Genomic DNA, 72,089 nt, shown 5'->3' on the forward strand with positions numbered 1-72,089 from the left:
ACTTGCCGTTTATGCATCTTTTGTGTGGATGGCCATCTATGCTTGATAGCCAATATGCATTTCCGTCTAACACCTTATGTACCTTGAATGGTCCCTCCCAGTTGGGAGACCATTTGCCCAGCTCCCTATCCTTTGTTCCTAGTGGTAGTATGGTCTTCCACACTATTTCTCCTTCATGGAAACTTTTCTTGTTAACTCTTTTGTTGTAGATTCTTACCACTTTCTGTTTCTGTAACAGCAAAGCATTGTACGCTTGGATTCTCAACTCATCTAGTTCTTCTAGTTCCATGATCATTGCTTCATTATAATGCTCAAGGGAAAGTTCATTTTGCTTTGCCACTCGCATTGATGGCACCATAATCTCCAATGGGAGCACTGCATCATGGCCAAAGGTAAGGGAAAAAGGGCTCACTCCAGTGGCAGTCCTCTTGGATGTCCTGTATGCCCACAAAGTTTCTGATAATAGCCTTGGCCAATCCCTAGGATTCTCTTCCATCATCTTTTGTAGAATCTTTATCAACACTTTATTTGACGCTTCGGCTTGCCCGTTGGACTGTGGGTAATGAGGGGATGAGTTTATCAATTTAATTCCATAGTCTTCTGCAAACTCCCTCATATCTGAGCCTGTGAACATAGTTCCCTGATCTGTGGTCAATGACTCTGGAATTCCAAATCTATGAATAATATTCGCTTTCACAAAGTTAATAACATCCCCTTGCTCCGCTTTCTTCAAGGGCACTGCTTCTACCCATTTGGTGAAAAAATCTGTAGCCACAAGGATGAACGAGTGGCCTTTAGATGATGAAGGGTAGATTTTCCCTATTAAGTCCATGGCCCAGCCTTTGAATGGCCATGGTTTGACAACGCTGTGAAGTTCATCCGCTGGAATTCTTTGGATGTTCCCGTGTCTCTGACATGGCTGGCATCCCTTAGCATATTTGATGCAATCTTTCAGGATGGATGGCCAATAGTAGCCATACCTCCTTATCAACCATCTCATCTTTATTCCAGATTGATGCGCTCCACACACTCCCTCATGAACTTGCTTCATGATCTTCAAAGCCTCTGGGAAGCCTATGCATCTGAGAAGCAGACCATCTAGCCCTTTCCTGTACAAATCACCCTCCACTAAAACGTAATTAAGAGCTCTCATTTTTAAACCACGTGGAATATCTCTCCCGGTTGATTCTAGCACCTGTTTTATGTCATCCCTCCAGTCACCAGCTAAGTTTATATCCAAGTTGAGCGTATCTACCTGAATCCCTCTTTGCTGAATTGAAGGGTGGTTTCTCTTTTGAATCAACACCAGCCTGTGTGTAAGTTCCGGAGACATCTTCAATCCCGAAGCAACCTGTGCCAACTCGTCTGCCTCCCAATTTTCTTGTCTTGGGACGTGTACTAATGACACTTCCTCGAAATCATCTAGCAGTTGGGATGCAGCGGTATAGTAAGGAGCTAAGGACAAACTTGTGCATTTGAACTCCCCTGACAGCTGTTTGAGTACCAGCTGAGAATCCCCTGATATCAATAACTCTCTTGCACCTAAGTCTTTCAGAATTTCCAATCCAATGACCAGCGCTTCGTATTCCGCTTGATTGTTGGTGCATGGGAAATTCAAATTAAAGGATAGAGCGGTTTTCACACCTCTTGGGGAGGTGATCACAATACCAGCTCCAGCTGCTGTTTCTGTACTTGATCCATCAAACTTCAACTCCCAGGGTTGAACTCCCACTCCACAAACTGGAAATCCAACCTGTTCTCCAATAAACTCATCAAGTGAAGGGTGATCAGCTAAAAAATCGGCGATAGCTTGGCCTTTTACTGATTTTTGGGGATAATATGTCAATGTAAACTCGGCCAATGCTAAAGACCATTTGCCAATTCTCCCAGAGAGGATGGGTCTATTAAGCATGTATTTAATCAAATCGGTTTTAGCCACCACAAACACTCTTGATTGAATTAAATAATGTCTTAACTTAGTACATGCATAATACAGTGTTAAGCATAGCTTTTCAATCACAGAGTATTTCACCTCTACTGGAGTAAGGAATCTACTCAAATAATAGATGGCTTGTTCATTTCCTTCAAGATTATTTTGAACTAGTAGGCATCCAATTGACTCATGAGCAGCAGAGATGTATAATTTAAGGGGCATTCCATACCTGGGAGGCATCAGAACAGGTGGGTTAGATAGATAACTCTTGATCACATCAAAAGCTTTCTGATGCGACTCCTCCCATTTGAACTCCCCGCTGTCTTTGAGCTTCAACAGCTGTGAAAACTCCTTTGTCTTCCCCGCAAGGTTAGAGATAAAACGCCTCAGGTAATTCACTTGCCCAAGGAAGCGTTGCAACTCTTTCTTGTTTCTAGGCGGATTTGCTTCCATAATGGCTTTGGCTTTGTTTTTATCCACTTCAACTCCCCTCTGGTGCACAAGAAATCCCAGAAAGTTTCCTGCCTTCACGCCAAATGCACATTTCAATGGATTTAACTTCAAATCATATTGCCTCATTCTTTGGAAACTCTTCCTCAAGTGCTCAATGTGATCAGTAGCTTGTTTAGACTTTACCACGATATCATCTATATATACTTCAATATGATGTTCTATCATGTCATGAAAGATGGAGTTCATGGCTCTTTGATACGTGGCTCCTGCGTTCTTTAGCCCGAATGGCATAACAAGCCATTCAAACGTACCAACAGCTCCCGGGCATTTGAATGTAGTTTTGTGAGTGTCACTGTCTGCTATTTTGATCTGGTTGTAGCCAGAGAATCCATCCATGAAAGATAACATCTCATGTCTAGCCACTGAATCAATCAACATATCAGGTATCGGCATTACATACACATCCTTGGGAGTTGCACAGTTCAAGTCTCGGAAGTCGATGCATATTCTGACCTTGCCATTCTTTTTCATTACTGGCACAATGTTTGAAAGCCATTCGGTATATCGGATTGGCTTTATAAACTTGGCCTTTAACAACTTCTCCACTTCCTCTTTTACTTTCAATTCAACTTCTTTTGACATGCGACGAGATGGCTGTTGAAATGGTTTGAAACCTTCTTTGAGTGGAAGTCGGTGTTCGACCAATTTTCGGTCCAACCCTGGCATGTCATCATAACACCATGCAAAACAATCTTTGTATTCCTTCAACATGCTTATCAAGTCTTGCTTCAACTGCTCTTCCAGTAGCTTACTCACATATACCACTTTTGGATTCTCAAGCTCCCCCAAGTTAATCTCTTCCAATGGGTCTTGAACTTCGTGTTGGCCATCTTCCATTTGAGATGGCGCCATCAACAACTCATCGACTTGAAGCTCATCATCTTCGTATTCTTCTTCTTGGACAACTTCAGTTCCATAAGTGTCCCATGCTTCCTCTTCCCTTAGTTTGTCCAGTACTCGCTGCACATGTGCCTTCCATATAGAGGTTGCAGCTACCTCCTTTTCTTTTTGATTCGAATCAATCATCAATCTCCTCAATCAGTGGCCTGAATTATCGGCCTCGACGGCACGATAACAGTAGGTTTGAGGATTCTTTCCAACACCGAGCTTGGAGTTGGTGTTTGCATGTACAGTGGATTTTCTTTCTTGCTATTGCTACGGATTTTGATGGGCCCAAAATCCCCATTGTAATATCTGGCTTCTACTGCACTTGCACTTGTTTGGAACGGTTGTCCATCCGCTTCTACGACCTCCACGTCATCCCCCTTCCAAAATAACAACAGTTGGTGCATTGAGGATGGTATGCACTGGTTTGCATGGATCCAATCTCTGCCTAACAACGCTTGGAAGTTGGCGGAGGAGTTTACCACGAAGAATGCACATAAAGATGACATACTCCCCACAGTAACATCAGCGGGGAATACCCCAATGGTCTTGGTAGTTTCCCCTGTAAATGCAGCAACCGAAACTTCTGAAGGAATCAAGTCTTCCTCATTTTTGCCCAGACTTTTCAACATTCTTACTGGGAGAACGTTTACCGCTGAGCCATTGTCAATCAACACTCTAGACACTGGCTTTCCATTCAAGTGGGCTTTGATGTACAACGGCCTTATGTGCTTGGTCATGGCCGGTGTAGGCTTTTCAAGTATCACCTGCTGAGGCTTGTTTCGGTGACCCTCCTTGATAATCACTTTTGAACTCCCTTCAGGGAGTTTACTTGCCTGATCTTCTTTTTGCGACGATTCATGGGGTATCAACTCCCCGTTCCCTTCTTCTACCATTTTAAATCTCTCGGGTAGTATCACCACTCCAGTGGCACAATCCACAGTGATGTGAAATTCCCCAACGCGAAAATTAATTGATTTCCTCGCTTGATCATCCTCTTCGCTTAATAAATCATCATCGTCTTCAACAAACTTGTCCTCAGTAGCCGATCTTCCAAACTTTGATTTACTCCCCACTGGCTCATTGGAGACTGGAACATCAATTTTGGATTCATTCCTCAGCTTAGCGGACTCCTCTCTTCTTGCAATAGCTCTTTCTCTCAACAGTCGTCTCTTTTGTGTCCTAGTCGGTGGCCTAGGGAACTTTTTGTGTTGGGCCACTCTCCAAGACTCACTGAACTCCCCTCTGGCTGGAAGGACGTATCTCGGCTTTACTCCACTGTTCTCAATCATTTTTCCTTTTGTGATTTCGTATGAACGCCGTTCTCTGCCTTGATCAGCTGATAATTTTCTAGTTTCCACCATTCGTGACTCAAATGCATATGCATTTCCCCTGTCCGAATACCTTTGACGATGATTGCAAGATGACTCCCCTCTAAACCATTGTTTCTCCACCACTGGTCTTTCAAGGAAATGTTGATTCCTCGGCCTAAAGGCCGCGGATTCACCAACATTTCTGGGGAAACGTGGTTGAATTGTGCGCATTTGATTGACACTATGTCTTCCACGATCTTCAAACAATTGACCCTTCGGAACCCAGTATTTCTTGATTACTCGGTCTTTCACTGCAAAGGATCGGCTTCTTTTCTCATTGAGAAGATCCCTCAAATCTGTCACATTCACATTAACCAAAGCTACCGGGGGGAAAGGATCGTCATCCACTGCCATAGACTCTTGTTTGTTGGGGAATTTCACAACTCCCTTGTTAATCCTATCTTGCAAAATGTTCTTGAACGCCCAACAAGATTTGGTGGCATGATTATAGGAGTTGTGGTATTTACAATACTCTCGTCCCTTCAGCTCTTCTGTAGGTGGCATCTTGTGATCAGGCGGGAACGTGATGAATTTTTCTTTCACCAAGAAGTCGAAAACTTCTTCGGTCTTTGATACATCGAATGTATACTGCATGTCTTTGGGGAGTTGGGAGTTGTTCTTCTCTGTTGGTTTCTTTTTTAGCAGCGGAACTGTGCAAGACCCGGCCGATTGCATCTCTGCCAATGCCACCTCTTCCACCTCCTGATAATAAGACCCCATAGTAGTTTTCTTCTTGTACGACTCTTCTCGCAAGAGTTCTTCGTATTCAGCCACTTTGGCGGCTAGCTCGAAGAAATCCCTGAACTCCATTCCCTGGAATTTCTTCCTTAGTTCAAAATCCAGCCCTTTTTGTGCCATTTTCACGAACTCTGTCTCCGGTAAGAACACCTTGCATCTATTCTTCATCTTTTTGAATCTGTCGATAAAATATTCCACAGACTCTCCTTTCTTTTGAGTGACTCTCGATAAGTCGGCAATGCACACTTCTGGTTCTGTTCTGTAGAATTGAATGTGAAATTGTCTTTCCATTTCTTGCCAACTCATCACGGAATTTCTGGGGAGTGAGGCATACCAAGCGAATGCGGTTCCAGTGAGGGAATTTGGGAATAGCCGCAACTTTAGATTGTTGAAGTTCTCCAAGTTGGCTAACTCCCCGCATTGAATGGTGAATCTGGCTATGTGTTCCATGCTGGACTGGCCATCTTCCCCGGAGAACAAACTGAAATCATGAACTCTATAACCCCTTGGGTACGGGTTATTCACGTCAATGTAGTCTGGATAGGGTTTGTGGAACTCTGGGCGGCCAATTTGTTTCAAGGCCGGCCCATATAACTCTTGAACAGCTTCTCTCACCATTTCTGGATCAATCCCGTGCATGTTCCGAGCGGGGAGTTGGTGATGGTAGTAATTTGCCCCCCGAGCTTGGAACCCTGCATTTAAACCAAAATTACCTCCTGGTACGCCCCCATCCACTCCTTGATGATCCATGTGGGACATGTCATCATAAGCTCCCGGTTGGTACAGAGGATTGGTCACACTGTACACTTGAGTAATTGGTTGTTTCGAGCTCCCCACTCCGTGAGTACGTGGATATGGCTGTGATCTTCCACCTAAAGTTTCTTCTCTCTTGTGAGGTGGTGTGTACCTTCTCTCTGGATGATTTGGGAGAGTGAACTCCGGGCGGCGAGGATCGCCAGCCCTTGAGTTTCCAACTCCCTGGTCGAATTCCTGGACTTGGTTGCTTCCTTGGCCAGTCTCTTTGACAGTGGTATTTTGCTCCCCTCGGGTAGACTGGTTCGGTTTACTCAGTAGAGTCTTTAAACAATCAGACATGGCTTTAGATAATGCCACTGAGATCTCTTCAATCTTTATGGCGGTCAACTCTTCCACCACTCTGTCTGAAACTTGATCATATGTAATAGGAATCTGCAGCAGATCTACTTCTTCAGCCTGTGGTTCGACAGTAGGTTGCTCTGGCTGTGGAACCTGAGACGTTCCCTCTTGATTAGCCAGAGACTCCCCGCTCTCCTGACTGACGTTTTCTTTTCTTCTTGGCGGCATAGTGCGGTCCCACCGGGCGTGCCAAAAATATGTTTGCACAATATTTGGTGTTGCGGGCGTGCCAGGTGCGAAGTGCACCGATTTGTGTGAAAATGATAAAATCTAACTTCTAAAAACAAGCGATTGTGAATTCTAAATTTGATCGTCGGTTCTAATCTCCTAAAACAACTATAACGCCAAAATAAAGAAAACTATTGGGATTTGAGGAATAAATCTCTGACATCGTTTATATTTTCAATAAACTGTAGAAATTTACAAGACATAAAAATATAAAATATGAAGTTGCTGAAATCTACAAACGAGAAGACGTAAATAGAAATATGCTTGAAAGCTTGAAAAAGACTATTGCTTGAATATTGGAAATTTTGCAGAGAGTATTTGCAGATTTGTCTGTGTTGAAGAGTTGTGTTTTTGTCGTTTGTGTGTCGCCGATGAACTCTTTTTCTTCACTGTGAGATATGGTTTCTTCCACTCCCCCATGACCCATGTTTCCCCGCTTCTCATTCCACGATCTGTCTCGATCCTCCCACGATTCTTCCCACGATTCTTCCCACGTTTTCTCCAACTTAACGTCTCGTGATCAGTTTAAATGGACTGGGCTTGCTCTGCTAAGTTTGATGGGCCCATACAATTTAATCGGGCTTGTATTAATTTAACGTGGGCTTCATAATTTAATTATTTTTAGCCCAAACACATAGTAATTGGGCATGGCTAGGGAGCTCCGTACTGATCGTGGTGGTCGTCGTCATCCGCCTGTGTTCGCGACTCGTGACTGGCCCCCTATGTGTGGGCCTCAACGAACTACTGCTGCACCCGACTTCGGCTGCGTACCGAAAAGTTTACGGTGTCGAGTTACATGAAGACGAGGATAACTGGTCGGGAAGACAACATCTGCGTGGTGTGCCAGCATGACCTGTGCGAGGACGAAGACAAGTTGATCCGCATTCTCGCTTGCAGCCACGAGTATCACGCGGATTGCATCAAACGTTGGCTACAAGAAAACAATGCTTGCCCGCTCTGCAAGGCAACGGTGCTGCCTGAATGTTTACTATCGTAGTTTGTTAAGTGAAATTTCAGGATTGATGCCTCGATTGATTCGATAATTGTAGCATTTTTTCCATTGTATATTATCATATATGTGGTTTTTTTATAATTAAAAAAAACATGTTTAGATGTATGAATATACTCCAACGGTGTATAATTTTTGGGAAAATAGTGTTTTTATTCTTCTATTTTCTTCGTCTAACTTGTTATGATACTTGAGTTTCTATACATCGGAGTGCTTCTAGGAAATAACATGACAAAAACTTGTGTGAGACGATCTCACGGGTCATATTTGTGAGACAGATCTCTTATTTATATCATCCATAAAAAAAAATATTAACTTTTATGCTAAGAATATTATTTTTTATAGAAAATATCGGTAAAATTAACACGTTTCACAGATTAAGATCTGTAAAACGGTCTCACATGAGACCCATTCAAATAATAATTACTAAACGTTTGACAAATTTTTTAAATAATAATATACAAGTGCGAGCAATTATTTACATTTTTTGATGCGTGACCATTTGGAAACATAATGATTAGAGTAAAAACCAAATTAATCCCATTGAATGAGACATTGCACAGGTTAACACTATGATTGATGTTTTTATCGGATCCGGCGTGCCTTGCTGCGTGTTGCCATCCATCATGGTCTTTCTATTTCATTAGGGTAATTTGGAAAAAAATACATCTGTCAATGATTTTTTTAAGATTCAGTACCCATGAGTTTTTTTTTGTATTTCAGTACCTGACAAAAGACAAACTTAGTTTTTACTACATGTTTTGTGTATTTTTACTTTTTTACCCTTCTTACTTAATAAAAAATTATATAAATCTCTTTTTTTGTTAGTCATCTTCTCTTTCCCCTCATCATTCCCAATGCATTCGGATCACATGTACATTGAATTAAAATAATTTTTTATTAAAAAAAATCACAACTAATAATTGAACTTTTTGAAATACTTAGTTTTACTTGCGAAATACTTAATTTCAATTTTAAAATACTTGATTTAGTAAATAATATACTCAGAATGTGCATTAAAATACTGGATATTCGAATATCCAACGCAAGTTCACCAAGTGCTCGTATTTCCATACAAAATTCATTTGGATAACATGTTCATTTTCATTTAATTATTTTTTATTTTTAAAAAAACAAATTCGCAACTAAACATTGAACTTCTGCAAATAATTAGTTTTACTTGCGAAATACCTAATTTTAGTTTTAAAATACTTGATTTGGTAAATGAGATACTCAGAATTAGTATTAAAATACTGGATATTCGAATATGCAGCACAAGTTCACCAAGTGCTCGTATTTCCATCCAAGATATATTTAGATGACTTGTTCATTTCATTTAATTATTTTTTTATTTTTAAAAAAACAAATTCGCAACTAAGCATTGAAATTTTTCAAGTACTTAATTTTACTTGCGAAATACCTAATTTCAGCTTTAAAATACTTGATTTGGTAATTGAGATACTCATAAAAGTTAATAAAATACTGGATATTCTAGTAGGCCATGTAAGTTCACAAAGTGCTCGCATTTTCATCTAAGATGCATTTGGATGACATGTACATTTCATTTAAATATTTTTTATTTTTAAATTCACAATAAAGCATCGAACTTTATGAAGTACTTGGTTTTATTTACGAAATACCTAATTTCAATTTTAAAATACCTAATTTAATAAATGAAATACTCAAAATGAATATTAAAATACTGGATATTAGAATATGCAATCTAAGTTCACCAAATTTTCGCATTTCCATCCAAGATGCATTTGGATGACATGTTCATTTCATTTTATTATTTTTTTATTTTTAAAAAAAAATTCGTAACTAAGCATTAAACATTTTCAATTACTTAGTTTTACTTGCGAAACACCTAATTTCAATTTTAAAATACTTGATTTGGTAAATGAGATACTCAGAATATGTATTGAAATATTGGATATTCGAATATGCAAGGTAAGTTCACCAAGCGTTGGTATTTCCTTAAAAGATGCATTCGGACGACATATTCTTCTCCTCGTGTGATATATATTTGTAAAAAAATATCAAATTCCCAACTAAACATGAAACTTTTAAAGTACTTAATTTACTTGATAAGTACCTAATTTCAGTTTCAAAATACTTGATTTCATAACTGAGATACTCAAAATAGGTAATATAATACTGGATATTTGTAATATGCATTATGATGCAATTTCAATGCAATTGAAATTAACAAATACATTGTTCATCACTCCTCATGAAATAAAAATAACAATTTATTTTGATATACAAAGAAAGAACTTACTTTTACTCTGAGACAAGTATGCTACTATATTTTTGTTAAAAGTAAGTGCTTATTTTGATCTTCAAATAACTTACTCTTACTCCACGCTCAGTAATGAACTGTGTTCATTTCTTTAAATGACATGAATAAGTATTCTAATGAATCTTAGTTGGAAAACCAACCATGACCGAATTTACGTTTCATATTCGAATATCCAGTATTCTATCACATATTATGAGTATCTCATTTACCAAATCAAGTATTTTAAAATTAAAATTAGGTATTTCGCACGTAAAAGTAAGTACTTTAAAATATTCCATGTTTAGTGATCGAGCAAAACTTTCATTGTAAAATTCTTAGTAAATATTAATAATATTCAAGCTCGAAATAATCGCAAGTGCTCGATGTCAAGTAATAATATAGTATACAAGAGTACGAGTATCGTTCATCTAAATATTGTATTTCTCAATTATTATTCTCAGTTATTCAATTTTTAGCAGCGATACTTCATATGATTGTTTACTACTACGATTATTAAATAAAAACTCAATGAAATGGTTCAAGGATTAAATGATTAAATAAATAAGCTAGAATGATTGATTAAAGTTCAATGAGAAATGAATTTGTTGAGAATCTCGGTTCACTTACCCCTCGTTTAATCTACTTAATTCGTTCGACAATGATCTATGCTTTCGACGAGATTTCATATTCACTTGAACATATCCTCTCAAGCTATGCCAAACTAATTCAACTCAGTGAAGTAATTAAATCTCTTTAATTATTTATCAAAGGTGAATTGCATGTCGTTTTATTAAATCCTCTAGTTTTCGACCCACTGGACTATGAATATCGACGTGTATCTGACTTCATATTTCTATGTAAATTGTAAATCCACGTATTATGTTACTCGTTCCTATCACGGGTTATTCGCTCGAAGAACATTGTCCGGAAATCTTCAAATCTTCGCTCCAAGCCTTTTTTTTCTCTTTCAAAGCTTTGTGGCTGCTAAAAAAGTCCTTGACCATGTCATCCATATGCATCTTGGATGGAACCCGAGCACTTGGTAAACTTACATTGCATATTCAAATATCCAGTATTTTAATACTCATTATGAGTATCTCATTTATCAAATCAAAGATTTTAAAACTGAAATTAGGTATTTCGCAAGTAAAACTAAGTACTTGAAAAAGTTCAATTTTTAGTTTTGAATTTGTTTTTTTAATAATAAAAATCAATTAAATGAAATTAACGTGTCATCCAAATGTATATTGGATAGAAATGCGAGCACTTGGTGAACATACGTTGTATATTCGAATATCCAGTATTTTAATACTCATTCTGAGTATCTCATTTATCAAATCAAGTATTTTAAAAATGAAATTATGTATTTTGCAAGTAAAAGTAAGTACTTCAAAATGTTCTATACTTAGTTGTGAATTTGTTTTTTTTTTAAATGAAGAAAATAATTAAATGAAATGAACATGTCATCCAAATGCATCTTGGATGTAAATGCGAGCACTTGGTGAACTTACGTTGCATATTCGAATATCCAGTATTTTAATACTCATTATGAGTGTTTCATTTACCAAATCAAGTATTTTAAAATTGAAATTAGATATTTTGCAAATAAAAGTAAATACTTGAAAAAGTTCAATGCTTAGTTACGAATTTGTTTTTTAACAATAAAAAAATAATTAAATGAAATAAACATGTGATCCAAATGCATCTTGGATAGAAATGCGAGCATTTGGTGAACTTACGTTGCATATTCTAATATCCAGTATTTTAATACTCATTCTGAGTATCTCATTTACCAAATCAAGTATTTTAAAGCTGAAATTAGGTATTTCGCAAGTAAAACTAAGTATTTAAAAAATTTCAATGCTTAGTTGCGAATTTATTTTTTTAAAAATAAAAATAATGAAATGAAATGAACAAGTCATTTGAATATATCTTGGATGGAAATACGAGCACTTGGTGAACTTGTGTTGCATATTCGAATCTCCAGTATTTTAATATTCATTTTGAGTATCTCATTTACCAAATCAAGTATTTTAAAACTAAAATTAGGTATTTCGCAAGTAAAACTAATTGTTTGCAAAAGTTCAATGCTTAGTTGCGAATTTATTTTTTTTAAAATAAAAAATAATTAAATGAAAATGAACATGTCATCCAAATGAATTTTGGATGGAAATACGAGCACTTGATGAACTTGCGTTGGATATTCGAATATCCAGTATTTTAATAAACATTCTGAGTATATTATTTACTAAGTCAAGTATTTTAAAATTGAAATTAAATATTTCGTAAGTAAAACTAAGTATTTCAAAAAGTTCAATGATTAGTTGTGAATTTATTTTTTTAATAAAAAATATTTTAATTCACATTGGGAATGATGAGTTGAAAGAGAAGATGACTAACAAAAAAAGGGATTTATATAATTTTTTATTAAGTAAAAAGGGTAAAAAGGTAAAAATACACAAAACATGTAGTAAAAACTAAGTTTGTCTTTTGTCAGGTACTGAAATACAAAAAAAAAACTTATGTGTACTGAATCTTAAAAAAATCATTGACATATGTATTTTTCTACAAATTACCCTTTCATTAATTCTATTTTTCAACCGGAGGATTTGTTACAGTCACCGTAGTTCGAAAACTCTTTCTCAAATTTAATATATATTAGTGTATCGACACACGCGTTACATGCTTGGATAATTTTTTTTACAATTAATTTGATTTATATTTAAATGAAGATCAAAATTTAATTATAAGAAATGGTGAGGGACTACACTGTAATATTAATATATAAATTTAAAATAAATTGAAGAATAAAAAATAACCACAGTAAGAATTGAACATATAACATAAACCTTAGGAAACAATAGCTCTATCCGCTAAACTAAATATAACTTACATTAAAATTTTAACATTTTATTAATATATATAATTATTAAAACAGATCATAACACCAAAATTAGTTATTTTAAGTGCCTCAAACTTAATGAGATACTATATTTTAGGCAGAGCCGCATCTGTTTTCGATGGGACCTGAAGCGAAAATTTAAAAATGAGTTCTCATGTTACTATAAATAATGATAAAATGCAGTTAGCAAATAATAAATAATACATAAATACACAAGAAACGGTATATTTCATAAAAAAAACAAGTCAATAAATATTTGAAATAATTACATAAATAATAATCATCTAGCAATATTAGAAGGACAAATATATATCAAATTTGTATAATATAGTTTTCGTATAATTTATTTGTCAATCAACAAAATAGCTAGATCATTTATTCTATCTTGTGATATTTGATCAAATATAAGTGTTTGTTTTAACATAGACTAACACATATCTTCTATTTGAAAAATCGGTTAAATAATTTCGATCAATTTTTTTAAAAAAATTAATTTAAAAAATTTGATCGAAGTTAAGAAATAAAATATTAATTTAAGAAATAAAATATCTTTCCTCTGTTGGGGGAAGTTTCTTGTAAAGAAATGTCTACACTACTGCACCATCTGAATCTATCATATTCTCGAAAGATTCACCCTTGTCATTGGGGATCAAAGATAATTATGTCATAAGCCGAAATGTTTTGTACAAACTGTTACGAGATATTAACGTGGATTTCATACGTACTAAACAATAGGCGAGATCTTCGATCTATGTCATCTAAATATTATCAATTTTTTTTTTAATTTTTCAAACACACACATATATATATATATATATATATATAATTAAGTACGAGTGAGTCTCATGTGAGACCGTCTCATAGATTCTAATTTATAAGAAAAGTCCACCCTATCCATATTCACAATATTTATCGTTAAGGATAGATTAATAGTCCAATATTTATCGTTAAAATTTTAAGTTGTTTTAATAATCATTTTGACCCGGTTTAAGATCCAATTTTATTAATCAAATAATTATCCATAAAATTGGATCTTAAACCGGGTCAAAATGATTATTAAAACAACTTAAAATTTTAACGATAAATATTGGACTATTAATCTATCCTTAGTTAATCCACTCAACCAAATACACCCTTAGCATAAAAAATAATATTTTTTCATGAATGACTCAAATAAGAGATCTGTCTCACAAATACGACCAATGAGACCGTCTCATACAAGTTTTTTTCTTAAGTAATTAAATAATATAATGTTCATCCGAACTTAATTAATTCGTTAAGCTTAAACAACACACAACATTAATCATATAGACATAAAATATAAATCAAGACAAACATAAACAACACATATGAATTAAAGAACAACAGACGAATTGACCATTAAAAATACAAACATCCGAATTACTACTACTCTTTCCACAAATAGTCAATAAGAACATCCTAGAATAAATAATGAGCTGATTTATCTCTTATTTGACTATGGCCTGAAATAAACTATTGAAATCGGAAGTAATCATCACTCGTCATTTTCAATATGGTGATATATTATTTAATATTGTCTATTTTTCTATGTCAAAAAATATTGTATGTTTATCAAGTTAAACCTAAGTCGATAATAAATGTTTTCAATAAATTGTGTTATGTATTTTTTTATCACAATATTATTCATTATTTTCCTTTGGTATTAATTATAAATAATAAAATTATATTTAATTAACGAAAAATAAAACAATTCAAATAAATTAAAAAGATATATAAAAAAGTGAACACTGAATTTAATAAAAGAAATACAAAAAAAATGAAATGGACCCAAAAAACTACAAAAAAATCTTTTTACAATTTCGAGGATGATATTTTTGTAATTTATGACATCATCTTGTTTGATACTCTAAATCGGAGTACGTAAATAGAGATGGATTGGAAGACTTTCATTCCTATAATGGAGAAATCTTCTGTTATAGAAGATTAAAGGGTAATTGGTTAAATAACTTCGATAAACTCTTTTTTTTTTAAGAAAATGACCTCCTCAAAAAAATGATCGAGATTAAAAAATAAAATACACCAGATTAATTAGGTTTTAGTAAGTGTCTTTTTCAATCAATCCATATGGTTGGACTTTATAAATAAATCCATTCGTGAGTCATAAACATCGTTACGAAAACAAGTAGAAGAAGCCACGCACAGTCCATCGAAGTGGCGAGAAATGTCAACTGAAATTCTTGGAAAAGTTGAACCTAGCACGACACCTAGAAAGAGATCAAAGGGGGAAGTCTCCCACAGAAATTTAGACAGCAGAAATATCACAGGACCTGTCCTTTCATTCCCTTTTAAAGATGGATGTGTGTGTGTGAATTTTCAATCACTTCAAACTTTTCATTCCCCCACCCACACAATGATGCTGCAGATATACGGACAACACCTGTTCATTTTCTTCCACACTCTTCCTTTTGCCATCAAATAACGTGAACTTTACTCCATTCTTGCCTCCTGAAATTAAGTGGTTTTCTTAAATTTTAAAATAAAATTCTTGCTCAGAAATTTTTTCACTTTTGGTATTTGTATTCAGTATTATTCACCAATTTACCCCCGTTAAATAACGTGTCTGTTACTGATTTGGGCTCTGTTCTTTGCACGTTTGAAGAAGGTGGTAGTCAAGCCAGCCATGAGAGAGAGAGGAAAAGCTGTTGACACTGTTCTCAATTTCTCGGACAACTTCGACTTTTGTGAATCGGAGATGTCATGCAAGAAACACCCGAACCCTTCTTCTGTGGGGATCTGCGCGTACTGTTTGAGAGACAGATTGGTGAAACTGGTGTGCTCCGAGTGTGGAGAACAGCGCCTCTCTTCGTGTTCCTGCTCTGATATTTCTTCCTCGTATCGCAATTCTTGCAGCACGATGGAGGTTGGGAGTGTGGGGAGGGTCTCATTTCTGATAGAGAACGAGAAAACGGATCAGTCCCAACAAAATAATCAGTATTCGAGTTCCAAGAAGAGAGTTGAGAAAACAGAGGAGGTTGTTATGCTGCGGCGGAGCAGCAGTAGCTGCGTGGAAGTCAAGAAAAGTAGGGGGTTTTGGAGGATCAACAGGCTGTTTAGGAGGAAAAGGAACAAGGGTTTGGACAAAAATGGTGAATTTTGCGACGAGAGAAGTGAGATATGGTTGTCTGATATCGTGTCAAGATCAAGATCCCTCTGCAGTCTTCGAGGTGGGAAGAGGCTCAGTTTTCTTGACGAAGGCAGCGATTTGGGCCTTTCGAGTGCCAAGATTTCCGATGTTACGAGTGGGATTTTTCTTGGTCATGAAATGAAATGTGAACCTTTCAGTCAATCGGAGCCAAGAAAAAGTGGATTGAAAGCTGCATTTGGTCCTGGAGATGGCCTTGATTTCATAGGTACTAAAAGGGACTTTGTTCAAAATCCCTCTGATCCTGACAGGGCTCACAGTATCCAAACTTCTTGTGTTTTTCCAGTTAAAGAAAGTGAATTCAGCGCCATGGATGAGTCGGCTTTCATCGATCTAAAGCTTGATTTATTGCCCGAATCGAAGCAAGAATCCTCCGCAGCAGAATCTTCTGATCATGGTGGTTTTGCAAATCTTGCAAGTCTGAAAGGCAATGGAGCTTTTGATAATGGTGAATCTTGTGGAATTACAATGAATGAGAGGGGGTGGAAGAGGGGGAGCAGAAGCCGCAGAGTTTGGAAATGGATCTTCAAGCACCATAATTCTATCAAGAAGTAGTGAGAAAATGGTGAAAAATAATCTGGGATTTTTGATAAAATACTAAATTATTCCAACTCTATGAAATTTCTTAGATCAATGGTGTTTGTTGGTTGAAATGGATGGTTAGAGTGTACATAGAAGCCATTCTGGTTGCTTTTTGTGGTTAGTTTCTTGAAGTACTATGAAGCATTTGCTTTCTTTAGTTTATCTTATTGCACAGGTAATTGAGAACATATTTTTCTTGGCTATTGTTTCTCCCAACATATTTAATGGCCATAGTTCATAAATATTGTTATTACATTCAATATTGAATGATTCTCGTACCTAAGGGTGTATGTCCTTTATAAATATCGCATACAAAGCTAAAACTGCGAGAACCCTTATTTTATTGAGCTTGTAGTTCAATTGGTCACTGTTAAGGTGGAAGTTGCGAGTTTGAGACCCGCCAATCCGGACGGATCTAACATCTAATAAATACATCTATTCATACCACCTTTACATAGAACATAATATAATGTATGGGGGCATAATTATACAAAAAGGGTTTTTTACGAAAATTTGAAGTTTAGAATTAGTTTTATTCATGTTCGAAATTGATACGAATTTCAACTTTTTTTTATTATCTCATCCTAATATATATATATATATATATATATATATATATATATATATATATATATATATATATATATATATTGTTAGAGTAGATGTCCTGCAAGCCAACGGTTGGCTAGGGAATTTATTGATTCAAGTGAAATAAACAATCTTTATTTTAATATAATTTAACTTTTAATGGTCTTGTTATACTTTATCTGTATACCCATGCAATCAACATAGATAAAGTCCTTGATTATGCTTTAATACAAATGAATCGTAATTCGATGTTGAAACTCATTTGTAAACACCGCATATTCTAAATTCGTTCCTAGTCGATTCAGCCGTCTAAAACATGGATAAATGTCGCTTGAGCTCGAGACTAGCATCTGTGATGTTGTGTACTTCGTTTCTTGGTAAGGGCATGGAGATGTCCAAACATGCAGATAGGTAGTCATATGATGATTATACCGAACAACCCTCCCTCGGACTTTCCAAGTGGTTATCATTCATCGAGAGGATAAGTCTGTGGTTATGATTGTACATCATTAGTCTTTACGACCTGGACAACACTAAGGCTCTATATGCTAGGGCTGTGCTTTGACTCGTTTACCGGCTCCAGGAGAGTCATCAGGTGGCGAGGTTGGGTACAATTGCGACACATATAGGAGCAAGTGCATTGTAGTCGGGGATTCACCGCTCACCTACGGGTGTGAATATCCTATGTGATCTGATGAAAAAATAGTGCATGGAATCTCTGGCCAGAGTACGAGATGTACGTTAGAGAAGGAGTTCTCAAATAGTACACGCGATGCTACTATTATAGTTATCACGTAGTTATCGAATTAATATGCAACCCTCGATGAACCAATGGTTGCAGATTCGATCGGGATATATGAGATGAAGGGACCGTACTGTACGTTGATCATAATCGTCTGGTTCTTGTAGGCACTATCAGTGATACCTAGGGATCATGGGGCGATGCTACTAGACGCTCTTACCATGATCCGATGGGTACAATCAGAAATGAGTTCTGACATTCTTGATCAAAAAGTTGATGAAAAAAATGGGGTTAACTAGGGTAAGCCCGAATAAAGAAAATTGTCCTGAATCACAAAGAGTCGTGAACCCACATCTAGCTGTATCCCTGAACCATTGAGGGTCACAGAAGCACTGGTTTACTTGTTCCCGTTGAGATAATAAATTCAATGAGTTGAATTTATAAGAAATAAGTTTGATATGATCAATCGATAATCTTATAAATAAAGTTTATAAAAGCTTATAGAAATTTTGAGAGCATGACTGTTAAGACAGTCAAAGGAGTACACCTACCTTATTTAGACCTTGATGATCTCGAAATTAAAGTGTGCATCATAATAACAAACAAGTTGAAATTGTCACATCGATGATATTGGATCGTCGATCGGGATTATGATGAGATTAATGTAATGACAGCATGGATCATGGGCTTGTAAGAGTATAAGTTCATCATGCAAATTTATTAAAGTTCAAATGGACTTTAATAATTAATTATATTTTAATTGAGTTAAAATATAGCCCATTAAGTTTTTTTTTTAATAAATTATGGTATTGATTTATGTAATATGAAAATATTCATGATACCATAATTTTAGAAATTTGCACACAAAGCAAAATAATGTTAATGCATGATATTCTCAAAATATATGTATTAATATTCGAGATTGCATTTAATATGGTATGGATTTATAATCTTTAGTTAACTTAATTAATCCAATTAATTAGGTTAAAGGAAAGGTTAGAAAATAATTAGAATATTTTTCTAATTAAATGGCATGCATTTCGAAACATATTTCGGTGATTCAAAAGAATGGCAAAAGATTTTTGAAATCTAATTACTTAATTAATGTGATTAATTAAGGAAATGACCATTAGTTACAAATAATAAAATATGCATTGCCTTGGTGGAGATAAGGTATGACCGAAGCTTTATCAAAAGATAAGGATTTTATTCTTATTTTAAATGATGCATCCGAAATCTTTTGACAAGAGATTGAAAAAAAAAATTTCGGCTATTCCAATTCTTTCACAAGCTGCTCTCGAAAAGCTCTCTCAAAACCAAGAAAAATTTTGGCTGCTCCAAGGTTGAGAGTTGTGCCGGTTTTGGGTTCTATCTCTACGCAAATTTCTTCTATATTTCTAGTGCAATTTAGAAGAGGAATAAAAATTCCAGTCGTGGACCGGATTAGGAAATTTGAAGAACGTACGTGAGATTTACAACAAGAGCTATCTCCGCTAACCCCGGAATAGTTGGAGCCAAGTGAAAATTTCATAAAGGTATAATTACTAAACATCCTACGTTTATTTAATTCAAACCATACGAGTGTCCAAAATTATTTTGTTTTTCAAAATAAAATAAAAAATTTTAAACTTCCGCTGCGTTTTAGGCACGTATAAAACCGATATCCAACATATATATATATATATATATATATATATATATATATATATATATATATATATATATTTATGATTTTGGTCTTTCAAATTTCATTGTTATAGCTGAGTGTTTGGGTGTTAATTAGAAGGAAGATATGTTTAGTTTTGTCATCCACCAACTCATATTCGATACGGGAGATTAAAAAATATATTTTTATAAACCACATACAACAGAACAAATTTTTACTTTAACAATGGATTCAAGATGAAGTTAGAAACAAAATATTGGATTCTAAACTGAAACCATTTCATGAAAATGTAAACAGATTCACACAGCTCTATATCTGTCACGCCTTGATATCAAACTTGATTAAAAAAAAGTGTAGATGGATGGCTTGGTTAAAAATCCTTGAAGAACAACTCCAGTACTCAGACAGCGTTTGGGCAGCATTTTGATACTTGGCATAACTTTGTCTCGAAAATTTACAGCACTTGGGGAGAGAATTTTGAAAATATAGAGTGAAATTTAGGTATGATTTATAGAAGAAGGAGCTTGTGTATTTATAGAGGTGATGTGAAAATCTTACAATAATTTGATTGATATTTCTTCCATAAATGTTGCATTACTATATTTTTGAAAAACTTGTGCACCAAATTTGCAAGAATTTCAAAAATATAATGTCTTGGGTGGTAGAACGTGGACAGTTTTTGTGTAGATTCACGACTTAACTAGATTGCATTGAATTTATTAGCTTCCTTTTTGAGAAAAAGTTACCATGCATGTATCATTTTCTCCAAAATTTGATTGATACTCTAGCCCTTGAATATATTGCACTTGATTTTTGAATTTAATATATTTATTTGCTTGAAAATTCTGAATATAATTTAATATTTTTGAATTTATTATTATTTACAATAATACCATTTTGAAAATCAAATCTTATAGATCATGTCCATGATTAAATAAGTAGTTTCATGTCCATAAATTGTGGTTCTTACATCTTTCCTCCTTTATTGGAAGTTTTGTCATCGAAAATGAGATTGGTTCGATCCTCGAAAAGGTAGGGATATTGTTTGTGAATTTTCTCTTCAAACTCCTAAGTAATGTTTTGTTTTGACTGGTTAAACTATTGTACCTTGACGTAGGAAATGATACATCGTCTCAACACTTGGTCATTGGTGACCACAATTTTAATAGGGACCTTTTCATATTTCAACTCTTTTTCCAGGTTACCTTAGATAATGAACGGTTCAATTTCCAGAACATGGATTGGGTCAAGATGTATTTTCTTGGCTGAAACACATTGAAAAAATTGTGAATCCTTGGCATAACTGGTGGCAATGCTAGTCTGTAAGCTAATGTGTCCACTCTCTCCAGAATTCTGAATATTCCTACATACCGAGGATTCAGTTTTCTAGTTTTACTGAATCCAACGACTCATTGCATCAATAAGACCCTTATATTAGTTTTTTCACCAACTATGAGTTTAATTGGTCTCCTTTTAAGATCGCCCCAACTCTTTTTCCGGCCTTATGCAGTCTTGAGTCTGTCTTTGATGATTGTCATTTTATACACTATCTCGATTATTTCTAGTCTAGTTATAGCTTTCTCCAATAATTCGTCTCAGTACAATGGTGATCGCACTTTCATCTGTACATAGCTTCATATGGAGTCATTCCAATGCTGTTGTGATAACTGTTATTGTAAATCAATTAGAGGTAGATGTAGTGAAGTTTAGGGCACATGCCCTCAACATGTCTTCTAGAGTTTGAATTGTTTTCCACTTCTCTTCATGGATATCAATCTCGGCTGAGATAGCTGTGCCCATCAAGTCTGCAAAACTGGTGGGCTGGTAGACTGCTAAGACTGATTGGATTCAGCTATTTAATCCATTCTTGAATCGATGAAACTTCAGAACATTATCTGTCATAATATTTGGGGCATAAGTTTCAAACTTGCTCAACTTTTGTAGTCTGCCTTTGGCTGATAATATTGCTTTAAGAAAGCATCTCATATTTGCTACCACGTGATTTGTCCAGTAGCTGTCATGGTTGGCGAGATTGTTTCTCATCACTTGCTTACTTTGTCTTCTAAGAAAGACACTATCACATCCACTTTAAGTGCCTCGGGAACCTCCAACGGTCGTAGTTGGGTTTTGATACTCTTCAGCTTGCTCTGGAAAACTTTAGGGTCGGCATCTCCTTTGAATGTTAGATACCTATTCTTGCGGAGGGATCCAGTGATATTTGATCCCATTCGACAGTAGATGTTAAGGTGACTGATTGTTGACTCTTGAAGTGTTGTTTCCATTATAGTGGCTATGGCCATCAGGCCTACTTGGTTAAGGCTAAACCCTGATGGTAGTGGTGGAGGTCCATTCCTGTCTTCGTTGTTGTGGATATTACGGTTGGCGTAACGTGGATTGTAGTTTTGCCTTGGTGGTATGCCGATCATTTCCTACAAATCATAAGTTTATAAAAATTTGTTGCATGTTTAGTATCGACAAAAAACACAGAATATATTGCGCTGAGTAAATTTGAAATCAATGAATAAATAAAAAAAACATCTCTTTATTGATTTTATAAAAGTAAAGGAACATAGTCAAACTGAATGGGATAACTAAGCAGCAGTACTAACAAAGATATAGCAACAATCGAAAGAAAAACTCATAGTAACTAAGTAAAACTAGAACGACGAGAACATCATATTCCAATATTCTACATTTCCTACTGCTTCTATGAGCTCTGCCTCAATTTCTTTGGGGGTCCTCATCATCAGACTTGTCTTCTTGTAATTGCTCAATAAACTGCATAAGTTGGGTATTCTCCTCTGTGAGTTGTGCAACTTGATTCTTCATCCCATGAATTTTTGCATCAGCCTCGATTAATAACTAGCAGGAGTGGTTATGGTGTTGGTGGCACTCAGCTCGATCTTGCTGATTCTTGATCCTTAGGTCCTCAGTTTACTTGATCAAACTGTGGCTGACATTTGAGATATTAATCATGGTATCACAGACTTCCTCTGTACTTTCTTGTTCCTTGCACTACGTTGTTTTTCCTTGGTTGCTGGGTGTCTCTACACAGTCTCTCCTCCCGGTACTTACTAGTCTCAATATCATCCCTCAGTGTGATGTTGTCTGCTCTTAGTTGCTCATATTGATGGATAGCTTTGTTTAAATGTTCCTTCAATTCCACCTTGGATGTGATCAACGATTCGTTTTCTTTCCTTTGCTTACCTAGTAGGGCTCTAAGACGCTTAATAAGAAGATCTTGGTTGTTGAGGGAAAGCTGCTTCATGCGGATGACAGCATGTGCACGAGTGCGAGGTTTCAAGGGAGCTGATGGAGCTATTTTCTGAAATTTTTAGCTCCATATAAACCAAATACCAAACGTGAATATCCGACATTGTTCAACAATTACATAATCGCCAAACAACGAGCCTCATATAACATATTATAAACCAAAAGTAGTTTATTTCATAAATACTATAAAATAGAATCGTCTTTACTACATAAATTTCGAAAATGATAAAAATTTGCGGATGTGTTTACTACTTGAATTATAAACATAAATAAGCGAAAACTAAATTAAAATCATGATTTATCTTGTTACCACCCCCAAAACAGGTCTTAATTTTCTTCCTCGATTTCATCTTCTTACTTATCTGAGGATGGTAGAGTAAGAGGTGAGCGATATAATCATCACTTAGTAAGCGGGGGCTGCTCGAGCACATACATGACAAATACACATGATCTTTGAAAAGCAGCCTATCATGCATAAAATATTTCGTATAACATTTATCATAAGCATAAACGTAAGGGAAACATTGGCATAAACACTGAGATTCATCTACTTTATATGGTTTATTGATATCAGTATCTTATTTTTACTTCTCTAAAGAGAAGAAGCCAAATAACGGTTATAATCCCACCGTGTAAGGCCATAAACTCATCGTATGTTGGAATTCTTACTCATAACCAGTTGAATCCTCACAGTGCGAAAACATTGTGTATCATATCACAGGAAGGGGAATAAGAATAATAATGCTCGATCGAAACTTTAAAAAACGAACTGAAACAATTCATATACAAATTATTTTAAAACATAAGCCAACTTACCTCAAACTTGATCTAAAAAACGTGTAGATGGATAGCATGGTTCAAAATCCTTGAAGAACCACTGCCAATGTCTGGGCAACACTTTGATAGTTGTCATAACTTTGACTTGAAAATGGACAACACTTGGGGAGAGAAAATATAGAGTGAAATTTAGGTGTAATTTTTGATAATGAGGTCTTGATTATTTATAGAAGTAATGTGAAAATTTACCATATTTTTATTGATATTTCTTCCATAATTTTGAGATAATTCTTTCATAATTTCGAGATTCCAAGGATATTTCTTCCTTAACCGTTGCATTACCATATTTTCGAAAAACTTGTGCACCAAATTTGCATGAATTTCAAAAATATACTATTTTGAGTGGTTGAACGTGGACTGTTTTTTTTTGTTTTTTTTGTTTTTGCAGATTAATGACATAAGTAGACTGCATTGAATTTATTTGCTTCCTTGTTAGACAAAAGTTATCTTAGCTTGCATATATTGTTTTCTTTCAAATCTGATTGATACTCTAACTCTAAATATCTAAATCTTATAATAGTTGGTATTAGATTTTCAAATTTAATATATTAGTTGGCTCGAAAATTCTGAATACCATTTATTATTTAATATTTTTGAATTTTTTATTTCTTACAATAATATCAAAATTTCGAAAATACAAACTTATACATGTCTATGATTAAATAAATAATTATATACCCACAATTCGTGGTTCTCACAATTTCTCACCTCTAAGGTTCAAAACAAAATACTTTCGTTTTAATATCATATATGTGAATTTTAGAAACAGATTTTTGACACAAATTTTTTTTATTCACGTCTCAATTTTTCATCAGCAATAGAAATATCATACATCAAAATGAGTTGTGTTGGGTTAAGTGTACTTGAGTTAGAGTAGTATTGAAATTATTGAGCTCATTGAAAGTTCTCGTGCTTTAAGTTGTTGACGTTGCGCCGCTTGATATAGTTAACTACATGAGTTCTAAAAGAGTACCGCCAGATCTTAACTAGCAACTCTGTCTCTGTTGAGAATATGGTCGACGGTAGAGAAATACTGAAACTGATCTTTAAGGGATATCAGATAACACTAGTAGATAGACACACATCTTCCCTGATTCATGAGTCTAACAGCCCGATCCATTAGCATCCAAGTATTTGCATTATGTGCTATCGCAAATATAAAAAAATAAATTTGTGCTTTGACTAACAGCAAAACTATATGACCTTAATAGTAAGCGATTGATCCAATCAAATTGCAAAAAGTGAGCGTAAGAACAAATTAACATTTGCATGCATGCATAAAAAATAGCCAACAATTGCTAGTGAACTTGACAAGAAGCTGCACAGAATCATGCCGGTGCTTTAAAAAAATAAGGGCTGGCCTGCTGGATGTGGTGCTTCATTAGGAGCATTGCATCTGGCTAAAATGTAATTATATAAAATGTTTTAAAAAATTAATTTTTTTAATGCACTAAAATTTTAATTTATTTAAATAAATTTTTTTCCAATATATATTAGGGCATGTGCATCCAGCACACATTGAACCTCGTCTATGCATGCAATAATATATTTTAAATTTGTATAAATATATATACATTGTCTGTTGGAGAACAATTCATAATTGCAATTTATTTTATTTATTAGTAGGAGGGCATGACAATTAATAATCGAGCCGTACGAAATTATAATTTCAAAATATTTGCCCACTCCATCCCGGAATTAACACAAGTAACTTAAATAAGAGTAGGTCTATGATCTCACGAATATTTATCTGTAAGACGGATCAATCCTACCAATATTCACAATAAAAAATAATAACTTTTCATAGATATCCCAAATAAGATATTTGTCTCACAAAATATGACCCATGAGATCGTCTCCCACAAATTTTTGCCCTTAAATAAATACTACTATTATTAAAAATCACAATATTTTTGGTCCAAATTTTAAATAGTACTAGCCTCATGTGCACGCATTGTGTCAATGTCTAAGTTGTTTTTCTTTATATTTCTTTTTTAAATAAGTTTTTTAGTTTTTCTTACATAATTTTTTTAATGCAAAAAAATAAATAAGGCGGTTAAAAGAAAGAATAGAATTTTGGTAATTTTAAAAATTACACCAGGACATTATTTTGTCTCTCTTATGACTAAAATATTATATATTTATATTATGACTAAAGTGTTGTATATATTATAGAAGTCTGTTTCTGATGTATCAAAAACATTTTTTATCCGTGAATTTCAGATGATTTTGATCCCGATATTAATTCGTCATTAAATGCTAACTTAAAAGAATAAGTGCACCCCATATATACCCCATTAATTTTCTAAAAAAAAAATTGAAATCGAATCTTGGAAATACAACCTTTTTTTTTTTTTTTACTGTCCAAGGCTTCGATACATTTTGAAATCGAGAAATCTCTACAAATGCAGGTGCTATCCGAGAACAATTAGCCGATCTAGATTTATGAATTATTCTACACAAAAAATATTCAAGTTATAATTTATTTTATTTATAGTTATAAAGTATGAACTACTCATTGATTGTTTGAACACCATCAGAAAAAACTTTCTCCTGTGCTACGAATGAAAAGGATGAAAGCGAATTGGTATGATAAATCCTCATCTGCAAATTAGTCATTCCCCGACGTAGTTTATTTTCTCAACGAATAAGAATGAATAAATAATAGTAAGAGTGAAATCTTGATCTAATTTGAAAAGGCGAACAAGTCCCCGAAAATAAAATAAAAAATACCTTTTTATACTTTTTTTAGACCAAGAACGTTTTAGCTCCTGTGGGGACCCGGACGCTAATCAAGTTCTTAATCATCATTGGGACAATTTAATCAATTAAATTAAACAGAGTCTAATTTTTTTTTAAATTACGGAACGAAATGGAATACGTGCAAATATACATATCAGTATTAAAAGTACAAGTCTGGTACTATATACAATCATTCGAGCTACAGTTAAACAACTACATCTCAAGTGTTCCAAACCCTATGTCTCCACTCTAATCACGATATCTCTTCATCTCCTCGACCCATGTAGTCATGCACACATACAAACACGACAACAGCCGGATAACTCCGGTGAGAATAAAATCCCAGTATAAATCAATGAAACATGCCATCATATAAATAAACAATGTAAAAGCGTGTAACAAATATCAATAATATGTATCAAATCTGAAAACATAATCAATACAAAACTGTCAATCATACTCGTGACTCCACGTCTCAGACTAGACTCAATCCTAGTTTAGGGATTCCGGTTTCCAGATGTTGGTATTCCTATATCGAACATCAGTAATAGAAGAAAATCCAATTCTATCCACTTCGATATAAACAAACATCCGGTGTCTTGACCTATCCGTCACAGACTGTGGCACTATCGTCAATTCACTATCTTGTGACAATGTGCAATGTGCCAGTGACGATTCCATCACTATCGGCACTTATGTCACAAGATCACTCGTCTAATGCTCATCTAATACATGCTTCCTATAATCAATAGAACAAGCATATCAAATCAAATCAATGAACACAATAATAATAATAATAAGTATGTGATTTAGGGAAACTCAAGTATATCCTACTCGAGTCGATCTCCCAATACCACATTGACTTATACCTTTCTTTCATTGCAGTTCTGACGACGTTCATGTCTGGAATTCTAAGTTTGTCCATCCCTCAATCTGGCAATGACAATATCAATAATATCATATCAATATACTGTTCCAATCAATACCAATATGATCAATCTGGATTCAACTCCAAAATCAACGGCATAACGGAACGATCTCGACATCCCCGTCAATACCACATCAACATATATCAATTACAATCTATAACTCATATCCAATACAATCTGTAGTCAATCCATAATACAAATATGTCCAATATCAATCGATATATTCTGAAAAATAATAACAATTCCATAATCAATCTGTTTCTCAATCTGATTTCGATTCTACGATGTCTAACATGTCAAGAACATCATATATGAAGCGTATTCGATACCAACAATATCATAATTTCAAAACATATCAAAACTTACATCCAGTTGTAGCATACGTCGATAGGAATACAGTATTGAAGTCGGATTCAAAATCTAACGGACGAATTTCGCAAAAATCACAAATTTATTTCCTGGCCGTTTTCCTCTATTTCCTTTTATCAGCTGAAGGAATTATATATATATATATATATATATATATATATATATATATATATATATATATATATATATATATATAGTGCATGTAAGGGACGTGTGGCCTCACCTATGCATTGCACGTCTTGCGCATATGGACGACCATCCTCGGCGCATATGCGCGAGACATAATGTCTCGGCGCGTAGCCTTCCCAGCAGCTCGCGCATATGCGCGCCCTTACTTGGCGCATATGCGCGAGGCCCTTGTTCATTTTTCCCAACTCTCGGGTACCCTCGCGCACATGCGCGGATTCATGTCGCGCATATGCGCGAGGCTCGATCCTCACACATAATTCAAATCTCCTTTCCGTCTATCTCAGTCTAATCCGTACCATCTATAATCACATCAATTAATCAACAAATCAGTTGCGCGAGGCTCGATCCTCACAGATAATTCAAATCTCCTTTCTATCTATCCCAGTCTAATCCGTACCATCTATGATCACATCAATTAATCAACAAATCAGTTGCGCGAGGCTCGATCCTCACACATAATTCAAATCTCCTTTCTGTCTATCCCAGTCTAATCCGTACCATCTATAATCACATCAATTAATTAACAAATGATCAGTTTAGATTAACAACACGGCAAATCTCGGGCATTACCGCTCCTCTTAATTTTTTCACATGCAACTTTTTTGATTTATTTTCCTTTTATTATAAACCAACATCAATATTTTTTTTAAATCTAACGGTATTGTCTTTGATTGACCAATCTCGTGGTGCATGGATGAACTTTGCTAGAAGAAATCTCAGTCTTATATGTGATTTTATCTTTCAGACAGCTATTCCTTTGTTTATGAAACCTTTTAATTTACCTAATTTAAGAAAAAGCAGTTTCATTTTTTAAAAAATATAATTTTTTTGAGATGATCTTATTTAACATAAAAATATATTTTTTTATAAATCGAATCGGGTCGAAGACTCGTCTCACAAGATTAACTTGAATGAAAAAATTTCATCCTATCCAAGCAATGAAAAAAAAGAAATATAATTATTTCTACTATTACTATTATTATTATTATTATTAAATAATATACAATTTGGAGCATTATCATTGACGCCGTCACTCACTCAATCGGTTCTTTCCCCCTCGTCAATCGTCATATACGCGCTTTCTGGGTGAGATCACATTGCATTTTTCCGACGATAAATACAAACACCAACCTCACTACATTAAACTCCCCAAAAATCCAAGATTTTGAGCCAACATCAACAAATCCATTTTTCGTTAATTCATCTTTCTCCCAAATCCCATCACCGAAATGCAGTCCAAGATCCAATCCGATCAGCTCAAACAGCTGAAAGATATCTTCAACCGGTTCGACATGGACCGGGATGGTAGCCTCACGCACCTGGAGCTGGCGGCCCTCCTCCGCTCCCTCGGCCTGAAGCCTACCGGCGATCAAATCCATGCCATTTTAGCCAACATGGATGCTAATGGCAATGGCTCGATCGAATTCGACGAGCTGGTGGAAACCCTTCTGCCTGACATGAATGAAGAGCTCTTGATCAACCAAGCTCAGCTCATGGAGGTTTTCCGGTCGTTCGACCGCGACGGAAGTGGCTACATAACGGCGGCGGAGTTGGCGGGGCAGATGGCGAAGTTGGGACATCCTCTGACGTACAAGGAACTGAGTACCATGATGCGAGAGGCCGACACAAACGGCGACGGGGTTATCAGTTTTAGTGAGTTCGCTAATGTGCTGGGAAGATCAGCCGCAGATTATCTTGGCCTTGCGTCTGTGTCCTAGTAGACTCGCTACTCGGCTCGAGTCGAATTCGAATTCGAAGTCGAATTCATCTGTAAAGCTCTAACGTTGACTGGACTTACTGATTGGCTAGCTGATGTCGAGTTCATTCGGCATATTCTTTTGTTTTGTGTTTGTTGATTGAATCCATGGCAATAGAAAAATGGCAAGTGGAGTTCTATTAGTGTATATTTCGATGAATTTAATAAGTGATTGATTGGTTAGAATGATTCGAAGAAGTTTACAAGATAAGCAAGTTGTAGCATTTAATAAGAAGATGGACATGAATAGACGTGTCAAAATGGGTTGGCGGGGTGGGTCAGCCCGCAACTCGTCGCAACCCACCATTAGACGGGGCGGGCCAACCTGTCATTTGATGGGCCTCTAAATGGTCAACCCAACTCACTTTGGGCCACGAGTTAGGCGGGCCGATCCACTTACTTTTTTTGAGAAAAAAATACTAAACAATATCGTAGTAAATATAGAAGAAAAATATATTACAGTCAAATAGTTTCATAAAATACTTAAAAATATTGAAATAAAAATTTAAGAAAGCATACAACATAATCCATAAAAAGTAAAGTGTTTAAACCAAACATGAAGATTGAGACATGGAAGAGAACATAAAGTCGAAGAAAGAGATGGTTGTAAATTTTAAAAAAATATTATGTCTTCAACAATATACATAATTAGCAAACCTCCGCCGGGTCCACAAAATTTCACTGCAACTCGTCGGATTTCAAACGAAACCGCTCTTGGGTTCACAAACAACTGCTATGCTTAAAAATTATAAGATTCATGAACAAAATTTACAGGAATTTCTTCCCTTTAGTTTTCTTTATGTATATCTGTAAATTTCTCTCTTTTTATTTTCTTTATGTATATTTGTTCTAATAGTAAATTATCAATATATTTGTTCTAAGACATAGAGCGTATGAAACTCATTCCAAAATTTTTATATAAAACTTAAAAATATAAAATTTTATCCTAATTCGGGGGGCCAGCTCGCCACATTTGGGCTCGACACGTTTTGACCCAATTCGGCGGACCAGGCCCGACGGGTCTGGCCCAATTTTACAAGTCTAGACATGAATGATGGCTTCGCAGGAGAAATCAAAATTTGCTTGTTTGTTGTTCATACCCGGTAATATTTAATCACCGCAAAATTGCAATTTTAGTTTATATTAAATCCATATAAATAAAGTCAATATTATACACAATAAAATTTATATAAGCAAAAAAAGATAGCAAAAATGTACTTTTTTCTCTCATGCATTTTGCAATATCGTTTGTCGTTTTGATTTATTTTTCTTTTTGTATTTATTTAGATTTATTTTACTTTATGTAATATAAGTTTATTTTCGCTACAGAAATTAAGTAAGAGAACATCAATATTAAATACATAATATTTGGCGAGTTTAGTGACTTCTAGCAGAAAAAAAATGATCAAAATAAAAAATTTAAGTGACTAGATCAAATCAAATATTGAGTAGTTACATGATTAAAATTTTAAACAAACCAACTCAAGTACTAAAATTATAATTTCCTCACAAGAAAATGATGTTTGACATATTTCCTCACAAGAAAATGATGTTTGACCTAATTTACATTTTATGTCACCAGCTAGATTTATTATACACAACATACTATAAGGACGTGTTGGGATATGTTGAAATGAAATAAGGTTAGAATGTATTAATTTTGGAATGGAATGAAAATCAGATTGGAATGATATTTGTCTTTCATTCATATGATAGATACCATAATTTTTATTAAATAATAACGATTATTAAATTGTATTTATTATTGGTAGATCAATTAAGTTTTGATAGTTTAACAAAAACACAACTGGATTTACTTAACTTTTTTCGGAGTTTACCAAAACTGAATCACGAGGCTATATGAAATTGAGGATGACTTATTTGAGAAGCCTATCGATTCATAAATCAATGGGTCAAATTTCTCATACAAACATTTCTTAAAATCCTTTAGTTTATTCTGTGTTGAGGATCAAAGTCCAACTGAGTTATAAAATAAAGTTTTCCGTATTTTAATAGTATCTGATTTTTTTTTATAGAACAACAGAATTCCACGAGCACTACTCTCAGGATACTATTGTCAGAATGGATACTGACGAGGAAACGACTAATGTATTTTGAACATATATCGAACTTGATTTTAATGACTGTTGGATCAAAGTCTTACTTGGAAGAGGCGTGAGTTCCACATCCACGTAAATCAAATGTCGCCCCTCCTTCTAACCAACCAACCATGAAAACAAGGACATTTTATGAATATCACAGAGCAGCCCTGCAGCGCTCATCTAACAACGAATTGGCTACCACGTCCACTTGATTGACTGCACACTCATCCTACACACATGGACGAAGAAAAATATTGAATTTTCGGTATACCGAGATTATTGTACCGAAAAATACTGAATTTCCTGAAATTTTCGGTATGGTATGATATCAATACCGAAATATTCGGTATGAAATTTCAAATTTTCGGCATATAACAAAATACCAAAATAATACATATAAATTTAAAACATATAAAATATTTTTAAATAATAAAGTTCAAAATTTTAAAAAATATAATGTTTTTTCAGTATAATGTTAGAGATTTTCTTTAAAAATCATGTTTCTGTACGTATATAAACATGATAAACAAAAAAACGGAAGCTTAATCGAGTGTCCAGCCATTGAATCATCTTTAAGTCTTTTGATTTTCCTCCGATTGAAGCCTTCTAAACACTCCAATCTCTCTATAGGTGGTGTATTATTCTGTATGCAGTGTATGCTTAGGGACCTCAATCGCCTCTATTTATTGGTATTTATCATACCATCAACGAGAAAAGTCGGGAGCCGAGAGTAAAAAGAATCGTGTACGTATCTAAATTTTCTTGGCCGTCGCCAATTTCAATTTGTACACGCTACTTCTTTTAATATATGTCATGTTTTTCTTACATATAAAACATATATAACGATACCGTACCGAAATATTCATTATAAGTATTTTTAATATCATAATTTCTGTACGATATACAATAGGTATCTTGGGTACGCTACAGTATTACACCTATGGCTTTTATGATTCAGAGGGTGAATCTTACATTCTTATGCTCATTTTAAATGTATCAGACCATATTATCAGAAAAATAATAGCGTAATCTAAAATGTTTAAATCCCAAAATTAAAAACTCAAATTTAATTTCAGAGCAAAGAAAGAACTTGAATGTTGAAAGATAAACAACAAAACTTGAAAGTAAATTATCTTAAGTGAAGACAATTAAGATATAATATTTTAATTTAATTTTCAAAATAAAATAACCTACTGGAAGGAAAAATACAGAAACATCATAAAAAGGGTAACGATAAAAAAATAGGTTAATTTTTTTTAAAAAAATTATCCCATGCCTAAACTAAAATATCGATATTTTTTCCCTATAATTTAAAGTACTGGATTCCAGGATGCAATAAAAAATATCCCGTGCCTAAACTAAAATATCGATATCTTATAAATTAATTTAGTTGGGTTGACAACTGAATTATGTAGTCTCGGTTGTCAATTTCAGTTAACTAATAAATAAGTGCGGAAAGAAGTCAAACTAACATATTAGAACAAATCAAATAATGACTAGGCTAGGTAAACTGGAGATGGAAAGTACGTGTTTTTGTTTCTGGATGTTCGGAAAACTCAAATTCCTATGTCATCTTTTTTTTTCCCTTTTTTGGAAGGCTCACACTAGATTGCATTGGATAATACAAGCAATTTGCAAAATATCAGTTCAGTTTGAAGTTAAACACTGTTAGAGTAAAACTTCTAGTTCAATTCAGCTAAACGAATAATAGTATACAGAATGTTATCAAATACAATGAGTTATGATACTGGTATATCCTAGCACTTAATGACCCTCAATGATTGCAAACAATTCTTTGTAAAACATGCTCGACTGATTGAGTTTATTTCAGATACTTGAAAGTTTGAATCTCTAAAAGTCATAGAGCTTTATTTAAACGAATTCCTCTATTTATAGAATCTGAATCAAACGGTCTCGAGTTAGAAAATGTCTGTTGGCCTGTCTTTTGTCCAAGTCATCATCCCTTACATCCGTACAAAGTGTAATGTTGTTGATACTGGTTGTATCAGCAGGGTACGAAAAAAATTATCCAACAGATCAGTTTAGACCTCTGACTTGAGGTGATGTCCTTGAATTTTAGTGAAGATAGCTGCTAAACTGATAAATTTGTTAATATACATTTTAGTTTAGGTCTGAGTCAGTTATGCTCAATTTAGTCTAGTTTAAGTAATTCGGTTTAGTTTGAAGACTTGGTTACTTCAGTTTTGCATAGTTTAGTTTTGCCTTAAAATTTGTTTAACACCAAAACCTTAATTGATCCTACATAATCCATCATTTATAATTTTTTATACGTTTCCTAATATATATACATTTTTATTAATATTTTTTCTTCGATTTAATTTAGGTCGTAAAAATAAAAATAAGGATTATATAAATTTATATTTTATCAACTATTTATAAACCTTTTTTAATTAAAGATAATAATTAATTAAATATTCAAATATCCAGCACATATAGTGCATTATGTTTCCAATTTTAGAGAGACAGATCATAAAACCGTTGATAAATTAGTCTATTGTTTGATCAATGAATTTAATACTATTTCTAATTTTGTCTTAAATTCAATGTTATGCAGCTGATCGGTCAAGAAACAAAATTGAATGAATAAGCAAAAATAAAAGCAGCTGCTAGGCTGGTACAAAGAGGGCTGCAACTTTTCTGCACATACAAACATAAGATAACAACAAAAACTATACTTCTGTACAGACCCTTCCAGTCCTAAGACCTCTAGGTGCATGTATACTCAAACATGGAGAAAGTGGAGCCCCGCGAACATGTACACTTCCCGGAGTTCTCACCTTAAACCAGACATCAGAATCCCACAATTTCGTATGTTATCTATCTCTGCTTCTGATTTCTATCTTCTAATGGATTCGTTCGTGCCAACGAACGTGCAGTGAAACCAACTGTCGTTGGTCTAATCGACCTCTGTCTCACCATATCGCAGTATTCGGGGTCCTCAGAATGACCCTCGTGCCTAATCCATTGTATCATTCCATGGAACATAGGGAAAAATCTCATCTGAATCGCATTGAACGAATAATAAGGAATTAAAGCCGATATAACCACAAAGAGTGTGACCACATAGAAAGAAGGCGTAGGTGCAAGAGATTCAACGAAGACTTTATACGCGGTAGTGGAGATACTGGAAGGAATGGCACCGTAAGCCAAGAGGAAAAGGTACCACAATGCGATTCCACCCCAGATAGTTATATGCTGGATTAAAGTGAAGTAACTTATAGCTAAAGCCATTTGGCAATTTACGACCCAAACTACGCACGTATACATTGTTGCTCCAAAAATTTGGTACTCGGCTATCTTCCCGTTTTTCTTGAATGCTGGTAGACTTAGTGCCTCTTTGCAGAAGAAGAAGATGATTACGGCACTGCAAACTCCGTTGAGCATCCAACCAATAATACGGCGCCATGTGAAGAGAAGGTTTTGCACGCCTTCTTGGTATAGCAAGGGAAACTGCCATTCGAAGGGGAAAGAAAGTATTAGAAACAAGAAAAAGTTCTCTTATTGAGAGATTATTCGGAGGACGTAAAAATTGACACCTTCAGACAAAATCTAGCAGATACATCCTGGTCAAATACCCCCATCGCGATCACAGGTAATGATGTGAAGAATACATTGTAGAGGGATAAAAACCAGTCATTGTATGCAGGTTGCCCAGAGAATGAAGTGTAAGCCTCATATAAAAAGATAGTGAAACCGAAAGTGATATTCTTGTAGAAGAAGTAGCAAATCTGTCATAAAAATCAAATGAAGTATGATCAAACCATGACCTGGTAAGGCTTATATACTTCCGAGAACAAAAATTATTACCGATATTTTACATATCATATGGTTAATTAAGTCGAGCGTTTACCATTGAAGAGATCCTTCTGTAACACCAGTGTCCATGCACCAAAAGCAACCGTTCGAGATATCTAAACTGAGCAATGGCAATATCACTCGACATGACCGCCTGATCCATTAAGAATAATATTCAACATTAGGTGAAAGTTGTCCTTTAATTTATAAAACATCCATTATAAATTAATGAAAAAAGTCTTAGTTTCTCCACCTGCATCCCCTCAACACCGCTGATTCCAATTCCAATATCTGCTTCTTGAAGCATTCCCACATCATTCGCCCCGTCACCAATTGCCAGAGTGGTCCTATTGGTTCCTTCTTTGACGAGTCTGGTTACCTGCAAATTTGAAGGCGATTTTTAAGCTTTCTACAAAAATTCTAAAGGTCTTACTGCAAAAGAGAAATGATAAACTTACCAATGCCTTCTGCTTTGGTGAAGATCGGCAGCATATTACAGAAGCACAGACCATTGCAAGTTCAAGAAACGATTTCTTGACATTATCATCTAAAGCATAGGCAAGAGATTTTCCATCAATAATCAATGCAAATGCCTCAGACCTTGATGCAGCAACTTGAGATTTTCCTTCGGTAATCTGTTTTAGGACACTTTGCTTTGAAGCCTGTAAAGAATGACATTCCAAGCTCAGTATTCGTATAGAAATAAGGTGCCGTTCTCATTTTTTCTTCACCGAAAGTGAACCTCGAAGAGGCCAATACCTTAGCAATTGCATTCTTGTCCCCCACTTTCTCTAGAGCAACTATCTCTGGATTTTCCAAGGTGATAGCAATTTTTTTCATTCCTTGTCTGAGCAAGCTACAGGCATAACTGTAAAGTGGAATCCTTAAGTTAAAAATCTCCCCAAAACTGAAGTCCTTTGAATAAAATGTCAAGAAATTGTGCAAGTACTATACCCAATATTGATGGCGGTTTCAAGTTTATCTCCCGTCAAAACCCAAATTTTTATGCCGGCTTGTGCAAGTTTGTCGATGCACTCGGGAACCTGCACATCAGAATTGTAAATTCTTTATCTGTATAACGATTTATGAAGAATAACTCAAGATTCCACATCATAATTTTCCTAGTAGTTTCTAACGTACCCCTAGTTGGAGCTTGTCCTCAACGGCTGTCGCCCCAAGAAGAATCAAATCCTTCTCTATTTCTTCAGTTACTTCATCAATCAACGCATCACGATCTGCACTGACCGAGTTTTTGGCCTCGGAAAATTTTTTGTCAAACTCCTCAAACTCTTCTTCATTAAGTTCCCGATACGCAAGAATCAAGGTCCTCAAACCTGCATCCGCGTATTCATTTACATGTTTTATGGTTTCCTCTTCGAACTCCCTTCCATTTTTTCCAAGCCTCTCAAACATGACACTGTCATCACAAATAATTTCAGAAGCAAATCGTTGCAGTAGACAAGGACGCACTAAGTTAAGAAAAAAAACCTGTCAGCGCCTTTGCAAAGTAATAAAAGCTTTCCTTCTTCATCCCTTACTATAACGGACATCCTCTTCCTTGTACTGTTGAATTCTATAATATGTAACAGCTTGTATGACCTGAATCAGAAGAAAATTTGTCAGGAACGTGCCAAGAAACGAGCAAATGTCGGAAAGCAAATGTGGTCAATATACTGACCTTTCGACTCTTTTTCCAGATACAAGATCCAGCTCATTTACGGAGACACTCGTCTGTGTCCTTTTGAAGAATTCAAACCCAATTTCTCTAGCTGCGACAACAAAGGCCGCCTCGTCTGGTGATTCAGCTTCATATGTGACAGTTCCCCTATGTTCATCAATGTCAGGGATGGCAGTGTGACATATTGCTAGTAAGCGAAAGAATTTCTGAATGATATTTGAATAAGGCTCAGTTATCCAATGTCCGTTCATGATCCTATCATCATCAAAGTTGAAACCTTTGACAGTTGATTTTTTCGTGTTACCGAAGGGATCATCGACTAGCCCTTTTCCGTTCACTTTCAAAGGAGACCCTTTTTTCTTAGCCATAGCCTTTTCAACTTCTGTGACACCATATCCATAAGCTGTACCAGCAACCGAGCACTTAATGAACTCCATGGAATTACAAGTCAATGTTCCTGTCTTATCAGAAAGTATTGTGTCAACTTGGCCTAATTCTTCATTCAGATTCGAGGTTCGGGCATGGGCTGGTTTATCTGCTTCCTCAAAGTACATATTCACATCTTGATTGATGAATATGCTTTGAAGGACTTTAACAATTTCTATCGACACATATAATGATATTGGAATTAAGTAGCTGTACAGTAACAAGGCTGTCAAAAAGTGATATATAGCAGCAGCCGGGGCTCGATCTGGATCAAAGAAAATATTGGCACGTTCTGGTTGGAGATACCACCTATAATGTCCACCTTTCAAGTCATTTTTTGTTACAACACCAAAGTAAACCGATCCAATGAAAGCAATCAAGAACAGAACACCGAACAAAAAGTAGATGATCTTATCCATTTTCTTCTCAATTTTGCTTCTTTTCGAGGGAGGATCAGTCGAGTTCTGTATAACCTTAGTGTCATGACCGGTGAATATAACAGCTCCATATACGTGGTCTGTGTTTCGAAGCTTTGAGTCTCGGAGCAGAAGCTGTTGAGGAGAAAGAGAATACTGTTGTTCTTGAAACTCCATACTTCCAACAAAACTATACAAATTAGCATTAGGATCTTCACATTTTATCAAAGCCCTGAAATTTTTGATTTCTTCATCCTCATTTAAATAAGATGTTACTTCTAATGCTTGTTTGAGTTTTAAATTTGTCTCGCCATCAAGATTCATAGTCTCAACATAGCAGATAGCATCCTCGTAACTCGATGAAAGTAGAAGCAAATCTGCTGGAAAAAATTCATCCTTCTCCACCTTAACTATATCACCGACTTTCAGATTTTTCCATTCGGTATGCTGGAAAACTCCGTCACTTTTATGTATCTTCACTTTTCTGTTGTTCATTTCTATGTCCTAAAAAATTCATTAAACGATATCACCATCAATCTGAGCTAACAAAAATTGAAAAGACCAGAAAATAAGTGTAAATTTCGTGTCTGTTGATATCAATTTCCACCTAACATGCCAACAGGGAAAAAGACACCAAAAACAGAATGATTATCACAAAACAACTAACAGAAGTGCAAACATTATCATTATATTCTCCTCAAGCTCCGCAAAGATTATTCTGGTTCATTTGAAGACAAAAATCTGATAGATTTTTTATTTTATTTTATTGACACTGATCACTTTGTCCTCTACTGAGAAAAAAAATCTAAACATCATAAAGTTTCCAAAAAAATCTCCAATCACTTCATAAAAGCAGAGAACTTATAACCAAGATTGAATCCAACAAACTGAAACTAACCTGTACCAAGAAAATCTAAAATCAGAGTAGAATTAACAAAATGAGTCATAAAAATACCTGTTGTTTTCGACGCCAATCCTCAATACCCTCTTTAACCATAGTTGCCCCAATAACTACAATCAAAGGAAGTATGGCACTAACAGCAGAATAAGGCGCAAGAGAAGTGAAAGACAATATACCCGTAACAAGAAAGTAAAAATTAGCCACTCTTCTGAACTGTTCAAATAGAGACTTTGGCAAGAAACCTGCAGCAGTGTACTTTGTTGTCCTAACATAATTTGTCACATAGTTTCTTGAACTGGACTCTAAACCATCAGATTCATTACAGAACACAACTCTTGAAAAACCTGGCCCCCCTATCTGCGAATGGTCATCTTTCGATGGTTCTTTCCCGCGCTTAAACGAGTAGATCTTGCTGAAATTTATCTTCTTTTTTCTACCAGTTCTCATTGTATTTCAGATTCCAAAGAAATCTTGAAGGTCCAAACTTGATGAAATCTCGTTACGCAAGGTCTTGGGGACACCCAAAAGGACGTCAAAATCAAGAAGTTTATCCCACGTACTAACTTGTCAGCTAATGTTTCGCAGACAGCTCAACCCCAAGAGATCAACTCTAATCCCAGCTGTCAAAAGAACTAAAAAGTCCCTTTTTAAACAGATTCGGAGCAAAGACTGAAAAAAGACTTCGAATATAGAAAGAAAGAATGGATAAATAAGACTAAGAGGAAATGAAAGAGGAATCCCCACTAGATTCACAACACCGTTCACCTCAATATATCAGAGAAAACTACTATAACAAGAAAGCCCAGATGCAAGAAAGTGATTAAGGTCCCTAAATTCAGCTGGAACAAACTAAAATACACAACAAGAAAATGAGAATTAACTTGGATGATTTATTAACATGTGGTACAAAACAGAAGAATATCAGGAGGAAGAGGAAGGGGTTGAAATATAAGAAGCATTATTCACGATGCTGATCTCTTTTGATGGCCCAAAAGTTTTGAACATTGACTTGGATCCCTCCTCTAGATTTCTCAAGGCTTGACTTTGACAACCGTTGGATTCTTTGCGTTGTTTCAACACGCGCATTGCTTGGAAGACACTTTCAAAAACCCACCCAACTACCACGATTAAATTAAACCCCCAAAACAAAATAAAAGTTCGTCTGAAAACTGAAAAAAAAAATTGAAAATTGCCCCAAAAACAGAATTAAAAAGAAAGAAAAAACCATTTAATTGACTCGAAAAAAGGCAAAGAAATTTCGCGGGAAACAACTTCCAAGAATTGGGTTATAACTTTCTTGGCTTCTGTTTCAGATAAACCGAGTCTTTCTCCCTCCCACTGTGAGAAGAAGCTTCACAGAAAGGTCGAAAGCGGATTGTATAACCTTCAACGCATGCAGAAAGATTCAGATATGGTTTTGTACATTTTCTTGAATAATTAATTAAATAATAATTTTTTAAAATAATAATAAATAACTGGAAGAAATTATAATTTTTTTTAAAAAAATTACTATTCTGCTTATCTTTCGTTTAGCTGTGGACAAATAAATAATTACAGAGAGATTCACGTAGGTCAGAGGTCAGAACGGAAGGGATGCGCCGACAAGGCGGGGAGCCTGCAACGTGTGCCATGACGTCATAGCTGTAAATATTACTAATTATGTCCTTATGCCCAACGGTGTTCTAGATTATAATGGATTTATTTATACATGAAATATTAAATCTTTGAGGCAAGTTAATTTTATTCATGATTTTGTTTATATACAGTAATTAATTTTGTGAAAACAAAATCATCGAGAGAAGCGTGTTTTGTCAGGTATTAAAATACAAAAAAAAAAAAACTTATTGATACTGAATCTTTAAAAAAATCATTGAAAGATAGTATCTTTTTTCTAAATTACCGTCAATTTATCGATGACTTAATAAAACAATGTATTTGTTTAAAAAAAATTATAGCAGGCTATCCATTATTATTATTTTGTTCAAAACATTATCGTTTGAATAATATTCTGTTCAACATTAATTTTCTTATATTATATTATTGACCTTGTATTTGTGCACTTCTAGAAATTTAAGTTTGTAGGAAAAAATTGAATTTGGTAAGGATTAATTTTTTTGAGAAAAAAGTAAGGACTAATTCTAGAAGTTGGTTTTAATAGAATGCTGGCAATTATATGCCATGACACATTTTATTATGATGTATTTTCCAATCTACGTGCCATACTTGCTGACGTAATTGACATAATTAATTACATATTTGGAGTTTGAACAATAAATTATTGAGAGTAGGTTTCTTGTGAGACGGTCTCAGGAATTTTTATCTGTGAGACGGGTCAACTCTACCGATATTCACAATAAAAAGTAATATTTTTTATTGATGACCCAAATAAAAGATCTGTCTCACAAAATACAACTTGTGAGATCGTCTCACACAAATTTTTACCATTGATCGTAAATATTATAGGAATATATTTATGAAGTATGACGTAGAACGTCTTGTTTTACATTTTCTTTTTTATGATTATAACTAATAATACAAAAATATTAAACCTTCGAAAATTAGTTTCACGAAGTTGCTATAATTTAATAATATAAATAAGAATGTAAGATAAATGGCGTCTTATTAAAAATCATGTAGATCAAGTCTTGGCCATCATTAAATAGTTATAATTCAAATATTTTAAATAATACATAATTCAATCTTATGTATTGACCTATTGTATTAGAAATATATTTATACATATCTAGGGACGGAGCCAGGAATCCGATTATACCCAAGCTAGAATTTTAAACTCTAAAATTTTTTAATATTTTAAATTGATCTACCCGAGCTAATATCAAATTTATCCAAAATTATAAAAAAAAATTACATATAAAATTTTTAAAATTTTTTTGGAACACCCGGATAGTGTCCCTCCGCCCCTGGACATATCGAATACCTGATATTTTGTGGAAACAAGAAATATTTCATTCTCCATTTTAATATGCTAAATAGAACTTGTCTAAAGCTATTGTTTTAATCTCAAGTTTCAATTTTTTTCGTAAAGTATTGTATTGTGCAAAAACATCTAGTTTCGAGTTTAGATTGAGTCAAAATATGACGTTATATATGTAACTCAGTTGATAAAGTTTTCATCTCCTAAGCCTCGGGTTGCAAGTTCATTCCTTATATTCGTTATAGAGGTCCGTGTTCAAATCTAAACCAGTAAATATGTATTTTAAAAGGACAAAAGAAACATAAACATAAAAATAAGCTTGATCATTAATAATTTGAGTATTTAGGTTAAAAAAAATGTACATTTGAGTTGTCGAATTTTTAATAGGGAAAACGGTTGACTGAATATGTTGGAAAAGAAAAAATAATTTGAGGTTTTTATAAATTTCTAAATCAACTTTCTTATTTTGGTAAATAATTATTTTATGAATTAACTGTAATGTTTTGATAAATTTAGGAAATAACTAACAACCATGCTACCTTGTCAGGTTTCATACACAAAATTTTAGATTTTCACGACTTCTAGAAAACATTAAATAGCAACTCTAGTTGACTATGAAGCTAATTAATTGATTGCAAGAATGACTTTTTTTTCCATTTAAATAAAATAAAACAAATAAAATATGTAAATAATTTTCAACTACTATTTTATATATTCGCCTTACTCGTACCAAACTATATTTCTAGACTTATTAATGCACATTTTTTTAATGAATAAAATAACTTTGTTATTATACCTTTTATATATATATAATTTCGAAATGATGGACATAGTAATAAAAGGTTAAAAGACTGAGAACTTTCCAAATTCAACGTCTGTGTGTGTTTATATATGTGTGTGTGTCTATATATATATATACGTCTGTGTGTGTTTATATATGTGTGTGTGTCTATATATATATATACGTCTGTGTGTGTTTATATATGTGTGTGTGTCTATATATATATATATATATATATATATATATATATATATATATATATATATATATATATATATATATATATATATATATATATATATAAACACACAGACGTTGAATTTGGAAAATTCTCAGTCTTTTAAATGATATAATTTTTTAGCATTTATATCAAATTTATGTGAAAAGGCATACTCAATGGATCAAATTAAATGACATTAGCTAGGGATTTAGGAAGAAATATAATATCATTAAAAAATGATATTATACTGTAACTTTGGTCAAATTTTGATTATCAAAAATTGCTATTACGTCTACTTAGTCTCATTTTAGCCTTAATTTTTCGATTGCATGCAAAACAAGACAAAATTCCTATATATCTTAAGGGTTGATTTTCATAAAAGACTAGTGCACCGATGCACACGTTGTGTGCTTTTACAATATTTGTTAATAATTCATTTGATTTATATTTAATAGAAATCAAAATCTAATTATAAGAAATAGTTATGGATTATACTGTAACTTTGTATATGAATTAAAATAAATAAATAGAAAAAAGAAAGAAAATACAAAAGTAAGAATTGAATCTAAACTTGATGATTAGCAAACAATGACTCTATCTGCTAAGCTACATGCAGGGGCGGAGTCAGAATTATTATTCAGTGTAGGTAATAATATACTACAATTAATAAAGCAAAAAAAAAACCGGTTAAACAAAAACCATAAAAAATGTGTTCTAAGATTAGAACACAAGCTACACAAAGCCAGAAACATCTGTTAGTTGATGGAAAACATCAGAAAAATGACAAAAAATATTGCGTACAAAACCAACAATCAAAACAAAGTCTGATAGAAAATATAAATTTTACAAACGAAAAATATGCATGAATTCATTCTCGATTGCAAAAAAATAAAACAGTTGAATGATCGAATAATATTAAATGAAAAAAACGATCTTAAATTTCATAAAATTCTGGATTTTGTTGGGAATATAAAAAATGTGACATTAGTTAATATGAATTGGAATGATTATTAATCAAATCATATGAAGTATGGGGCTTATGTGGAAAAAATTGTATAGAATATTACAAATTGTCAATCAGAATAGTACTATCAAGTAAAAAATCTAAAATTTGAGTCTATAAATTATTAAAGAAATATTTTTGTTGTGTTTTAAGTTAATTTGGGGAATTACACAATATTAGAATATCAAAACTTAAAATTTTTGATTTACAACTTATATATATATATATATATATATATATATATATATATATATATATATATATATATATATATATATACTTAATTTTTTTCCTAAAAATTATAATATATATAAATAGTTAGCTAAGGCCCAGTGTAGGCAAGTGCCCACACTGAGCCTTAGCTGGCTCCGCCCATGGCTACATGTGACTTTTATCAATGTTTTAACATTTTATTAATATATATAATTTTTAAAACGGACCATGATACCAAAAATTAGTTATTCTAAGGGACACAAACTTAATAATATAATAATATATAATATAAATATGTAGATAATATATTGTTATTATTATTTTTACATCACCTCTTTAGAATAACTATTTTGATATTTTAATAGATTGACAAAAATTCTCTTTATTTTCAATAATTATTTGTCACTTATAATTATAAATTATCATCTTTCATATTTATTTTTTCAATTTATAAATAATTAAAATATTAATTTATTTTTAGATATAACATAATTCAATCATGCACGCGCTAGTATATTAGAATACTAACATATTAAATATCAATTATTTATATTTGATTAATTTTTAATTGCCTTGTCGCACGTTCGTATTTGAACTAATTTATTGATTTATCACATAGAAATTTTAATTGGTCGTGAATAATTGAGTAATCTATCAGTTATAATTTTTTTCGTCACACGTTGTAGATCAAAGTTGACCATTTTTACTTTATTTTAAAATATTTTCAATCTTCACATATAAAAGTACGTTCATGACCATGTTTATTTATTTATTTTATTTGAAAAAAAATGCATTTAAAAACTCTTATTTAATATATACATATATCACTAGTAATAATTGGTGCATGGTATGTGTGTATGTATAAAATACAATTTTAAGTGAATTATATTTTTGTGTAAAGCATAAACATGTTGAGATTTTTTTTTTCTTTGCAAGGTTATATTTGAATTTCATTTTTCTTATATTTTTCATAAAATGAAGAATACCATTTGAACGTTTATTTTGGAGAGAAAATTTTGACATGTTTAAATACAAAAAATATCGCTAAAAAATCTCTCACTCGATAATATAATTTATAATATAGATATATTTGGCTTATTACTAAGATGAGTTTTTTTTAAACTATATATACACCGCTGCATCGAGAGTTTGTTGTTTTATTAAAACTACAATGGATGATAATTGTGTAGTTGAAATATTTTAAATAATACAAAAACTCAGATGATAAAGTGCAATAGACTATTATAAGTGCGGAAACAGTTCACAATACTTTGGTGAAATAGTAAAGCGGTACATAGTAAAATAAGACAAGGCTTGTTTATTGAAGTTCGAAGGATAATCCCTTCTATGTCTCCCCTTCTCTTGTTTCTAGAATGTATCAATAATGAATTTGATTAATACACTTTTGTACAAATCCACTTTAATATGACTTATCTTTATCTACTGGAACTCTTATTATTACAACTCAACACTTAATAAAATCTAGTTCTGGGAAAATCTTGCCAAATATTACAAAATTTTCACACTTACAGTGGATGATATAAAATTGAGTGTGAACAATAATACCGCAAGTGATCTTCTGAATCAGGGAGAAATTTTCAGCGTGTGATACATTTTTAAATATTGAATATATGAAAGGATTGAGTCCGAGAGTAACTGAATAAATTCTTTTCGATAGAGAGTTAGATAAATCACTTTCCATTCGTGAATCACTAAAAAATTCTCATATACCCCTTCTTCAATGTTTGGATAAAAACGATTCTATTGTCCGTTGAGAGAGCCCGAATCAATTTTAGACTTGTTATTTGTTTTATATCAAAATATGGTAGAAGTAATAAATGATCAGTACTGTTCAATAATGAAATTTAATGAAGTGTACTATTGATTTAAAACAACCATAATAAATAGAAAAATCTCAGAATAAAGCTGATGTGTCATCATAAACGACAACCAGTATGAATACTGTTTCTGGTTTTTAATCATAAGAGCTAATATTTCTTCTGGTCAAGTATTACTGAAATGTGATCATCATAAGGGCTATTATTTATTCTGTTAAGTACTACTGAAACGTAAGCATGCAGAAGTATTTTATTATTTTATTTTTAAGACATGTTCTATTTTTCGTAAGTTATCAAAGAGTTCTGATTTTTTAAGTCATTCGAATCAGAAAAATTAAGATATCCCTACCAACATATGATATAATCAATGCGGAATAAGTTCATCGAAACTTTGTGAAAAAATGAAAAGCAGTTAAACAGTAAATGAAATGCACAATAATTGTTTATGAAAGTTTAAATGCTAAATATTCTACTCGCTCAAAAGCTGACATAAGCATCTGCAAGCCATGTAAACATGAAAAGTTAGAAAAATTGACACATGATTAAACAATAAATTAAACAGAAGAACTTATAGAGAAGGACCGGCTACTCCTTCACACAACATCTCGTTCGGGTAGAGTCCTTGGAGATGCCCCACCTCATCAGGGCGTAAAAGACCCTGGATCATCTTGACTAGATCCGAGCTGACGTCATCCCCAAAGATATTGGGAAGGACCCAGGATCTCTCGCCCTGCGGACCAGAATATGAACCAGCAAGAGGAGGAGGCCGGACAATTTCCTCAGTCTCATCCTCCACAATCACCGTCTCGATAACCGGCTCTGTTGTAGCCTTCCTCTTTTGGTGATTGAGAGGTGCCGAGTCCTCCTCAGCATGCAGGGAAGTGGTATCCTCCCGGGTAAGGGCCGTCTCCTCCCGAGCCTTAGCCTCTTCCTCGACCCGGCGTTCCTCAGCTTCCCGGGCCTCAGCCTCTACCCGGGCTCTTCGTTCTTCTCCCTCTTGAGCCTCCCGGGCTCTCTCTCCGCCCTGGCCTTCTTTTGCTCTGCCTTCTTCTTGGCAGCTGCCTCGAGTAAACTTGTCTTTATCATGTCTTTTTCTACTACATAAAAGTCAGGAGTTAGAAAAATAAAATACAAGTTACAGAGACAGAGGGGGAAGTAATTTACCGGCTTGTGACTCAGCTTGAGCAAATGCATCTATGACCTGGTCCACAGAGTCTTCAGGCCGGTGTCCTATCCCATAATGAACCAAATTGCCCCCTCCCCCACCCCAATTAACACGGATGAGAGGAAGGACTGATTTTCCAAGGCTTCCCAGGCATGGAAGAAAAGGGGGGAGAAGTTTAAAATCCCGAGGGAGCTCTGGTTACTCTGGCATTGAATATAGAAAGCCAGTCGAGCAAGTAAGGGGAGTTGGGATTTGCAAAAAGAAAAATTTTGTCTTCCACCACTTCAAAGATGAAGGGATGTCGGTCAAAAACCGGTAATGCTTCCGGGCCATGAAGGAAAAGACCCCGTCATTAAACCGGCAAGAGTAGAAAAATGAAAAATAGAAGAATTGATGGGGATGTTCTTCATGCGAAAAAAATATGAAAGTGGCAGCCATAATCTTAAAGGCATTAGGATGAAGATGATTAATCGGGAGCCCATAGAACCGAGCAATCCCTTCGAAGAAGCGATGGACTGGAAATCAGAGTCCACTTTTGAGTTGTTCCATGAAAAAGGTTTGGAAGCCCGGTGGTGGAGTGTTTGGGTGATCGTTTGGCCCGGGAACTTGGATTTTGTAGGCAGAAGGGATTGAACCTAAAGATCTAATTTCTTTCAGATTACCCGGGCGAAGTGTAGACGTCACTGTTGAGAACCACAAGGGCCCTGCAACTTTGTCTTTCCTTTTGCCCGAGATACCAATAGCTCGGGACGAAGTAGTGGTTTCTGGTTTTTTCATGATAGATCGGAAAGTTGGAATGGGAATGACTATGAGAATAAGGACAGATGTTTCAGAAGGATTCATGAAATTATCCTCCGACCGAGCCCTTACATTTTTACCAGAAGTGGAGGAGGTGGACTTGGACATGGTAAAAAAGGATAAAAGAGGAAGTGAGAAGCACTTACAAAAAGACGGTGGTAGGATGATGGCAGAGATCGCCGGAAACAGGACTTGCACGCCGGAAATCTTGAGAGAAAAATTTGGCAGAGCTTCGCTACACGGTGGAATTTGTAAATGATTTTTCAAAAACCGGTTAGCTACTATATATAAGGGTAAGGGTTAATCTACACCATTGATCTAAACGAATTGGACGGATGGGGTTGACATGGGAAATCACACAGGATATTTGAAAAGACAGGCGCGGAGCTCGAGGCATCATGATGATTTATATTCTCGGAATACGAAAATTTTCTGACAGATTTTAATGCTAGGGCTTACATCAGCATCGATAAGGTGATGTCATCCTTATCGTCTCGGGAAAATCAGATAGTAACATGTTGCTCGTGACCGGGCACATAAGACTGATCGAGACAGCGAGTATGACTCTAGCCCGACTATTTAAGGAGGGAGCAATGATACCCCGGGATGTCCCGGGTCATAGATGGTGCCCAGGAGTGGAGCCTGTCCATGGAGAGTGCCCGGGTATGGATCGACATCCGAGTCATAAGATTGCCCGGGACGAGGATAGTACGAATTGAAGAATTCATGGAGTGGGCAGTCACTCAAGAGGCCGGGCCATAGGAGCACCCGTAACATAATCTCCCCGGGACGTTGTACGCCCAGGCTCTCGTAAGAAGACCCGAGAAGCATTTTACCCAGGCCACTTCGATATGAGCACCGCATTTAATTGCGTCGACATAGTAGGGTGTGTACAGCCGACCTATCTCTGACATTAATATAAATGGTTGACAAAATCAGATGGTCTGGATGTGACTAGTATGAGATTTGACATGTCAGAACAATAGGGTATAATCAGTCTCCCTACTATAATTAATGTTCAACACAAAGAACGAAGTCATCATTACATCTCCTACTATAAATACCAGGTTTATTCTTTGCATTTACTCTCGATTCACACATTGAATGGTCTCATTTATTGTTCATTTACTCCCCACTCTCCACACCAATCTCACAGCCACCACTTGGTTACATTGGTTTTCTTGCTTGAGTTCCCAGCTAACTTAAGAATCGGAGTGGTCATGTCGGACACCCCTCTGGCGCCCATTCACGTGATTATTTTCTTGTTCGCAGATCTCTCAAATCGCTCAGGGAGGAAAGAAGTTCAGTTCAGATATCCAACTCATATTTCCTTCAACATTTTGATAGCAAATCCGGCAGAGTACCTGACCTGACTCGCTTCTTTTCGCCCGGGTTGCATCAATCATGATTTTACAATATGCTCAATGGATAAGACTATTCACATATTAAAAATAATCATACTTTGTTAGTTCAAATTTATGTTGATGATATTATATTTGGATCCACTAACTCAAAGCTCTGCTAGAAGTTTGCTAAACTAATGTAGGATAAGTTCCAGATGAACTGAAATTCTTTCTAGGACTGCAAGCCAAGAAGTTGGATACTAGAATCTTTGTCAGTCAGAAAAGTACAACAAAGAACTAATTAAAAATTTCGGAATGAAGTCGTGTTCAGCTTAGTTAAAGTTGATAAATATGAAGGGGAAATATCAGTCGAGGTAACATCGTATCAAGGTTTGATAGTTTCATTACTACACTTGACTGCTAGTCGATTTGATATTATGTTTGGAGTTTTCAGTCTGATCCAAAACAATCTCATTGCTCAGCCACAAAAAAATTCTTAAATATCTTAAATGAACTCAAAATATTATATTATGGTATGCTAAAGACTCATCGTTCAATCTAGTTAGATATTCTGATGCATACTATGTAGGGTGTAAGCTTGACAGGAAAAGTACAAACAGATCATGTTAGTTTCTTGGAGACCGACTGATTTCTTGGTCAAGTAAGAAGCAAACATCCATTGTTAATTTCACTATAGAAGCTGAATACTGAGCTGCTGGGAGCTGTTGTGCTCAACTATTGTGGATTCAACAACAATTGAAAGACTGTGTAATTGATGCCAAATAATCACCAATTTCCTGCGACAATACAAGTGTAATAATCATCACATACAATCCAGTTTTTCACTCTTGGACTAAGCATATTGACATTCGTCATCACTTCATTCGAAATCATGTATTGAATAAGAATATTAGATTGAAATACGTCTTAACTAAACAACAGACTGCGGATATTTTCATCAAACCACTCTCGGAGAATAATTTTTCTTATTTCACAAATATTTTAGGACTTGTATATTTATCATGAATGGTGAATTTAGGGGGAATACTGAATCACGAAATCTTATTTATAAGATAGTTGTCAGTTAGTCTTTGAGTGCTAAACTAATAGTAATCCACAACATAACTGATAAAAGTTGCTCTCAATCTGAATAATCTTATCATTGTTAATGTCTTTAATAATTCATTTAAATTTCTTTATGTATATTTATGTGCGACTTAATTATTCAATTATTTTTTAAAAAAATTCATACAACGTACTTACCGGTTTTTTTATTTTCAAAAAAATTTCATCAACAACGTGACATATGTATCGTCTGATATCAAACCAAAAGTCGCACATGTTAAATAATTGAAATCCCTAAATCTTTCGGTTTACCTTTTCATCTTCTCATTCAAAGCATATCTACTCTCAATCTCCTTGCTCCCTTTCACCTAAAAAATAATCTAATTTCTATCTTAAAGAACTTATTTCAGAGATAGCCAGTCCAACAACTTCTTCCTATATCATGAATGCTTTTGCAATAAATTTCAAATCAATTTATTCTATAAAAAATGATGTTGTCACTCAATTCTTCAAATTTGTCGAGTCATCTGGACCCAGGACTTTTCTCAATTCGTCTTTGGACATCTACATGGATGAGATGAAAAAGTTTTCTATAGTAACTGAAGATGGAAAGATATTGAGCCTCTGGAATAGGTCAATCTATTAATCGAGCAGGATTATTTCTCTCACTTGTTTCAGTTGTCTACTGAAGGGCTGACTTACTCCTCTATAGTACATCAGCAAGCAATTGAGGAAATGAAGCTGAAGTTTTCTGCATCCAATGAGAGTTGAAAAAAGAAAGAGATGAATTTGGAATATCAATTTATGGGTGATATTATGGCCAAGCCAATTCTAGATAAAGAAGGCTATTTTGATGTCTACACTACAAAATTTTTTTGGCTGTTACAAAATGACTCAAGATTAAATGGTCAGTCACCATGTTCCAAATTTTAAAGGCGATTTTCAAAATGAGTAGCAATCAGTTGGATATTACATCTCCTTGAGCATATTATTTGAAGACGCAGGATCCTTATTGAGCAACCATGTAACCTTGCACAAGTTCAAGTCTCTCACAACACCAAATATCCTTTTTATTAGGTCTAAAATACAAACACTGAATATCTTTACTGATGGGATGTTGGTTATCAAGAAGGAAATTGGAGAAGAACATGCAGCTGTTAAGAAACCAAGTGCAAAGAAGGGAAGCAAGGTAACCGAACCCAAACCAAAGAAGAAATTGATTCTGCAATCCAGTGACTCCGAGGTAGCAACACTTTCTCTTCTTCTTAAAAAGGACATAACAACGAAACCAGACCAGTTCTTACACCAATCAATACAATACATATCGCTTAGGTACAAATAGTCGAGGATACTAAAAACAAGACTACTGACCAGCCAACAGAAAAACTGAAACTAATAGTGGTGGCAGCTCCACCTAGAAAAGTCAATATGCCAATGGCTCTCCCTCTTCCAAGACCAACAAAAGGAGTAAATATTAGATATCACATTCAATCCACCAGGTCAGGACTGGTCTCTACCTTCTCCATTGTCACATGGAAAGGAAAAGATAAGGTGACTGAAGTTCAAGTCTCAGAACAAATATCAGCAATCCAGACTCAAATAGACCTGCTGATGGATGAAGTTAATGAATTTTCTGCATAAAAGATCAACTTCTTTAATGAATTAGTGGAATTCAGAATGGTCATCTTTGCAAAAAAAATTAAAGAAAAATGATGTGCTGAAAAGGTAGATAACACTAATTCGTGCCAAACAAAGATCAAACTATGATCCTTCATCCCCAACCACATTTGATGATATATCTATGATAAATCAACTGGATATGGAACTGGTCTCCTTGCATAAGAAGAAGTTTTCTAAGAAGCCAAACTGATTACAAAGCCAAACTAATAAAATATCAAGGATAAAACTGAACTTTCATAAGAAGAAGTTTTCTAAGAAGCCTAACTGATTACAAAGCCAAATTGATAAAATATAAGAATGATACTGATAGCCAAACCGATTCAATGCTGACCGATGAAGCCCAACTGACAGTCTATCTAGTTGATCAGTCAGTCCAAATCCATATATTCCCTGAAGAATCGGTATTATCAATAATTAAGGATCAAATCCTAGCTGAAATCACGGATAAAGCTTTTCATATTAACAGTCACGATACTATAAGAGAATATCAGGTTTTGACGCACTACCAGAACATGTCATAAAGGACAATGACATGACAAAAACGACATCTATATTTGGGAAAAGATATATTTTGAAAACATTATCGTTGCAGATTAAATTATAAATAGATCAGTTGAACAAGCTTTGAAAGTTAGATAATTTCACCATTTATCTCTGAATTATAAAAACAAGCTGATTTTCTCAGAAGAAGCTTTTTGGGTGCCAAACTGAAATAGCCAGCACATGTCGATAAATCATTATCTGATCATTTTGAGGATCAAATTTGTGTTTAGAATTTCTCTGTAAAATCTATGTAATTGAGAGTGTAGGATCGAGTGCTTACCGCTTTACCAAAAGCTATAGTTAGTAGTAATGGTGCAACTCAAAATTTTTAAACCGCACAGCAACTCAAGCACCACAGTTCGATTGCTCTACCAAGAAAAGACAATTATTGCACCCAAAAATCTCCCTCCCAATAATTTCACTCCTTGCAATAAATGAGAATCGAACCTGTGACCTTAGATCTGATACCAATTGTAGGACTGAGTGCTTACCGCTTTACCAAAAGCTATAGCTAGTGGTAATGGTGCAACTCAAATGTTTTAAACCGCACAGCAACTCAAGAACCACAGTTCCGCTCTACCAAGTAGGGACAATTATTGCACCCAACAGAGAGTAAGAAATATTACTGCTCAAAGAGTTTAGATTGAAATTTTACTAAGATTTTCAGTTTAATAGTGTTAAGTCATACTGAAGTGAGTAATTTCAAATTGCTTGTAATTATCAAAGCCTTTTAGGGCAAAACTTTTGTGAAGGAAAAGGGGTGACATAGTAGTTTTAGAATTTCCGAACATCCAGAAAAAATCTTGTGCGTATTTACTTTTCAGTCTACCTATTTCTACTATTCAGCAGACCCTAACTGATTTTCTTGATAAGTTATTTGTTCAACCAGTTTCACTAAGTCTACTTCCGCACAATTCATACTGATCGACTTACTGAGACTCAACTGACAAAAACAAAATTTTAGTATTGCTAACTCAATCGAAAAACTTTTGAGATAATTTATTCACTCTCTCTAAATTTGTTTTGATCCAAACAAATTCGTTGTTGAAAAATACCCATATATATAATTTTCTTTTAGTTAAGGAGATTTTTTTTTATCCATATTTATGGTCTCGAAATTAATTCTACCAGGTTCTATCTCTCAGGAAATAGGTGGAGAGATACCAAACTTTAGTGCTAATAACATTTTAAAATTTTAAAATTTATTTCCAAATTAATATTTTTATATACCATAGATCTTATTTCGAATTTTTTTTGGGATGTACATGTAATTCTCTAATTACATCACACGTGAAAGTGAGCTATCACCAAACATTTCAAAATCGATGAAGAAAGGGAGAACTACTTCGTTTAGATAAATTAACCTGTTAACTTTTTGAAGTGTACATTTTCTCATGAAAGTCTTAGGATCGGACTATTTAACATGTATTTTAAGGTTTAGATAGCAATCAATAAAATTATTATTTTTATCTAAATTGATCAGTCAAGTAATTTTATATGAAAGTGCGGAAATAACTTGAACTAATGCAACAAATATTTTGGTCAAACTGAAAAATATGACATGTATCCGATAATGCGCATGTGTATGTCAGAACTGATAAAAACATATAAATGAATGCACAAGTTTATTTTTGAAATTTTTAGTACCAAATCCTTCTAAGTGACCACTCTTTCTATTGTCGGAAGGTTTCACTAGAAGACATTGATTTATACAAGTCATTTTTACAAACTCATCTCAATTGATGTCACTATCTCAAGCTGAGACTCCAAGAATATTCAGTCAACCGAGACGATAAGCCTCAATTGACATTCAACCGATTAGCCAGACGACATGCTTGAACATCAACTCTAACTTCTACAACGGTTCTTGATCACTTCTGAATTGAACTGGTGTGAAGGTTGAGTAATGGTGCAACAAGAAGTTGTTGTGCAATAAGCGCATTGATCCTTGATGATCTAATATAGATGTTAAAGTTTTTCTCGAGCATTGATCAAGGATTAGATCATCAAGGATCAATGCGCTTATTGCACAAGGTACCAAATAAGATTTGCTACCCTCTTATTTGGTAGTTTAAGATGGATGCACATCTTCTTGAACATCAACTCGTATTTGAAGTTTAAGAAAAATATTAATATTACGAGAAAAGAATTTATTGAATCTTCAAACAACGTGATAAAAAGTTTGTTGGAATGTTTGGCTTAATGAATAGAAATTAAGCAAAAGAAAATTCAACCGAACAAGAACGTTCAAATGTTTGTCTTAAAAGTTGCGAGGAAGTTTCTCAAATAGCAAAAGATACGCGGAGACGCCTAAACAGGGCGCCTCTGCAACCATTCGTGCCGTGGAAATATCCAGGACATTAGGCGCCTCCCTCGTGCCCTGGAATTTACAGGGTGCCTCCTTGTTGCCCTGGAAATTCCAGGGGAGAGAGGGAGACATCCGTTAAACAGTGCTTGATGGCGTTGTTTATCAAGAGTTGCGATTTTTCAAGTATCTTTGTCACTAGAAGTTGTCTCTTGATCATATTTTCGAGATTTGTGACTCAAATATCAATCCATCTAAATGAATTAACAATAATGAGAGACAACATAATATCAATTTTGAGAAGATCAAACAAATAAAAAACATTTGTATTCATTTTGAACTTCTTCCTCTTTCTTTTCAAAAGGGAGTTTGCTTCATCTTTTTGTTATGGAACTTGTGATTTGTAATGCTATATTTTCAAGTTAAAAGTCAATGTATCTTAATAGACAATATCATATCTCATAAATACCACGTGCGGGAAAAAATCATCTTAAGAACAAAGAATTTTTCCATACATCATCAACTTCAAACTTACTAACATATTTTTATGAATTTAGTTATATTCAGATTACAATTCATATTAAAATATTAAAAAAAATCTCACAAAAAAAATTCCCAACAAATGATGCCCTGACAGACACCTCAGAGTCTGGGAATCATTGTAATCAACTTCCAAACACGAACGAACAAAGTTAGGTATGATTTACTTTGTTAATCATTAGAATCAACTTTGAAAAGCATTTTGTATACAGATAAGATTCCTTTTTCTTAGTAATTAGCATCATGACACACGTGTTGTTGTGGATAAATACATTTAAAAATGAACTGTGTTATGTGGAGGAGAAGGCAGTGGAGACAAAAGTAAAAGACCACTTCGAGATGTCGATGTACTAATATACCCACAGATAGAAATCTACATATCAAAATGATGTTTGGACAAAAGTTTTGAAAAATGAAATTGGTAGAACACATTTAAGAAGAGTTTGACCATAATTACTTATACCACTTTAAATATAACGAAAACAAAATGTAAATTTTAGTCATGTATGGATTGGTTTTTGATACTTTTAGTCATTTATATTTCGTTTAACCGATTATAGTCTTGTAATTATGATTTGTTGATCAATTTTAGTATTTTCATCAAAATCAAGTAAGTATATGGTTAATATCATTGTTAAAATTATTATTACGTTGTCAAACATACATGCATATCTCGAGAAATTTTTTAACTACGTACTTACAATAATTTAACGATAATATTGATCATTAAATTACATGATTTTGGAAAGAATGGATAAAATTGATTTAAAAAAATATAGTTACATAACTATAATTATTATAACGAAACATTGTGGACTAAAAATATCACACACAAATACATACATTACTAAAATTGACATTTTTCCAATAATGAATGTTGGAACATTTATATTTTGGTGTTAACAAACATTTTTAGGTAAAACTGATATAAGCTAAACTGAACTAGACTAAAACCGAGTCATCCGAACCGAACAGAACTGACTATGTTAACAAGCTAAACTGGTTTACTGTAACTGGACTATTCAAGCAAAACTGACTTGGACCTAAACTGAATTACATCATGTCACCTTTTATCAAGTTCATTATAAGAGATTATAAGTCATTCTTAAAGACATTAGTTTACACCATATGGCTAAACTGATTATTGGATAAGTTTTTTCGTATTCTGTTAAAATTGCACTACATTTTTACAGATGTCAGAGAATGATGACGTGGACAACATACAAGCCAACTGACAATTTTATTTGGAACAGTTTTTTTTAAACTAGAGAAATTTGGGTTCAGAGTCTATAAATACAGAAAGAGTTCGGTTTGGTTGAACTCTACGACCTTTTCACATATTCAAGAATTCAAGTATTTGAGCTAAAATTAATCAGTCAAGCACACTTTACAAGAATTGCACCTGATAATTGAGGATCATTATTTGTACTTGGAAAAAATACAAGCCAACAGACACTTTTATTTGGAGCTTATCTTTTTTTAAACTAAAGACTGTTGGATTCAGAGTCTATAAATAGCGAAGAAGTTCGGTTTGGTAAAACTCTATGACCTTTCTATAGATTCAAGCATTCAAGCTTTCAAGTATTTGAGCTAAACTTAGTCAGTCGAGCACACTTTACAAAGAATTATACCTGATCATTGAGGATCATTAAACTGTTAGGAGAATTCATTGTATTTTGGAATAGTTTTTATACTAATTCTTCATTCAGTTGAGTAGATTAGGAGTTTCAGTTTTGGCAGTGTTAAATCCGAACTGGTTTTAAAATTTACATGTAAATATCAAAGCCTTCTAGTGTGGGCGGCCTTCTCAAAAGGAAAGGGTAACATAGGAGCTTGAATTCTCTGAACATATAGAAACAAACTTGCGTATATTTTACTTTCAATTTACTATTCAGTTTACATATTCAAGCCATTTTTTGAACTGTTCTAGCATGTCAGTTTGGCTTTTTTCCGCACATATTGTGTTAGTCAACTGACATTGAAAATTGATAATACCAAGTTCAATTTCTAACCAAACTAAATTATCATTGAAAAAATAAAAAAATGTTTAAATTCAACATTCTAAACACTTCAATCGATCATATCAAATGGTATCAAAGCGAGACTTATTCTCGTTTCTGAACATTTTCCAAATTTCTTCATTCAAAAAAATCATGATGTTATCTAGAGAAGAATTTGATGATCGGAAGATATGAATGCGGGCTCATTTTGCAACATAAGACGATGATATATGGTACATATTGCTGATGGACCATTGAAAATTTTGAAAGCAAATATTTTTGTGGATATAACTGACATGGCACATCAAAAAATTGAAAACCCTGGAGATGAATAGACTAATGTTTACAAGAAGAAAGCTAATTTTGATAATGTGGCTAAGGAAAATCTATACAAAACTCTTGACATAAACATATTTAGCAAAATCAAAATGTGTAATACTGCCAAAGAAATTTGAGAAAAATTGAATCGATTGTGCGAAGGTAATGAACATACAAAATAAAACAAACTCTTTGTGGCCATACAGAAGTTCGAAAATATCAAGATGAAACCTGGATAATCAATGTCTGACTTTGATGAAATAATTAGTGGAATATTGATTGAACTCACTGCATTTGGAAAGTGTACAGTAACCGAGAAGTGATCTTGAAGGTGTTGAGAGGACTCCCAAAAGAATGGAATGTCAAATCTTCAATTTCCTTAACTAAAATTCAAGAGTTGCAAAAATTATTTGGAGACAAAATTGGTACCGGTTTCAACAATAATGATGGCATTACTAAGACAAGTACTCAATCAAAACTGGAAATGTTCAAAGAAAAGTATATTTATTTTGTTAAATCTAGTTTGGCATATTAACACAAAGAACTCATCCCTAAAGTTTCAAAATTTGTTGAAAATATGAGTAAATGCAGAAATTTTGGTGTTGGTTATATGCCTGAGAGTTCTAATATTAAGCCAAACTAGAAGCCTAACCGAACCAGTTTAGCTAGGCATAACTCGATGAAAGTCAAGACTAACCGATACTTTAATAGAAAGCCTGTTCAGAAATGATACTGGAAAATAAATGAAGTTGGAAGGGCTAAACAACATTTGTATCTACTACACACATAAAATACCACACACATGTATATACACAACCTATTTGGAACACAACAAGTGGTAAGTCAATTAAATTGGTCAAAGTTTGGGTTACAAAAAGAATAATTCCGTCTGGACCCAAGTAGGTATGGATACTAAGAGTTATTCTTATTGCATGGCACAAGAACTCAACTAATCAAGAAGCCAATTTAGTACTTGGATAATGGATGTTCAAGGCACATGACTGATAAAGCTAAATTGACTCAGTTTACTTGGCCTAAAATTACTTTTGGAGATGCTTCTCAAGGTAGAAAATTGGGTAAGGGTAAGATTATCCACAATAAAATTATTATTGAAAATTTACTTACTTTTTTAAAATCTTAAATACAAATTGATTAGCATAAACCAACTTCATGATCATGGCTACTCAGTTTAGTTTCATAATCATGTTTGAACTATCAAAGATATTTATGGATGCATTACAATGAAAGGTGACAGATGTGATAGTACATACAAAATCAGGTGGACTTCTCAACCAAGTGGACCAGTGTGCTTCATTGCTTCAAACATACCAAAGAACTGGTTGTGGCACATGAGGTTGAATCATCTAAATTTCAAGGTCATTTCCAATCTGTACAAGCATAACTCGGTCACTGGTTTGCCAAAAACTGAATTTCTCAAAAAATGTTTGATCAACTTGTCAATTTGGAAAGCATGTTAGGTCATCTTTTAAGAACAAAGCGTAACCCGTTAGAACGGTTGCATATGGACTTATTTGGTCCTATCTCAGTAATGAGTTTAGGGAGAATAAAATATACTCTAGTTATTGTTGATGATTTCTCAAAGTTTACTTATCTTTTTTAAAATCAAAAGAAAAAACTGCTGCTCAATTAATCAATATTTTCAGAAGATCGACTTTTAAATGAAAATTCAAAATAAATTGACACAATCGGATCTGATAGAATAACTGAGTTTTTCAACCAAATTTTTTCTAACTTTTTAAAAAATCATGGAATCGGGAATGAGTTCTCAGCAGCTAGAAAAACTAAGTTAAATGAAGTTGTTGAGACAATGAATATGACATTTAAATATGATGCTAGAACAATGTTTGTTGATTTTGGAATTTCTTAGAGATTTGGGCTGAAGCTGTTAACAGTGCATGATATACTCAGAACATACCAATGATTAACAAGAAACACAGCAAGAAACCATATGAAATCTGTCATGATAAGCACATGTGGTATCCTACTTCAAAATTTTTGGTTGCAAATGTTTTATCTAAAACAATATTAAAAATCATTTAACATCATTGATGCTAAGTCAAATGAGAGTATATTTCTTAGTTATTCTTCAATTAACAAAGCTTATCAAGTATTTAACAAAAGAACTTTAAATGTTAAATAATATGTGCACATTGTTTTTGATGAAATAATGTCGACTGACCAGTCAACTGATCTTGTTGTACTAAAAAGTTTGCTAAACCGATGCAAGAAAAATTTGAGATGAGTATGATGGATGGACTAACATTCTTTTTTGGCATGCAAGTGAAAAAACTGAATAATGATACTTTTATCAGTCAAACTAAGCACACATGAGAAATACTCAAAAAATTTGGCATGGAAACATATTTCGCACCAGCTACTCCAATGAGCTCATCAGTTAAACTAGACCAAGATGAAAGGGGAATATCTGTTGATGTAACAATGCAGAAAGACTTAATATGCTCTTTATTGTACCTAACTGTCAGTTGACCTGATATTGTTTTTTCATGTCTATATGTGTGCTCGGTTGTAGTCTGATCCTAAGCAATCTCATTATTTTGCTTCCAAACAAATTCTTAAATACCTTAAAAGAACACAAAATGTGGGCTTTTGTATACTAAAGATTCTTCCTTCAATTTAGTTGGCTATTCAGATGTAGATTATGCAGAGTACAAGCTTGATATAAATGTACCAGTGGATCATGTCAGTTTCTAAGAGACAAACCAATATCTTGTTTTAGCAAGAAACAGACTTCCATTGCAACATTCACAACTGAAGAAAAGTACTAAACTGTTACAAGCTTCTGTATACAACTGCTCTGGATTCAACAACAGTTGAGAGATTATGGTGTCATTGCACAGAAATACCAAATCTTTTGTGACAATACAAGCACCACAACAATTACCTACAATACAATTCTATAATCAAGACCGAACACATTGATGTCAGAAATCACTTAATAAAATATCGTACATTGAAGAAAGACATAAGGTTAGAATATGTCTCAACTGATCAAAAAGTAGTTGAGATTTTCACTAAAGCACTACCAGAGACTAATTTTTCTTACTTTAGAAATATTTCAGGGCTTAATAATTTATTTTAATGCTTAATTTAGGGGGAATATTGATTGTTAAGAAGGTCAATTATTAAAATAGAATTCAGTTTATCTTGAGCTCAATTATCTGTCAGTTTAGTTCCCTAAACTGACCTTTTGTGCTTATGGAAAAACTGGTCTTATCATTTCATAGACTTATTATTAATTCATTTTAGTTTCATATTAAAGTTATGTGACATTTTAATATTCAGTTTTCATAAAAATAAGTTCATCAATATTTCAAAATATTTTTTCAATGATAGGTGTCTTGTCAGAGGAAATATAAAAGCCACCATACATAAGTACCTCAGTTTAGCTCCTTATATTATCACTTCACCATTCATATCATTTTTTGCAAATTATTTGTGCTTTTGTTTTGCGATTTTCAAATCGCGGTCACTCTTCCAGTATAATATGTTAAGATTTATTTTCGAAATTACATCACCTTCACCATCTTACATATTAAATGTTCTTGCTATAGATTTTGATTCAATTTATGCCATGGAAGATGAATCAATTTCACGAGTTTTCCGACTGATAGAGTCATATGGACTCTGGGGATTTCTTTATGCTTCGTCATTGGATATCTTTGTGACAAAGTTGCTGAGTGTCTACGAGAAGAGTTCAGTCAGTGAAGAGGAGAAGATTATTATGAATATAAATGGGCACTCTTTGCTGATTCACGAGGGTTTCTTTGCTTCCCTGATTAAATTACCTTCAGAATGAATCGCTAACTTTTCTGGTATCTCTACTGCTGATTTGGAGAAGATGCAACTGAAGTTCTCTGCATCTGGAAAATCTGTCAAACTTTCAAATGCTAAGAAAGAAGTAAAACTGAAGTACCAGTTGCTGGCAAATGTTGTGGCCAAGGGTTTGATCGCTAAGGCATGTTGCTTTGCTGCCTTAACCATTGAGAAATTTCAAGTGACGACGGCCATAATAAAAGGGGATGAAGATCAATGGGTCATTTTTTCTGTTCAACACTCTGAAAAATATGGTGCAACACACTTGGCAGTCTTTCCGTTTTATTGTTTAGTTGCACAAACTTTTTGAGGATTCTGGAATTCTTCTAAATGCATTAATAATTCTCCACAAACTCAGGATGTTGAATGCATAGAAAATCATGGCTTAGAGGCCCAAGAATATTTCACCGACAAGACTGCCGGAGGTTAAGTAGGAGATTGGAGAGGATGTAGCTCAAGCTAAGAAATCTAAGGCTGTTAAGAGAAAAGTTATTTTAGTTCATAGGAGAAAAGCCAAGAGGAAACTGATCACCCAAGAGAGTGGCTCTGAGACAATAACTCCACCACCAGTTAAGAAAGCTAAAACCACCAAGACTAACTAGTCCCAACACTGAGAAAGTTAGCACCATTGTGTGTTGAGAAGAAGAAGACCGAAGTGAAGGAAACCGATCAGCTTTTGCCCAAAAATGATTCTAAGACAGCTACTGCTAAGGCAACTGAAGAGGAAGTTTTTGCGAAGCCTGCATAAAATTTGACCTTGGTTGGGAAGTTGCTCATCTGTAAACTGTTGCTCCACTTACCATTCTACCGGCGGCAAGGCCTAAAGGCGTGATTATCAGGGATCCTATTGAGTATAACAGGTCTGGACTGAACTAACGATTCTCTTCAAAGGGAACATAAAGGAAAGGAAAAGGAAAGTTGGTAGTAACTGAGAATCATAAATCACTTTCTGCAGTTCAAACTCAGATACATCTGTTGATGGATGAAGTGAGACACCAAAATTTAAAACTATGATGAATGGTATCATTTAGGACAGTTACTCTTGCTTGCATACAAAAAAATAAGGATAGCTTGAAGAGGTGCATTGCTCTTGAGAAGATGATGATGAAGGCTGTGAAAGCAGTATCGGTGGTTCATACATTGGAGAGGAGGGAGTATTTCTTTGACCTATTGCGAATTTAAAAAGTGGCCTTTATTTGTGAAGAATTGAAGAAGAATGATCCAACATGTCCAACTGCCCATGATGATAGAGTTATGTTCACTCAATTCGAGGTAGATTAAAGCTCACTAAAAATGAAAATCATGTTCTGGGAAATAAACCGACAGTTGCTCATTCCAGTTGACAATAAGAGTAAGAAATCTACCAAAGAATCAAATGAACTGAATCAAGAGCAAAAAAATAAAGAAAGGGATTCACCACTTCCATCTTCTAGTTCAGCTGAGAAAGTTGTTGGCTCAACTTAATGTTCAATAAGTTTAACCCAGAACTACAGTTGTCAACTTAACCGGTTTAGAAAGTATCACCGATTGATGTCGATGAAATTGTAAAGACATTGACCAGAAGCATTACAGAAATTGAAAGAACTGATGCAACTGTAATGGAAACTGAGGAACCAGCAATGGTAGAATCGGCTCATAGAAGATAATAGTTTTTTTTGTTTATTTCATCAGTTTTCGTAGGTTTTCATAAGGTATAAGTTTATCAGATATTTTCTCATTAGAACTTAGAGTTATTGCCTAAAAAAATTGGACTTATTGCTTCATTTTTATCAAACACAAAAAAAAAAAAAAGAATTATTGGAACATTTATGTTTTGATGTTAACAAACATTTTACGGCAAAACTGATCTAAGCTAAACTGAACTAGACTAAAACTGAGTCCTCCGAACAAAACAAAACTGAAAATGTCATAAGCTAATCTGGTTCACTGTAACTGGACTAGTCAAGCAAAACTAACTCGGTCCTATATTTAATTACATCAGAGCACCTTTTATCAAGTTCAATTTAAAAGATCATCATTCATTCTTAAGGACATCAATTTACATCATAGGGCTAAACTGGTTGTTGGACAAGCTTTTCTCTGCTCTGCTAAAATCGCACTACATTTTGTACAGATGTTAGGAAATGATTACGTGGACAAAAGATAAGCCAACTGACACATTTATTTGGAATGGATCTTTTTCGAAACTCGAGACCATTGGCCCTAGAGTTTATAAATATAGAAGAAGTCTAGTTTGGTAAAACCCTATGACCTTTATACAGATTCAAGTATTCAAGCTTTCAAGTATTTGAGCTAAACTTAGTCAGCCTAGTACACTTTATAAAGAATTCTTCCTGATCATTGAGGATCATTAAAGTGCTAGGAGAATTCATTGTATTCGAGAACAATTTGTATACTATTTCTTCGTTCAGTTGAATTGACTAGGAATTTCAGTTTTGACAGTATTATGTCCAAACTAAATGGGTTTTTACAAATTTCATGTAAAGATCAAAGATTTTTAGTGTAAGCCTTTACAAAAAGAAGAAGGGATGACGTAAGAGCTTGAGTTCTCCGAATATCTAGAAAAAAAACTCGCGTACATTTTACTTTCAGTTTACCGTTTACATATCCAATTCATTATTTGAATTGTTCTAATCTATCAGTTTGGATTATTTCTGCACATATTTTGTTATTCAATTGACATTGACAATCAAGAATATCAAGTTCAGTTTCTAAACAAACTGAATTATCATTGAACAAAGAAATTTTAATAAGTGTTTATTCAACCACCTCTAAACACTTCAATCAATCTTATCCATTAACATAAATAAAATAAGGAATTTGATATTTACATTATATTTTTTGTTATATACTCTATTTGTGAATAAATTTGATACATAATATATATAAAGTAGAGTGTAGAAAACAAAAAATAGAGCGTAGATATCAACTTCCATAATAAATAGGATTTGAGTTTTGCCAAATGCATAGGTTCGGTCCACTTCATTAATTTAAAATTGACTTGTATTTCTCACAACCTATAAATTTGACTTTTAATTTGGTTGGAAGGGAAATGTCATCAATTCGGACACCATTTCGTTCCGTGTATGCAATTGTTTAAAATTCTTAGTTTTATTTTATATGAATTTCCAACCACAAAGAATTTGCATGGTACATTAGAATGTAGACATTTGTCAATAAGCCAATCAATGAATTTATGGAAGTAGGACTATATATGAATTATAACTATATCCTTAGATTTTTTGAATCAAATTTCATTTTTGATTTATTTTTTTACTATCCTATTTGTCATGGTGTGAATTTGGGAAAAGAAAATTGTTGTATTTTAGAAAAAAACAAAATTTATAATTATAGGGATATCTCACTTAATAATACGGTAAATATTGTATGCATTATCTTTAGTATATTATAATGTGTAAACCCGTTAGAGAAACTATATTTGGTTATTTTAATTGGAGTAGGTCTCTTGTGAGACGATCTCACGAATTTTTATCAATGAGACGGATCGACTTTATCAATATTAACAATAAAAGGTAATACTATTAGCATAAAAATAAATAATTTTTCATGGATGACCCAATAAGATATCGACCCACGAAATTGATCTGTGAGATAATCTCACAAGAGTTTTTGTGTTTTAATTGATGTCTAAATTTACCCTAATAATTCTTATAATATATTTTATAATTAACCAGTACTATCTTCCTACTATTTTATTATCTTAAACACTATTCTATTATCCTAACATGGAAGAAAAAATTATAATTAAATTCAAATTTACAGGAATAAATTTTAATTCAAAATAATGTTTATATTCTATGTACATACAACGAATGTGTTTCGTGCACTAGTCTTGTTAATTAAACTCGAAATCCAAGTTTACATGGACTTGAACACTTTTTGGTTCTATGTTAACGTGTTAGGGAATTTTTTGAGGAATTGAGGACTTTAAATGTTTCTTCGGAGATGAATAAAAAGTTATATTAGGTATTTTTGTTTTTCATTATATTTTTTAAAAGAGTAGACAATATCACGAATCTTTATCTGTGAGACGGGTCAACCATATCGATATTCACAATAAAAAGTAATACTCTTAGCATAAAAAATAATACTTTTCATGAATGACCAAATAAGATATACGTCTCACAAAATACGACTCGTGAAACCGTCTTACACGAGTTTTTGTCTTTTTAAAATTATATATACCAAATTTTAATTGGAAATTATGAGGATTGGATTCGGAGTGAAATAATTTAAATTTTTTAATATATATTAAGTATAACGATTATAATATTGTTTCTAGAAATAAAATAATTGACTTGGGAAACTTCGTGCCAACTGGTGCGACAACGATCCGCAGAATTTGCTTCTTTGTCTCAAATTTCATATTTCTTTATTTATATATGCAATTAAAAATTCACGTATTTGATTCGTCCTTTAAAATTAAATAATCAATGCAGTTATAATTTTGCAAAACACAAAATTTGATTTATAATTATTTTGATTTCTTTTGTTAGAGATTTATCAAAAGGGTCTCAACTTATCAGTTCTAGATGAATTTTGTTTCAGGCACCTGTTTATAGTTAAAAAATATTTTGTGAGACAGATATCTTATTTGGGTCATCCATAAAAAAATATTACTTTTTATGCTAATATTATTACTTTTTATTATGAATATCGATAGGATTGACATGTCTCACGGATTAAGATTCGTGAGACCGTGTCACAAGAGACCTATTCAAAAAACTAATGGAAAGATGGGTACAAAAATTTATTCAAAAAATTATGGTTCATTTCTAAGCACAATAATTATATTTTTTTCTCGTGACGATAAAACCTGTAACTATTTTCTTTCTGTGTGTATCGAGTAAATTCATGTGTTGACGTAATAACATGCATGGTACATTATCAGATGTTAAAACTGTTTTGGTCGGACTTCCTTTAATTTTGAACAGTGAATTAACACTTGGGATCAAGTGCGTCTAAAATCCATCAACATATATAATTTGTTTTTTTGGCACAACAAATAGGATGTATTAGAATGATATTTTGTCTCCAAATAATAAGAATGAGAAAAAGTTATTAACCTCATAATGAATAATAGGAATCCAGATTAATATAAATTTGAAATATATCATCATTTAATATATATATATATAATATAATATATATATTCAATTTTTTTATTTTTAAAAATGACATTCAAATGTATTTCGTATTTTTTTACATAGAAACTGGTAATTTTCTTTTCAAAAAATTGATCAGAGTTATTATTTTACAAATTTTCTCCATATAATTTGCGTGTGTGTATAGATTTATGAATATTATATTCTACAAATAGCCATCGAGTGATGAATTTTACTTGAATTTTTACGGGAACCTTGATTAATTTAATGATTTTTTAAATATATTTAGGCAAATTCAAAATCACTTAAATCAGTCAACTCTTGGGATAAGCATACTATGTGAAAAAAACAAGTAGAGAGGCTTAAATCAACACGATAAAACGAATGGTTTATATCGTTTTATCGTGTTGATTTTACGGTTTTTAAAATGTAAAAATAAAATAAAATGTTACGGTTTTGCAATGCTTTCTAATATAGAAGACGCAAAGCCAAAAATTCAAATTGGTAGGATTTCGAGTGTATTCCATTTTGATATATTCTGTTTAGGCAATAAATAAGCTAAGAAAAGTTGAGATTCGACTGTAATTTAATTTTCCTTCCAACAATTATCAACTTTCTAATTTATAAATAATTTCGAGTTTTTATTATTATGAGCTCGTTCTATAAATACATATATAATTTAATGTATAAGAAAATTTATCATTAAATAAATTTAGAGTAGGTCTCTCGTGTGAGACGATTCAACACTACCGATATTCACTATAAAAAGTAATACTCTTAGCATAAAAAGTAATAATTTTTAATGAATGATCCAAATAAGATATTCGTCTCATAAAATACGATCCATAAGACCGTCTCACACAAGTTTTTGCCATAAATTTATAGTGATTATATTAATTTATATTTTATATTTTCCTAATTATTATGTACGAACCAACATAACTATATGAGTTTTACTTTTTTTTTTAAAAAGGTTTTCTTGACATTCTACGTCAATCATCATGTTATTCTTTATTGTCATACGTTTCTACTACATCAATTGGTAGGTTACACTTTTCGTAATATGTAATGTTCCGAGACCGAGACCGAAACCGAGACCGAGACTTTGTTGCTTCCGGCGTTGATATCAAATTATATATTCGAAAAAAACAAGTCTCAGAATTACAAATGTCAGATCTAGTATATTCATTAATAAATTCAAGAAATTGGGTGATACAACTTTAAATATTGTTTTGCAGCAACGGAAATGTTATTAAACAAAGTTTAAAACAGAAATATGAAATGACTATCAAATGTAGCGAATTAAAATAGTAAAACTGAACTACTGAATTAGGCAGATCTCCTTCTCCAACCCCAGACTGGACTTGTTCGTCTTCTTCAATATCTTCTACATTTTTTAATTTGAGAAAGGTTTCGAGTGAGTGGATGATATGATTATCACTCAGTAAATGGTGGAATATTCCCAGCTTTTAAATCATTTTTCAAAAGAATTATCAATATAACAATAATATAAGAACATACAGATTTCAGAATTTAACAAGTATAAAATTTATGCACAAAATAGATTATGAATTCAATAGCTAACTGATGTTAGCTCCTACAGGGGGTGATACAAAAATCAAGAATAACAAGAATAAAGTATTTTCAATATATAATATTCTTACAATTGTTAATAAATATCAGTGTTTAAAATATACAAATGTTAAGAATCATATTTTAAACACATAACATATATGCTGGTCGGTTTTAATCATATTACACGAATTAAAACAGAAAACCAACTTATAGTAAATTTTTAAATGAATTTTGGTCGATTCTAAAATAAGTTGTTGAATATGCTGGAGCTTTGGTGAACGGTAAACGAATTGAATGCCTTGGTGAACGAGTAAAGTGTAAAGAATTTGAAGATTTGTGTATCTTTTTCTGAAATTCGTGTGCTATTTATAGGACATCAGGGCTGAGCTTACTTTGGGCTAGGGTGGCTCCAGCCCGACCTATTTTTTTTTTTAAAAAAAAGTGAGTATTTTTAAATTTTAATTTTTTTTCAGCTCATATTAAAAATAGAACAATTTTTTTATTATTTTTTTTTTGTCTCATGTTTAAAAATTAAAAATAAAACAACTACAACAAATCATAATTCATTTCTGTGTATTGGTTGGTTTATTGTTGTACGTTCTGAAATTATGAAACTTTGAGATAAAAATCCAATGACTCTAAAATTATATTGAATATTTAGTTGTGATTATTCGAGTTGCAATAATAATATTGTCTTATTATGTATATGAATTTTGGAGTTTGAATTTACCCAAAAAAATTATTGTTGCATATTTTTGAAATAATAATCAATTAGTTGAAATGTTTGATGATTATTGATGTGTAGTTATTATTAGGCTTGTTTTGTGATTTTTCTATTTATAATAACCGAAAATTGAATAAGTATGAAATTTGAAAAATAATTATTTGTTGTAAAATTTTTGGAATATTGAATTTTTCTAGTTAGTAACTCATGAAATGAAGAAAATAAAAACTGTCAAGTTATTTTTAAACTAGAAGAGCATATATCAACAAATAACGGGCAGACACCAATTACAGTATATGAGTTAACAAAATATCGGTTTCAACCAAAATAACAGACTAAAATGAAATAATTTGAAAATTCGGTTCGGTGTTGAAGTGCAATAATTGTCCCTACTAGGTAAAACAATCGAACCATTACGCTTGGGCTGCTTTAGGATTTAAAACATTTGAGTTGCACCATTACCACCAGCTATAGCTTTTGGTAAAATGACAAACGTTTGGTCATACATTCAATTTTTTCGGAAGTTCAGTTTAAATTTTTTAAAATATAAGTTAGTTCAGTTCGATTTCAATTTTTAATATAAAACTTTGTTTAACTTCACAAACTAAACTTTTATACATAAAATTAATATTATTAAATTTTATAATAAAATTTATAAGGATATAAATATTACAATTTCTAATAAAATTTACTAGACAATAGTAATATACTTAAAATATTTATCTAATAAATAAAATATAAATTTATTTAATCTCATTTTTATATTGCACTTTTTAATTTAAAACATGATTATTTTTAAATAATTCTAAAATTTCAGTTAATTGTGTTATTGATCCAAAATAATCGATTTTTTCGATTTGATTTGTTAGGTTTTCGTAGTAAAGTTCGGTCGGTTCGGTTTGTCGAAAAAAAGTTCAGTTAATTCGATATTAGAAAATTCGGTTCAATTTAACAGAACCTATTACTGTCTAACACAATATAAAGTCATCCCCAGATACTTACGAATCTTGGCTCTGCTTTTGTAGGGCATGAAATTTGAATGCTTCAATACAAAATTAACTCCTCGTTGATTCCCAATATCTGCCATTTATTTTCCACAATTTCGAATTAATGCATAGTTACAAGTTTGAAATAATAGCCCACTGTTGGGATGGTATGCTAAAATGAATAGGCTAAATTTTCTGTCAAGTTGAATTTTTCTGAATCGTCGGATTTTGAACGTTATCCGGTTTCTATATATTTTTATTTAGACAATAAATAAGCTAAGAAAAGTGGGGATCCAGTTATAATTTTATTTTCCTGTAATAATTATTTATTATCTTTTTATTTAATATATGTTTTCAGTTTTAATTATTGTGAGCTGTTCTATTGAAACACGTGTATAATTTTTATGTATGGGACAACTTGTCCATTAAATAAATGTATTGTGAGTTTACTATGTATTCGAGATTTTTCTGGTTATTATTCCGTATGAATCAAGGAGAGTATCTGTGTGTTTACTATATTTTTTTAGATTATATTCTAAGTGAATCGACATGTTAATTCTTGTTACTATAGGTTTTCGTTACATCAAATTTCTTTTGAGTCATTGTGTAAGTTTTGATTATATTATATACTTACTGTGGCCCGAAATTATGAAGCCAATTACAATTCTTTTGGACTCCATTTTCTGTGTCATGGTTTTGGTCCATCAAAACCAGTTAGGATTGGAAATAAATTTAAAGAGGAGATGAATAAATATTTCTCAACAAATATTTTGGTTGGATTAACAACACTGAAATAAAATTTTTGTCAGTTGGATTCTTAGCAAGTCAACAGTAAGAACTGTCCATAAATAGACTGACTGAGACTTGCTTGAACAAAATGACATGTCAAAACTCAGTTGGGTTATCGAATGGAAGGTAAAGTAGGTAAACTGAAAAGTAGATTGGACGAGTCTGTTTTTGGATGTTCGAAGATTTCAATTACTACGAAATCTTTTCTCCCTCAAATAATGTTTGCACTAAAATTTTTTGGTAATTACAAGCAATATGAAATCACCCACTTCATTAGGACTTGACACTAGTCAACTGAAACTTTGAGTAAACTTCAATTTTAATCAACTTGAGCAGTAAGACTTCTTACTCCCAATTACCTAGATTTCAAAAAGAAATTCTAAGCACGAATTGATCTTCAAATGATCAGATAATAATTTATTGGCGTGTGCTTGCTCTTTTCAGTTTGGCTCGCAGAAAGCTTTTTCAAGAAGATACAATAGATTAGTTAATCCAAAAAATTCAAAGAGTTTCAGAACTTAAGATGCTTGTCAAACTGATCTGGTTATAGACTTCATTAGCAACGATAATATTTTTAAATAATATATCAATTTCCAAATACATATTTCGAAGTTTCCATGTCATTGTCCTTTCTGACATGTTCTGGTAGTGCGCTGAATCCTGACATTCTGTTGAGAATCGATGATTGTTGGTACGGAAAAATTTATCCGATACTTCAGTTGGGCTCTGATTCTTAATCATTGAGTATACCGATATTCTTCATAGAATGTTTGTATTTGGGCTGACTGGTCGACTAAAATAAATTGTCCGTTAGGCTCCATCCATTGTCTTTAGATCGGTTTTCCTATCAGTATCGTTCTTACACTTTCAGTTTAGCTCGGTAGTTAGTCTCTTAGAAATCCTTTGCTTATGAGTATTCAGTTTTTTTCTTAATATTCAGTTAAGTTAGGCTCTGTTATTATCCGTTGGATCAACAACTTTGTTAAATCACCAAAACTTACAATGTTTTAAGAATTTCCTCCTTTTTTGGTATTTGACAAAATGATGCCACAAAATACTGAATTCATTAATTTC

The 72,089-nt window shown here is 33.4% G+C and overlaps 3 protein-coding genes across 3 annotated transcripts; 2 read left to right on the forward strand and 1 right to left on the reverse strand.

Annotated features, from left to right (window-relative positions):
• Nucleotides 1-15,246: 15,246 nt before the first annotated feature.
• On the forward strand, nucleotides 15,247-17,061 carry LOC140837205 (uncharacterized). Its single transcript, XM_073203275.1, has one exon. The coding sequence runs from the start codon at nucleotides 15,680-15,682 to the stop codon at nucleotides 16,754-16,756; it is 1,077 nt and encodes a 358-aa protein (XP_073059376.1). The 5' UTR covers nucleotides 15,247-15,679; the 3' UTR covers nucleotides 16,757-17,061.
• Nucleotides 17,062-29,117: 12,056 nt separating this feature from the next.
• Nucleotides 29,118-30,111, forward strand: LOC140836128 (probable calcium-binding protein CML15). The gene has a single exon (XM_073201536.1). It carries the CDS (start codon nucleotides 29,348-29,350, stop codon nucleotides 29,834-29,836), a length of 489 nt encoding a protein of 162 aa, XP_073057637.1. The 5' UTR covers nucleotides 29,118-29,347; the 3' UTR covers nucleotides 29,837-30,111.
• Nucleotides 30,112-34,557: 4,446 nt separating this feature from the next.
• LOC140837206 (putative phospholipid-transporting ATPase 9) lies at nucleotides 34,558-40,589 on the reverse strand. Its single transcript, XM_073203276.1, has 11 exons — nucleotides 39,268-40,589; nucleotides 37,471-38,816; nucleotides 37,281-37,391; nucleotides 36,933-37,209; nucleotides 36,747-36,835; nucleotides 36,552-36,660; nucleotides 36,251-36,454; nucleotides 36,046-36,171; nucleotides 35,848-35,946; nucleotides 35,534-35,725; nucleotides 34,558-35,447 (listed from the first exon to the last, which is right to left on the reverse strand). Exons 1-11 carry the CDS (start codon nucleotides 39,658-39,660, stop codon nucleotides 34,815-34,817), a joined length of 3,579 nt encoding a protein of 1,192 aa, XP_073059377.1. The 5' UTR covers nucleotides 39,661-40,589; the 3' UTR covers nucleotides 34,558-34,814.
• Nucleotides 40,590-72,089: the final 31,500 nt, after the last annotated feature.

Source organism: Primulina eburnea, chromosome 7 (genome assembly GCF_022965805.1).
Source record: "Primulina eburnea isolate SZY01 chromosome 7, ASM2296580v1, whole genome shotgun sequence".
In the NCBI taxonomy this organism is placed as follows: domain Eukaryota; kingdom Viridiplantae; phylum Streptophyta; class Magnoliopsida; order Lamiales; family Gesneriaceae; genus Primulina; species Primulina eburnea.

Coding starts and splice junctions, on each gene's coding strand:
- LOC140837205 (XM_073203275.1), top strand. CDS start 15,680: ATGAGAGAGAGAGGAAAAGCTGTTGACACTGTTCTCAATTTCTCGGAC.
- LOC140836128 (XM_073201536.1), top strand. CDS start 29,348: ATGCAGTCCAAGATCCAATCCGATCAGCTCAAACAGCTGAAAGATATC.
- LOC140837206 (XM_073203276.1), bottom strand. CDS start 39,660: ATGAGAACTGGTAGAAAAAAGAAGATAAATTTCAGCAAGATCTACTCG. Junction 35,726..35,847: donor ACAGAAGGATCTCTTCAATG/GTAAACGCTCGA, acceptor TTTTTATGACAG/ATTTGCTACTTCTTCTACAA. Junction 35,448..35,533: donor CTGCTAGATTTTGTCTGAAG/GTGTCAATTTTT, acceptor TTCGAATGGCAG/TTTCCCTTGCTATACCAAGA.